Source organism: Enhydra lutris, unplaced genomic scaffold (assembly GCF_002288905.1).
Source record: "Enhydra lutris kenyoni isolate GAN:26980312 unplaced genomic scaffold, ASM228890v2 scaffoldscaffold12, whole genome shotgun sequence".
NCBI lineage: Eukaryota > Metazoa > Chordata > Mammalia > Carnivora > Mustelidae > Enhydra > Enhydra lutris.
Window position 1 is genome coordinate 76,244,517 of NW_019154096.1, and position 72,089 is coordinate 76,316,605.

At 42.9% G+C, this 72,089-nt stretch overlaps 1 protein-coding gene across 1 annotated transcript; it reads left to right on the plus strand.

Moving 5' to 3' along the window:
• Positions 1-18,731: 18,731 nt before the first annotated feature.
• LOC111145044 (neuropeptide S) lies at positions 18,732-40,254 on the plus strand. The gene is made up of 3 exons (XM_022499656.1): positions 18,732-18,931; positions 36,871-36,952; positions 40,075-40,254. The coding sequence occupies exons 1-3, from the start codon at positions 18,732-18,734 to the stop codon at positions 40,252-40,254; spliced, it is 462 nt and encodes a 153-aa protein (XP_022355364.1).
• Positions 40,255-72,089: the final 31,835 nt, after the last annotated feature.

Genomic DNA, 72,089 nt, shown 5'->3' on the forward strand with positions numbered 1-72,089 from the left:
TCCAGCTTATGACCCAACCTCTCTGTGTTTACAGGAGGGGTAACGTGCTGTTGTTTATGCAATGATCCATGGAAATGGCCTAGCACTGTTACCTGAATCATAGCAATCACTCAAGAAGGCTCCTATTAGGTTAAACAAAAGCGTGACTTTATAAATGTTGCATAGACTAAAAGGCCTTGGGATGGAGCTGCTCCTCCCACCTGCCATTAGGCAGCACACGCCTTGAGGACATGCCTCGATGACAAGCAGCTGGCTCTCTGTGGTGGAAATGACCATTCACCAGGTGTCCACGTCCACCCTCTCTCCCAGGTGTCACAGTCACCTGGATGCAGGTATTATGATTCCCATCCCACAAGTGATTTTTCTCCTCCGGGTTATGAAGGAGATGACTGGCAAATCCAGAACTATTTCCAAAGTAAAGCTGCCTCTAGATGTTCGAGATCCATATTCATATTTCAAGATCATTTCCCAAGATCTTAGTGCTAGTCAGCGAGGCTGAGTGAAATTTACTTATGTTATCATATTTTATTCCATCTTGACAAAATATGGAGGTAGGAGCAGTTTTTTTTTTTTTTTTAACTGCTACACTGCAAGTTCAACTCCATTTTGATGATGAGAAAAAGTAAGTCTCAGCAAGGCTAAGTGGCTTGCCCAAGCAAAATAGCTAATGAGGGCCAGGGGTGTGATTTCAATCCTGAGGGTTTTAATCATGAACCTGGCAATAGCTTAGTGTATTATTTTAATGCAAATAATCTGCAACCATTGCCTCCGTCAGGAAATAGAACTTGGCCAGCCACCTTAGAAATCCTTCCACATGCCCCAGTCCAATCATAGACCCTCTTACTTCTGGAACAGCCACATCCTTGGAGGTTTCCGTGTTTTTAATCACTCAAGTGTTGTTTTGACATTACAGTTTAATCTTGCCCATATTTCAAAACAATATCTATTTTTAAAGTTTTAGTAATCAAAATCTTTTTTTTTTCCTTCTAATTTATGTGACCCTTTGTCCTATAGTTTCCTATAGGTTGGGCTTTGCTGGGTGCCTGTTGACAATATGGTTTAACATTGTCAACCTCTGTATCTCCTGGAATTTGGCACCCAGATCCCAGCGGTGGTTCAGACTCAGGTTGGACGTCTTTGCAAGACCACAGGTTTTATTCTTTCATTAGGAGGGTCTGGTTTATGCTCTTTCTGGATGAGCAACCACGATTCTCAATCCATTGATCCATTAATTCCCTGGAGGTTGTCCTGACTCTACCATTTCATTGCATGTATTATCTGGAATAATTTTATAAGGATTTACTTCTTTCACCTGCTATTTGATCATTCAGTGGCATAATTCTTACAGGAAAAGGACAGGAAATTCTTGATTCTTTTACCTGTTTTTCCTAACCAAGACAATGAATTAGTCCCTGTCATTGGTTCCTGGATTTAAACATGTTTGTAAACACTACCATTTTTATTCTTATTGAAGTTCACTCTAATTGTCTCATATGTGGTCAGTAGTAGAAAGTAGTCTTAGGGGCTTCCTTGCTTTCTGGTATTACAACATGTCCTAGATTCATCTTATACATATTCTAGTCCAGGCCTGAAACCAGTAATTTCTCTAACCATGGTTTCTTTCACTGAGAAAAATTTCAAGACCACAATCTGTGTTCTTGGAATGATCATTGCTGTTGGATGTCAGAGTGGACAGAGTTAGGAGATCTATGTATTCTCCTCCAAAATAAAGATACAACAACACATGAATTCGTACTGATATTTCCAAATTATCTTCAAGGCTATGGAGGTTTAATTTGGCCTCAGATATATTATATCTAAATCTCTCTCTCTCTCTCTCTCTTTTTTGCACTAAATATCTTGGTTCCACAGAATGCAAGGGATAATAAAAGTAGACTACTCCGTAATTACTGATTTGCTCAGCCCACGTAGACACAGTCGCTTCCTTGATGACAGTTCTAATGCTGCCGCCACCAACTATGATTATTGCAAACATCTTAATTCTTTCATTATGCTTTTACTCTAGCCATTTCTTCAGGTCATATATCAATTACATTCCCCTTTTGCTTATTTATTCTTATTTCTACAAGTAGCTATATGTGTAATGCTCACTGCCAGTCCTCATGCTCATAATTCTCTGATCATTTTGACAATATAAAGCTTGTTTTCTACTAGACTCCTTAGGAAGATCTCATGTGAACATTATTCTCTGAGTTCTTTTATCTTGATAACCATTTGTCCATGCTTTTGATTCTTGAGGATAAGCTTTGCTGGTTATAAAATCCTGGCTCAAATTAATATTTCCTTAAATGTCTTAAATATGCTTCATTTCTGCCACAAAAACAGTGCTGGAAAATTTCTGATAATAGCCTAGTTTTATTTTCCTTATAAATCCATTTTCTTTTTGCCAAAGTGTATTTTTTCACACTTTTTCTTTTAATAAATATAGTAATTTACTAGAAAATGTCTTTTTTACTGGTTGTTCTATGTTAATGTTGTCTTGCTTCAATATGTAGTTTCATATCTTTTTCTTTATTTCAGGAAGCCTTCCTTGCGTTCAAGTTTGTCTTATTTATTCTTCATTCTTCATGTAGCGTTTTCCTTCAGATATTGCCATGATCTGCATGTTGGACCTTCTTTGCCCATCTTCAATACTTTTTGTGCTCTCTTGCATCTTTTAAAAATCTCCTTTTTTCATATCTTGTTTATTTGCACTTACTTTTTTTATTAAGATATTACTTATGCTCATTTATGCTTGCATTCCTTCCAATTTAATCCTCCTCTCCAAGATATTTTTAAATTCTTATTTTTAGTTGTTTTCAAGTCCTGTTAACCTCATTCTGAGTTTATCTAATTCTGATTTATATTGTTCTGTGTCTTGTGTTGTTTTTAAAAATATCTTTTATTTACTTTTGAAATAGTTTTCCTTGGTTCTTAATACAAATTTTGGGAGTGCTTTCATTGTTGGTTGGGATGTTATTCTGTTCCATAATCTATTTTTCCTTATTGTAACTTCATATGGGGTTTGATCATGATTGTCTTGTGTGTGTGTGGTTTTTTTTTTTTTAAAGAATTTTATTTATTTATTTAACACAGAGAGAGAGAGATCACAAGCAGGCAGAGCAGCATGCAGAGAGGGGGGAAGCAGGCTCCCTGCCAAGCAGAGAGCCCAATGCGGGGCTCAATCCCAAGACCCTGAGATCATGACCTGAGCCGAAGGCAAAGGCTTAATCCACTGAGCCACCCAGGTGCCCCATTTGTGGTTTTATATACACATATGACATTAGTTTTCCTGAACTTTTAGAAAGAATATTGGTTCAAATGTAGCTTTTTGAGCTTCACAGAACTCCTTCTGCTGTTTAGATATGATGTTCAAAATAGGGTTGCTCGCCTTCTAATACTTTTCTGGCTCTGTTTCCTCCACCTACACTTTTTTTTTTAAAGATTTTATTTATTTGACAGAGAGAGACACATAGAGGGGGAACACAAGCAGGGGGAGTGGGAGAGGGAGAAGCAGGCTTCCTGCTGAGCAGGGACCCTGATGTGGGGCTTGATCCCAGGACCCCGGGATCATAACCTGAGCCAAAGGCAGCCACTTAAAGACTAAGCAGGTGCCCCCTCCACCTACACTTTATCTTACTTTCTATTTCTAATGTTCTGGAACCCCTTTCCTCCTCAGTTTTGATGACAATTCTAATAGGATCTTCTTAACTTGGAGCCCTGTCCTAGGTGGAAGCACCAAGGGTCAGTTTTAAGAGTTCATGGGGCCTGGACATTGTCAGACCCTTCAAATCTTCTTCACTTCAGTCTGGGTCTCACTCATTACTAGAACAGTCAAAACCCCTCCATCTTCTAGCTGCTGTTCTTGGATGGACATGTGTTGCTTCTCAGTAAATATGTTAACTATTTTAAGGGCTTCTTGTTCTTCTGCTTTCTTTTCCACTAGCACCAAAAGTCTGGTGGCTTTTGGAGATTCTTCTCTTCTTGCTTACACTTTGGGGTTTGCAGGAATATCTTACTGTCTAGTTTTATTATGAATTTTGTCCTTGAATTTTGACCTGCAATGTAGTTGTTCTATCTGTATCTCCATACAGATTCTGGAAAATCCAAAAAATATAACTCCTGCTATCTTCCCTGAATTGTATTTGTTCTTTTTATAAAAGAAATAGTATTAAGGTTCTTCAGAGAAACAGAACCATTAGGAGATTCATGCACACATATGCACACACACGTCTATGAAGAGATTTATTGTAGGAATTGGCTCACATGGTTATGGAAGCTGAGAAGTCCCACCACCTGCCATCTGCAAGACGGGGACCCAGGAAAGCCGGTGGTGGAATTCCATCTGGGTCCAAAGGCCTGAGAACAGGAGGTTGCTATTGTCTCAGTGTCAGCCTGAAAGCCTGAGAACCAGAAGCATCAAGATGGATGGATGGAAAAGATGGATATCTGAGCTCAAGCAGAGAGAGCGCACACTCACCCTTCCTCCGCCTTTTTGTTCTATTTGGGGCCTCAACAGATTGGACGGGGTCCACCCACATTGGGGGGAGCCATCTGCTTTACTCAGTTCACCAATTCAAATGCTAATCTCTTCTACAAACACCCCAGAAATAGTGTTTTACCAGCTATCTGGACATCCCTTAGCCCAGTCAAATTGACACATAAAATTAGCCATCACAGCAATTATAAATTATTTCAGATGAACAAAAATATGGAGAATGGATATAACACATATAATCATGTAGTCACCATGCAGGTTAAGAAGTAAAGTATCACAAATACAGTAGAAGCCCACTGGGTATTCCCCTTCAAACACATGGCACAAACCCACAGCAGTGTTCACCACTCCCCAGAGGTAGCCACCAACTGATAAATTATTCTACATTCATAGACTAGAATATACAGCCATGCAAATGAATGGCTGGACCATCGTATCACCCAAGATAGGTCTCAAGTACTCTGGTGCTATTTCCACAATAAATTCACATTTCTATCTTTGTTGGGCATGGGAGCAGCTGTTTTCATATTTCCTCCAATGACAGTGCTCTCCAGCCATATGGGAAGCTGACGAACTGACCAGTACTTTCCTTGAGGGAGGCTTCACAGCACCAGCTAATTCACTTAGATTGGAATATTTAGTAGGCCAAATTTGGTATTTTCCCACTAGAAACACAGACCTTTCTTAGACTTCATGGTTTGTAATTTCCACAGGTTAATATGCTTTGCACCAAGAAAAAACATAATTACTTTGCACCAAGCTGTAAGGAGCTGTACCAACTCAAGAACATAATTATTGCTGTGTGGTGAGCACAGCACAGTTGATTCTTATTTGTGATCCTGAGTTATTATGCTGCAAGTCTGCAAAATTATTTAGACAGAAATAATTATACCCAATGTAGTCAGATTCAGAGTACTACAGATTGCAGTAAATTAGAAAGCCTGATCCTAAATATATGTATTATCTTGTTTTCGTTCTCTCTTTCCCTGAGTCATTTAGTCTCTTCCTTGAAAACTTTTGATTCCCTTAACTGCTTGTCTTTGAAGTTTTTTTTTTCTTTTTATATCATATTTTAATAAGATGTAAATTTTGAGCATCGCAGAGAATCAGTCCATCCTTGGCTGGCTGTCTTCTAGGAGGGTGTGTGGTTATGTTGATCTTCTTCCCCCTGTCCCCTGGACAATTATCTGGCACTCAAAGTCAAGCTGAGAGACTCACATTGTCTTTAAAAGACCATCATCAGGGACGCCTGGGTGGCTCAGTTGGTAAAGCAGCTGCCTTCGGCTCAGGTCATGATCCCAGCATCCTGGGATCGAGTCCTGCATCGGGCTCCTTGCTCGGCAGGGAGCCTGCTTCTTCCTCTGCCTCTGCCTGCCACTCTGTTTGCCTGTGCTTGCTCGCTCTCTCTCTCTCTCTCTGACAAATAAATAAACAAAATCTTAAAAAAAAAAAAAAAGACCATCATCAAATAACCTCTAACCTGAAAGAGGTCAAACTCAGCAGTAAAGTTTTAAACATGTGCAGACCACGTGGTGCAATGGAAGGACCATGGACTTGGGGCTGTAAGCCCGCAGGCTGGTCCCATAGCGTGCTGTTATGCTAACTCGTGCACCACCTTTCTGAGCATTGCTCTCTTCACCTGAAAGATGGAGTTCGTGAGATCAGCCCTGCCGAATTCAGAGTGTGACTGTGCACTTAGCAAAGTATAGACTCTTATTTAGGTAACAGACAAGCAAGTGGGACCAACTGACATGAATTTGAACAGGGTTTTATTTAACTCAGTCATCCTCAACCTGGGATGCTCTAGAATCTTTCGGGGAAGCCCTCAAAAAATAATGATTCCTAGGTCCCACCACAGGGATTCTGACTTAAGTGGTCTGGAAAGAAGGCAAAGCATCATGTTTTTAAAAAGCTCTCCCAAGGGACTGGGCTGTGCAGCCAAGACCAAAAGGCTTAAACTGCTTGACGCCCCCTCTGAGATGATTTATTATCTTGCAATGAATTACTCCTTCAAATAGGCTTTGCTGCTGGCTTTGAATAGTCATAAATTTGTGGTTCCCAGAATGGGCTTGCTCAGAACCATCCCAAAAGGTATTTAAAGGTGGAGATTTCTATGGAGCACCTGGGTGGCTCAGCTGGTTAAGCATCTGCTTTTGGCTCAGGTCATAATCTCTGGGTCCTAGGATTGAGCCACAAGTTGGGCTCCTGGCTCAACAGGGAGTGTGTTTCTCCCTCTCCCTCGGCCTCTCCCCCCTGCTCGCTCTCTCTCTCTCTCAAATAAGTAAATAAATAAATAAATAATAAATAATCTTTTAAAAAATAAAATGAAAGTGGAGATTTCTGAGCAAAGTTCCAGATTTGTTGAATCAGAATGTCTAGGAGAGAAGACCAGAAAGGAGAGCTTTTTTTATAAGTTCCACAACTCTAAATGATTATCTGAATGTTAACACGGCTTGCTTTGTTACCCATGGAGAGATTGCCTTCAGGATAAAAAAAAAAAGAGCATGGATCTAGATTTCTCCTTTGAAAAACCAAACAAGGTGGATGAAATCGAGTGGTCTATGTGAGGCCTTGCTAAATCAGTCTTTATACCTTGATTTCTCCCAAGAACCTTTATCAAGCACCTGAACGCCCACGCCAAGCAGACAACTTGTGAGTCTTTCCTGGGAAGCACCGATAAATCAGACATAAACTTCTCCTTATAGCATCCTGGTGGAGAAATAGTGATCCAGGAACCTTAAGAGTATCTGTGCATTTCTTTCCTTTCTGGTATCCTCAGGAGAAAAAAAAAGTACATAAAATGTTTTACTATGTCCTGGAAATACACACTGTTTGATGCTTATGTACATCTCTAATTATGAGCAGTGTGGACTCATTGCACCGTGAGCTTAGAGTGTCCATCCTGCTGAATTCCAAAGCACCCGCTTCCTGTCATCCGATCAGGAAGGCAGAGAGAGGTTCATGATTGCTGCGTGGGTGCCCTCTACCTCTGTCCTTTGAGACTTAGGGGAGAATTATTTTCTTGTCAACACTCCTTTTACAAATACTCCAGCTACAGGAGGATCGACTTGTCCTCGTTCTTCCTAGTCAGCTTCTAAAGTGCCAAGATTGTAAGGGACAGTGGGAGGCAAATCTTACTTTAGAGAAAATGTTTTAGTAAGTGGGAATCTGTGACAGGTTTAAGCATCAAAGCTACTCTCTTCTTTGTGATACATTGTTTGAGATTCTTGTGATGTTTGCAAAAGGATCACAAGATTAGAGCCAGCTCCATGCTGCAGCTCATGGGATAGACAAGTCCTCTTGAAGGACAACCTGGGATGACCAGGTGTTAAAACTGGTCCTAAATCTGGTGTTTTCATGAAGCACAAAGGCTGAGTTAATGCCCCAAAGATGGTCGGTCATTCATTCATTCATTCATTCAAGAAATACGTGTCCCATGCGCCAGTCATCGTTATGGACTATGACAGAGGGCTTGCTCCACTCAGTATTCACGTTTCTGGGTCTGTGCTGGGGCAAAAGTACTGTTCCATGAGCTGGGAGTCTAGAGAGGCCGAAACATGGCCTCATCCTGCAAGAGCCTGGGTTCTGGTGGGGCACACTGGCTTGAGAGCGCCTTGGACTTTGGAGATAGAAAGAGTAAAAATTCGGGTGCAACCACCTATCTGCAGCCTTGAGAAAATGACTAAGCTCTTCAAAAGCTAGTGTCCTCATTTGCAAAATGGATATAATGAAAGTGTCAGGATGTCTTCGTTGTAAGTTGCCTCGAGGATTCCATAAGACAACGCATGTAATGCACTTAACCTGGTTCTCTGGCTCAGTGTAACTTCTTATCCTTCTTATCACAATCCTATATAAATTCTGTAGATTTTTAAAAATATGCACATTTTTAAAATGTGAATTATGAAAGCTTGGTAAACCATAGATAAGGAAAAAATTAAGCCACACTTCAAGAAAACAAACAAATCCAGAACATGGGGCATTCTTCAAGACAATTGGTCTTGTCTTTTCAAAGGGTCAGTGTCATTAGAAACAAGACTTTTAATTTGGAGACATAACAGCTACATGCAGTACATGCAACGCGGGGGGATTAAGTTAGAAAACAGACTGGCTATGAAAGGTATTTGGAGACCATAGATTAAATATGAACATAAACTGGACATTGGACAAGCTCAGGAAATTATCAGTCATACTCTCATCTGTGATAATTCATATTTTTAAGAGATACAAGTTGAATTATTTAATAATAAAATGTCAGGAAGTGTGTGACATACTTTTTATTTATTTATTTTTAAATATTTTATTTATTTATTTGAGAGAGAGAGTGAGTTTGGCGGGGAGGGGCAGAGGGAGAGGAAGAGAAAGAAGCAAGCTCCCCACTGAGCAGGAAGCTGGATGCCAGGCTGGATATGGGACTCCACGCCTGAGATCATGACCTGAGCCAAAATCAAGAGTCAGGCGCTTGACTGACTGAGCCACCCAGGTGCCCCAAGACATAATTTTTCATGGTTCAACAAACTCCTTTCTGGATAATAACTATAGACAGTTCTTGCGTTAGATGGTGGTTATTCATTTGGACATTTCACTTTTCCATTTCTTGCTTTTGCTCAAACTTGTTGTATGCTTGATTTTATTCTTAAGAAAACATGGAAATTATTTTCTAACTAAATACTTAATTGTTCTCTAGCACATCTTGGAGGCAGATTGGTGCTGAGGAAGAATTTGGGTTTGTCTGGAAACTTTCGGAACCAGCCCCTCGCCTCGAGGCTAGTGCAGTGATGTCAGAAGCAGGGAATAGATGGCTGATTGTCGAGGTCTAGGTGGGGCTTCCCATCACCAGGACCGAGGGAAATTAAACCTGAATCCCCAACACCAGGTTCATCCCCCTCTTTCCGGGCTCCCCAACGTGGTCCTGGCCAGCTGTTCTCTTCAGAGCTATGTAAAGAACTGTGATTACAAAACCACATGGAAGACTCCAGGTCTCGGATCCCACATCCCTCCTCTCAGGGGACCCTCTGTGGACCTGTGTAGACCAGGATCTCTCCTGAACACTCAGTGCAATTTATAAGAATTGTGGTTTTACCACCTGTGGTTTAGGTGTTTTCTGTAACCCAACCACCTGCCTCCCTCACTTTCCCTTAGCCTTAGTAAAGGTAACTGGTTGCCTCTTCCTTGAGATATGGTCAAAATGGGGCTGATGCCTAAGCAACTCAGGATTGTCTCCTTCCTTTTCCATGCCCCACTCTCTCAGCTTGCAACCCAGATGCCATGGGTATGCAGGAGCTCTTGTGTCACTTGGAACCAGAGGTGGCACCTGGGTCCTGGGCTGCCTTCATCTTTGCTCTTGTCCAGTCCTTGGTATCAATGGCTGCTCTTAAAGGCTCACCCTCCTCTTGTCCCTAAACTTGGGACCCATTTGTTCCTTTTCAGGGTCTTCTGCTCCCATCTGGAAGGAAACAAGGATGTCTCAGATGCCTTCCTGCCCCACTGAAGGGTGCACAGACCTGCAGAACCAGGGAGGACAGGAGAGCTGGGAGAGCCCACGGGCACAGCTGGCTGCCCTGAGCCTGCAGGAGCCTGAGGGCCGCCCCCTGGTGCCCTGGAGACCCAATGGTCACACTACTCCTCCTTCTGGAGTTTTGATCTTAGTGGGAAGTCAGGGCTGCAGACCACTTAGGGACCCATGGTTCCTAAATTCACACCAGTTGCCTCTGGTCTCTCTCTTGTGATCAGGTGGGCAAAGCTTTCTCCACCTTCTGGACAGAAACCAGTGAGTCTTCTTTCTAATCTATTTTATATGGATTAATTTTTGCCCTCATCCTTCCGACTTCAGCTTTGATTTTCCAAATGGAGGTTTTTAGAATTCAAATAAGCTTTTCTCTCCCAGGAGCCTGGCCCTTGCAACGAACACCATAGCTTTTGAGGTCATCATCTCACGGCTGCTCTGAGTGGGAAAAGGGAGTTCCTGGAGAAAGCCCTTCTTGCTGCTGGAATGTTGGAGGGGAGGGAAGGAGTAAAAGGAATTCAGAGGAAAAACAGGTGACTATTATTTTAGGCTGAATAATGGCCACCAAAGATGAGCACAACCTTCTCGCTGAGACAGGGATGTCACCCTGGATGGCAAAAGGGACAGGGCAGATGTGATTAAGCTAGGTATCTTGAGATGGGAAGATTATCTTGGTCTATCTGGGTGGGCCCAATGTAATCACAGGGTCCTTGTAAAGGAGGGGCAGGAGGGTCAGAATCAGGAAAAGATGTGACAAAAGAAACAGTAATTGGGAGTAATGAGCCTTGCCGTGGAAGAAAGGGCCAGGATCTAAGGAATTCGGGTGGCTTTGGACAAGGCAGGGAAATAGATCCTCTCTGGTCTCCAGAAGGAGCACAACCCTTTAAAAGAAAATGAAGTGTGCTTTAATTTATTCTTTATGTATTTGTGCTTATTGAGATACAACTGACATAAAACATTGTGTAAGCTTAAGATACACGATGTGTTGATCTGATCTATTTATTTACTGCAATATAATTACCACTATAGTGTTTGCTAACAGCTCTATCACATCCCATAAATATCATTTCTTTCTCATAGAGATAGCAATTAAGAACTCTCAGGTTTAGAATACAGCAGTGTTGACTGTCATCACGGCGCTGTGGGCTTGCTGTCCAGCACTTACTTATCTACTAGTGATAAATATGTATCCTTTTTTTTAAAAAAAGAATTTATTACTTATTTAGTTATTTGACAGAGAGATACATAGCAGAAGAGGGAACATAAGCATGGGGAGTAGGAGAGGGAGAAGCAGGCTTCCTGCTGAGCAGGGATCCCAACACGGGGCTTGAGTCCCAGGACCCAGGGATCAAGACCTGAGAGGAAGGCAGATGCTTACTGACTGAACCACCCAGGTGCCTCACAAATTTGTACCTTAAACAACGCTCCCCCCACACCCCCACCTTGGTACTGTTCTATTGTGTCTTTCTGAGTTTGGCTTTTTTAGATTCTACATAGAAGCAATACCATGCAGTATTTGTCTTTCTCTGACTTACAGCACTTAGCGTAATGCCGTCAAGGTCCGCCCATATTGTGGCAAATGGCAGGATTCCCTTCTTTCTCATTCTGCTGAGGCCTTAATTTTAGCCCAGTAAGACTCATTTTGGACCTGTGGCCTCCAGAACTTGAAGTTAATAAATTTGATTTGTCTTAAACCACTACTTTTGTGATGATTTGTTACAGAGAAATAAGAAACCAGTACAGTAATGTGTCAAGATATTACCCAGTCTGTCAGCATTGGTGGGGTAGGATGAAGAATGCCATCTCTTTTGAGTGTGCCATAAACCCCACGAGTGAACCCCAATCTATTTTCTTGCGAATGTGGTCTGTCTGTGGCAGACACACAGGAGATATTTGTTGAACAAATGAATGAATAAATTATTTCCTTTCTTCAAAACTCTGCTCTGAAGACAACCATCTGTCCATCTCAAGGACCCATTATCTTTTCACTCCAGCAATTCTTGGGCTCTGGTCTCTGCATCACAAGAGTAACAGTAAGTTACTCCTGCTATGTCATCTATTTTTCAGGGTCAGTCTTACCTTGCAGGTTTTGTTTCTGTCCCAAACATGCTTTATCTCGGCCAAGTGGTAAGACTGGGATGCTTGACATGGCAATGAAAATGGCCCTTCCAGGCAAGACTATACTTTCTGCCCATCTTGGGAATTATTTATGGGGACTCAGGTAGGACCCCCACATTTTAGCCCCTGCTAAATGTCTTAGAACAGGTGACCTCATCTCTCACCAAGAGGGAAACACACCTGAGACCTCCCCAGCTTAATGCCAGAGAATCTGAGCTTATCCAGAAGAGTCATGGTAACTCTTCCATACTCAAATATTTTATTCCTAAGGACTTCAACCGTTGTCTGTAATTTCTGACTCATCTCTGAAAAGGTGGGCAGACTGGCATTTGCAATGTCAGCAGATATGAACCCATCCATGGAGGCACCTCCTTCTCCTCCCCAGCATAGACCATCTGTACCAGGGAGGACATATGGGTGTCCTTATATATGGCCCCTGCAACTGATCAATGGTTGCCTAGAGGTCCATGCCGGGAAAAATTCTGAGGCTCCATCTCAGTTCAGACAAAAGGAGTACTATGATCGATTAGTGATGCCTCCCAGGGACAGTAAGGATGGGAGTAGTGGCATTGTCCATTTCCCATTCCTGTGCCATCCTGCTAGCATGTTTATGCAACTCAAACCACCCATTTTCTTTGTGTGTGCCTCCCTCCAGCTGTATTAGAAACATTTGAGGACAGAAATTAGAACACAGACTTCTTTGAGTCCCTAGCACCATGCAATAGTGCTTGGCATATAGTGGGGCTTTTGTAGACAAGTGTTGTTTTATCGCTCTCAGAATATTGAAATACTCACTTAGATAGAGCCAGAATTTCTTACTTTATGTTATTAAGCCCCTAGGAGAGCAGCCTTGTCTGCTGTCTCTTTTCCCTTCCCTGCAGAGCGCCCCAGGCACATAAGTGAACCCACCTTGATCACTGTTGCTTGTGTCCTCCTGCTGATTCTTCCCCATCCTACTTGGGTTCCTTTTATTCTGCCCTCCACAAGTTAGAAGCCTCTCCTCTCAGGGTTTAAGACATGTGCAAATAGCTGTTCTCTAAGTCTGGCGTTGAAGTAGTTGTGAACAGGTTAATTTTCTAGGATAACATCTCTAAATTAGGCAGAGGCACTAGCAGTTAGTAATTTGGGGAAACAACTGCTGAAAATTTATGTACATACTAATAGAGTTTTTTATTACATACTTTTGAATTGAGTATGTGGAACAGGATGCTGATAAAATGGCAATTGTGATTCTGGATTTAGCTGAAATAATGATCCCAACTTCTTAACCATGTTGTGGTTAAGAATGAATCGACTATCATACAAATTTCAATGAGGAAATTCTCTTCTTAATGATCCTTCCATATTTAACCATCATTCACAGATGACTCAGCTAAATGAATCGATGGAGTTTAATTCCCCCCAACCTTTCTTTGGAGTGACTACTAACCAGCTGTCTTATTTCATAGGTTCTTTCTGGTCTACTGAGGATACACCAGATGGTTTAAAACCCTATTCCCGCCACCCCATCCCCCACCCAATTCAAGTCGGAGAGTGAGGGAGGCGGGTCCATAACCAAGATGTTGTATTAGCTCTTGAAATGAGTTGTGCTCATGCCTAAAGCTTTTTAGCACTGCTGTGGGTGTCAAGAATTGACAGTTAACTCTAAAAAGGGTTAATCAGATTTAGCAGATTGCCATCCAAGTTTTATCAAATGTCAGGGTTTTCTCAATATGCTGCACGTCGGCAAGCTGAGAATATCATTGAGAGGAAAATGTATAGAATATGTCTTTGCCGATCCCAGGACACAAAGGGAGCTGTTTCCTGGGCAACAGAAATATCTCCAAGCTCACCAAGTTCAGGGCGATCTTTCAGCCTTCTCCGTCCCGGACTTGTGGATTTGGTCAGGGGCAGGATCCATCCTCTTTGCGGCGGGAACTAGGGGCTGTCCTGGCAGAGCTGGCCTGGGATCCCAGCCGTCTCACCTCCACCTCTCTCGCAGATGGGACGGAGAGGATGGCAGCGGGGCAGAGTGTGGGGTGGATGGAATCCAGCCCGGGAAGGTTATTACTGTCTTGGTCAGCTGCTGTAGATACGTGGACTTTGGGAACAGATGGTGCGGTCTGCAACCCAAATTATAGGAGGCAGATTCAATGGAGAGGTAAATAGTACCTACCTTCTTTGCCAACAGTGGACAGCCTTCCATGTATTTCCCAGCTACAAGATATAGTTTCAACTACCTGTATTTAAAATTCCAATTGGGAATGGTTGTATGAGTATAAAAATAAGGGGAAGCAGAAAGCAAGTGGAGCTGAAGTTTCTAGGGGCAGAGAAGAACTTTAAAACTAATGCTACTCATTAACCGTTTCAACCACAGATTTTTTTTTTTTTTTAAGATACAACCAGAGAGAGGAATTTTGGGACAATGGTCAAAAAGCCAACTTTAAAGAAGCACTGACCCAAGCCCTTCTGGGTGGTTCTGAGTTGTACTCAACATTGGCCTTGGTTTCTTCGAGCCTAGACATCATCTCTTGAAGTAAAAACCTACAGCTCACCCTGGGGCAGAGATGGCTGTTCTTCGTGCAAACCCACTTCCTCTCCCAGCCCACCTGCACCCTCCTGACAGCATTCTAGGAGTGCATGATGAATCCAGTTCAGGACCCTGACTTCCAAGTGGCGAATGGCTCCTCTGGTCACTTTTTCTCTTCTGCCCGCTGAATACAATGATGAGGCTCTAGAGGACTTTGGAGTTCTGGGATGGAAAGAGACTTGGCCCCTTCACCACCCCATGGAGAAGAGCCACCCACTGACCAGGAACCCCCCGTGGGGGGACGGCATGCGCAAGCTCTGTTGTGTCTGATCCGAGGCCCATATTTGGGTCTATTTGTTACTGCAGCCTAACCCAAGCTGATGAACACACCCATCACTTTATAGATGTGAGTGGTACCCAAATGCATTTGTTTAATAGATGTTTGTTGAATGCTATTTTGTTTGTTCTGGGGATACCCAGGCATATAAAGAGGATATAATTTCTGTCACTGTGGACTTGTGAGTTACATGGGGGCAGTCAGGTGAAACTCAGGTCAATGAAAAAAAATTAGAAACTGCCGTAAGATCTATAAAGGAATCGGGGTGGGGGCTCTGAGAGCACTTCAGAGGGGGAATTCAGGGAAGGCATGTTCAAAGAAATCGTACTTATGCTTCTCTAAAGGATAGGAGAAACCAGGCTTACGGAGAGGGAAGGGAAAGTGTTTCTGGGGGAGAGAATTGTATGTGTAAAGGCTCAGGGGTGGAAAGGACGAAGGGTTTGCGAGGAGGACACAGAGGCAGAGACAGTACGATGCTGAGTGCTACAGACATTCCAGGTCAGAGCACATTACAGGGATCCAGCAGAGCCTTGGTCAGAGACAAGCATCAGCTCTATCCTGGAGTTCAATGACCAGGACTTGTTGGTGAACTGAGTTGGGAGGGAAGAGAATAACTTTCAGATTTTAAGCATGAACAACCGGGTGGTTTGTTTACAATGAGAGAGAGACCACAGAGCAGGAAGAAAGCCAAAGTTCAGTTTTGAACACAGTAAATTAAGGTGTCCCAGAGATATTCTTGTAAACATGCCAAACACATAGTTTGAAACATAAGCCTGTGACTCCGAAGGGAGCGTGGGCGTTGGATGCACTTCTGAGGCCATCAGTGTGTCGGTCCCAGGTCCAGCTTTGGGAAGGTGCACAGTCCCCTGGTAGGAAGCTACAGCTGGGACCAAGAAAGGCCAGGACGAGCCAGAGGAGCAAACATCCTGAGGACACGCAGGCATGGAGTCAGCAGAGGTGACGGAGAAACAGAGGGCAATTTGGACAACAAATCTGGACAAATTTTCAACCAAGACAAAACTGCGATTTCCAGTAAAGAACAACTTGTTTCCCTCTCAGGACAGGAAAGGATGGCAGCAGGACACCCGGAGAAAGGGGTGGCTGGGAAGGGGATGAGGGTGTGCAGGAGGGTCATAGGATGAGGCTGGAAAGCGGGTGAGCCCAGGGTGGAGGAACCTATTGGCCATGGGAAGCATTTTTCACATGACCCTCTAGCCAGTGAGGAGCCACTAGTCTTAAAACATGGACGTGAGTGGCTCACACCATGACTTTGGAAAATTACCCTGGCAGATCATCTACATCAAGAAAGGGCAAGTGTAGCAGCAGATCTCATGGTCCAGATGGAAGGTGATGGACATGTGAAGGGTGGCTGTGTCAAAGGAAGATAATGAGGCTAAGACAGGTACAGACATTCAGCAGAACCTGGGTTCAGCAAGGCTTGGGGTTAAGACCCAAGGAGACAAAGACACCTGAGCATGGAAATAGGGTGCACTCTTGAAGCCATAATCCCCAGAGCCTGATTGCAGAGGATCAAGCATCAGCTCAGAAAGTAATTTCGAGCTCACCCAGATTCCGTACTTGTACTTTCCACTCCTGTGAATGGTGATGGACGGCGTGTGGAGACATTTCTCTAGTGCCTCCTTCATTCAACCACTTGCCTCACACGCTCCAGGCCCTAGCATCTCTCCCCTCACATGCTTCTCCACAACCTCTCCCTGTCCCTGTCTCACTGCTTTCCTACTCTGCAGCGCAACGCAAACACCTAAAACACTGGTTGGCGGTGCAGAACGTTCCTCAGGAGAGGAAAGAGACTGAACGCATAAACCAGAATCGAGGAGTGAGTGACGCCGTCCCACCAAGCGAGCAGCAGAGCGCCAAGGCTCACATGTCCTCTGGGTAGAACAGGGGAGGCTCACTGGAGGGGACAGCGGGCGGCTGGTTTCCCCCATCAAGCACAGGGTCCCCCTGAGAAGACAAGCGCTCTCAGTATTTTCTCACTGTTCGCCCAGGGCAGATGAAATGACAGCAGGAGAATCAGCCCCGTCAGGAAGAAGCTGAGTGAAATGCCCGAGAAGGTTCCTTGCATCTTTCAGGGGGTATTTCTTCCTGTTGCAAGCTGCCAACGTTTGGGGGAGAGGGAGTTGGTAGGAGCCACGGTATTCCCAGGCAGCCGGGCTTTCTGGAGACAGGAGCCCAGGGTGGTTTTCAGGTAGCCCGACTGTTAGCACCTCACACCTCAGGACGGTCCTTGGAAAATGTGGTCACCCACAGAAGAAGGTAATACGGCAGTTCTGTGAAGTCAGGAATTAGCACTCCAACGTGGCAATAAGACTTTAGCATGTCAAATAGCTATCACGGAGGAAAGAGCAGAAAGTCTTAGTTACAGCCATTTGCTGAACTGGAATAAAGACACAGTCATTGCGGGATCAAAAACGGCCGGCCTGCCGTGTCCCCGGGAAGACCTCCTGCCCGCCAGGCATCAGTGCTTGTGATACCGAAGCCTTGTGAAGTGCGTGTGCGTTTGTGTGTGTGCGAGTGATCAGATTCCCACTTTACTACAGAAATAAGAAGTCAGAGAGGTCTCAGGTCCTTATTGGTGATTGCCGCTGTGTTTGCATAAACTGCAATTTGGTTGATTTAGTTAACTCTGAGAAGCACGTCCCACTTTAAAAGAGCTAGCCGATCACCCGCACGTGCCACATTTCAGAGCTGTAACGAGGCATGATTACAATGGGATGAGAGTGTGGTTTTTAATATAACCCCAAACGGATGCGTTCAAGAGCATGCCATCCCTTCTCAAAATCATCGCTTTGCGAGTCTGCTCATGTCTTCTAGGGCTTCTGTGATTGCTCAAACAATTGTTTGATTTGGTGTTCAGAGCCACAGTATTGAAACTCCAGAAAATCATTCTGTGGCTTCCCAGCCATGCTTCACTTTTTTTTACCCTAATAGTAGTGCTCATTTTGATCCCCTACTGAATTCACAGCCCCGGTTCTGAATGACTTTTCCTCTTTTTGAAAGTCATCACCATCCAAAGCGAAATGGGTGAGAACAGCATGGAAATGCAAAGGAATCATTTTTCTTATCCTCCTGAATTTGGAAGTAAGGTTTAGGGTTTTTTTCCAAGTAGTCGCTTTGGGGTAACAAACATGCCTGCAGACTTCAATGATCATGATAGATTATTTGTGAATGAATGAATGGATGAAATTGACAAGCATTCAGTGTTTGTTATATGTCCTTTATGACGGGTCCAGGTAGGTATTGGGATGGGTCACTGAATAAGCAGTGGCTGTTGGTCTCACGGGGTTCTCAGACGGATGGGAAGATAGACCCGCATGTGGACAAGCAATGTGGGTCATACGCTTGGGACATCTCCGTCAGGGGCAGCGAGTGTGGGCTGGGACGGCTCCCACAGGGACCAGTCGGCTGTGGGAAACAGCGCCAGGGAAAAGAGGAAGACCAGCAAGGGTGTGAGCGCTGACCATCCTCTCCCTGGGGAACCAACTACGACTGGACACTTCATCCCAGAGGCCCAGCAAGGCCAGTGGCTGGGGCCCACTAATTTTTAGTGGGGCCCACTAAAAATTAACTTTTTAATTTCTTTTAAAAATCAGAAGGATGTAAGCCAGTCTGGATTCTATTTGTCTATATACAAATGCAGTCATAAAATGTAACTTTTAATATTTCTTTAAAAGGAATCATTATATTTCTTTTTGGATGAAGGGGTTCATGAAGGCAAAAGTGCCTTGGGCCCCAGAAAGGCGTAATGGGGTCCTGCTTCAGACTGATTCTCTTAAGTGATGTCTCGGTGTTGCCCAAATGGGGTGGCACAGCCAGGTTTGCACCCTTGTGCAGGGACAGCTCCTGGTTGATGTCTGCAGTGTCAGGTCCTGGCACGTCACCCTTCGCTCACTCCATGCTGGCCTTCAAAAGCTCGTTGGAAGCTTTGGGTGCAGAATCAGCGAAGTAGGACAGGAGAGCTGCTGAGCCAAGAACAGACTCCTTGTTTGCGAAGCCCCCACATATCAGGTGGGGGTCAGGGAAGAGAGCGGGGAAAAGAGGGTACTATGGTCACCAGGGAGCTTAGCCGACGAGAACCAGGACCAAGCGTCGAAGGGAGCTGCTTTGATTTTTCTTTCTTGGAAAATGGTGGATTTGGGTTGTGGGAGAGGGAAAGACATGTGTGGGTTCTCCTCTGCCTTCCAATGTGTTATCCCAAATCATGAAGGCAGACAAAATGTGGCTATCCGGGGTTAAGAGGAAGATGCCGGCAAAGCAGAGTCAAAGGAGGCTGAGATGTGAAACACCTCCCCCCACCCCGAGTGTCTAACAGCCTCCAAGAAGAGAGCACACAGGCAGGGGCTCAGATCTAGACAAGGCTCCTCAACACGGGCAGCTGCTTTCTCTGGGAGGAGGCTCTGTGGACAGTGAGAAAATGCTGGGCATCGGCTCCCGGGCTCCCGGACCCCTGCTGGCGTCTACAGCGTCACCGGCAGCTCTCCCCGGCCAGTCACTTCTTAATAAACCATGTCACCTGGAGATGGCATGGTGCTGAGCTCCTTCTGGCCTTTCTTCTTCACACCTGCCTTCTTTCCATCATCGCGGTCTGACTCTGCCACCATAGCTTTCTCCCCAGAGCCACAGACCTCAGAGATTCCGAGGCGGCTGATTCCGGTTCCCAGACCCTCGCGGCGTCTGTTCTCAGTTGTTCACATTGGCCGGCTCACCTCCTTCCAAAGAGTGGGAAGATGTCAGCTTCCTGCTCTGCCTCCCTGATGTTTGCTAATTCCTGAGCTCCTAAGAAAACCCAGCTATTTCCTAGAGACAGATCTTGAGCATGAGAAGATAGAGCGTCTGGAGGGGTGAGCTGGGGTGACGGTGCAGCAGCCTCGGGGTGCCATGGTGGGCCCGCTGTGGGGTCCACGCAATGCATCTGCTCAGTCCCATGGGGCCCGGGGCTCAGGAGGGCCCGTGCTGGCTGCCCTGCTGTCCTGCTGCTGCCTAGGGACACCTACTGCTTTTTGAAAAAGGATCCCCCAAATTTCACCTTGCTCTGGGCTCTGCAGCCATGTGCTGGGTCCTGGATCTCAGGCAAGGTCATGAGAGCAGGAACAAACTCCATGGCGGTGCCAGGTCATGTTCTAAGCTCGTGTACATGGACACATCTCACCCCGAGTCTATGAGGCAGTTACTGGGATTTATTGTTGGCTCCATGCTGCGGGGGAGAAATCAGAGGTGCAGAGGTTAGGCCACTTGTGTAAGGTCACAGAGCTAGGATGTGGGAGGATTAGGATCCATCCAATCTGTTCTCAGGGCCCTACATCCGGGGGCTGCCCAGCCTCCCCTGAGTCTGTCTCTGTGTCTCTGGGGACCAGACATTCCAGGGCTCCACTTCTGGGGAAGGGCCCTGCTTGCTTTCCAGATGGTTCTGGTGCACAAATTCTCCCATACCCTGAACCCAGTAGAGGGAGTTTTTCTGACCCAGCCGGGTTATTCCAACCTTCTCTTGTGGGAGTCTTGCCCCAGGGCAACGTCATCAAGCAGTCTCCCGCATCCTGTAGCAGACCACGAGTTCCTGCTAGCTGGACGCTGGGTCTGCCTCGTCCCTGCACCAGGCGCCCTTGTTCAGCTCCTCCTTGAATTCCATGTTTCTCCCTCGGGGTCTGAATTCCCCTGAGCCCCCATCAGTGTCTTACAACCATAGAACCCCAACGGGGCAGGACCTCAGGTGCTCCCTTGCGGCACGGTGACCACACCTGCCTCCCCGGGCTGTGATGACAATGATGTTTGCTTCCTGCCTGGCACAGACCTGACACACAGTAGGTACCCAGAGAAAGGTGGTAGTAGCTGTTCGAGCTGGAAGTTAAGAAATATGTTCCTCCCATTCTTGTAACTTCACGTTTTCACGGTATTACTGGGAATTAGTTCTTGCGGCTGCGAGGAGAAATTACATGTTTATCATACGCTCAGCTGAGAATCCAAAGGAGCTCTTTATTCTAAAGTGAAATGAGCTTTCATCTTTGACAGGTGTCTTTTTCGTAATGCTGACATCTTTCTCAAGTAGCTGCTTCCTTTAGAATCCCGGCGAGTAGCTCGTGAGTGGTGATCCGTGTTGGCAGAGACAGTCCTTCCGCTTCTCCTGCGGCTGCCGAGAAGAGGCCTCGTATGTCACATTCAAAACACTGCACGAGTGTCCTATTTTCTGCCTGCAACCCCCCCACCCTCCTTCAGAGCATCATGTATGAATGTAAAGGAAGTGAGTGGTCTGCCGTGGAGATACGGTGATGCTCTAGGCTGAATTGGGCAAATCTTTAATAGGCTCTTGTTGAAAATAAGTAAAATAATGCCCAAAGAAGTAGAATTCATAAGTCCTCATAATGCTTTCAAGACCAGATTTTTTGTGCTATTCAAATCTGGGGTTGGAGTCGACAGCAGGAAGGTCCCCCCAGCTCCCGCTGTTCAGTGGTGGCCGTCCCTGGGGGCCAGGGACCGCAGCAGGGTCCACTGGGCTCGCCTCTGGCACTCTGGGTCCCACTTAGAAATCCCCAGAAAGTAGTCTGCCCTTCCTCCACCCTGCCGGTTCTGGATGATCCCCCCAGACATTTACAAGAGGATGCAATAGGCAAATACTAAGACGACTTTGGGTCTGATGACTTTAAGTCCTTCAAGGCCCAGCAATTCTACATCAAACCCTCTAACCACCAGGAGCTTTCTTTTACTCTTCCCATCTATGAGGCCAACTCAATCAAGATGAAGTCCAAAATCTATCCTTGCCAATAGCAAAGAGCCTTAATACCTCATGTGTTCTTTGCACATAAACTACTCGCTGGCCACGGACGCAAGCTCTAAAGGACTTTGGCGATGTGACCCCATTTCAGGGCCCCTTACCCCGCTCATCGATTCCTCCTGTGCACAGGAAGGGCCGCAGGCTCCCCAGTTAGAGGGCTTTCCCTTGTCTTTTCAACCTAGAGCAACTGGTATTTATTTTATGAATGTTAAATAAAGGAAACCAAAGGATGCCCTGTGCCGGCTATCAGATCCTGCTTCCTTTGTGCCCTTCCGCTGGGCAGGGGAGCCCCGTGCCAACTGGAGAAGGAACATGGTCACGTTTGGGGGCGTTGCTTGCAATTCAGAAAGTAGAGGTAAAAGAAAACATTTTCTGTTCCTCCAGGAAAGGAAGGAGGCGAGAGGAAGATGTCAGCCCTCCCCTCGCCCTCTCCCCAGTGCGAACTGGGTGTAGGCAGGTCAGTCACAAGAGCTCTGGTAGGTAGAGTGAAAAACAGGCAGAGAAGTCTGACCTCTCTGCTTAGTTTCTGGAAGGACTTTGTTGGGGATGATGATGGGAGCACAGGAAGTGCCGTTCTGTTTTCCAAGCCAGAAAGAGAGAGTGCCTGAGATAATTCCTCCAGGTCATCGGGTGGAGATGGAGAGATCTAGAAGTTTCTGCTGCTCCAGGGGAGGACCCGGAGAGCAGTCAGCCCTTATAGTCTCAGTTGTCTACGGGACCCTCCCTCCCAGCTGCCACCAGGCAGTTCCCACCTTACCCAGATGCCTCTGTGACGGGGCAGGAGGCAGCGGGAGAAATCCCAGACATGGAGTCCTCAGCCCAACAGCCAACCTGAAGGTGGCCCTTTAAACAGAAGGAGATCCTTATGGAGCCGGGGTATGTTTAAATGGCAAGTTTCACACATTTCCAGACCCTCCTCCTACCTTACAAATCTGGGTATGGCCCCTGAAAGGACAGACACCACCAGACAGAGAAAATCGGAGGCTGGGGTTATCGCTCACCCGCCACTCTGTGGCTCGCCTGCCCCATCTGTATCTACAAAGTTGTCCCAAGGGTGGAATGGTACTGGAAAAGTGAATGTGCAGACCACGGTGACAGCTCCTCAGCCCGCAGAAGGAAGGGGCGAGGGATAAAGATGAGCAGCGCCCCCCCACCCCCATGCCAGCCGAGTAAGCCTTTTCCCGGTGTCCCTGGAGCTGAGGCACTTCTCCTGGCCTCACGTGGGAGGTCATGTGCTCCGGCTTGGCTGTCCAGCTTGATTAGATTTTTCTGATGAAGTAGCTCCTTGCCTGAACCTTCCTCGTCTCCCTTCCTTCCTCCCACACACCCCCACTACTCAGGTGTTACATTTTTCCTTCTGGCCAGCATCTGACCCCGATTACAAATGCTTCTCCACTAAACTTCTGACAAGAGAAGGAGAAATGACACATCGAGTAGGTGAGATGCTTTCAGTGGGCTCAGAACCTTTCATTAGTTCAGGAGGGAATTGTACTGTCTGTGACTAATTGTATGGCAAGAATACGAGTTGGATGCCTTTGAGATGTTCACAGGCAGCCGTAGTTAAATAATTAGCCTGAACAGGCGAGGGAGCGACACCACAGCAGCAGGGGCACGTGGGTGGGAAGCCCCCCACCCCGCACTCACACTGTGTGTAGTGTGGATTTCATATGTATAACCAGGTTAGCATTCCTTTTTGCAGAAAATCAAAGCATACTTAATATTCATTGATAGCTTCCGATTTCTAAATAAAATGGTTTTTTAAATGGTTAAAAAAAAATGCCGGAAACAACAAGCATTTTGGTTAGGCAGAAATTTATCTTCACCCTTTTTAGGCATCTGTGGCTCAAAAGGCTCCCTCTTTTAGAGATGATGATGCGAAATCTGTTGAGCTGGGAGATGGGGATCATTTTGTAGGCCAAGGTGGAAGCTTCCAGTAGATAAACTTTCAAGGGCCTAGTATTTATTTGCCAATGAATACAACCCTAATAAAAGACTGTAAAGTTTAAATGGGTACATAGTTGGATAATAACTATGGTGGTCATAAAAGTTAGTTGATAGAATCCATGGATGAGAGGTCTGAACCTTCTGGGGGAGCAGATGCAGGGAGAGGTCAAGATTAAGAACATATTCAGCGGGTTCATCCGAGAGATAAGGTTTATGGAAATGTCTGGGTCCTGGAGGGCTGCCTACAGGGAAAAGCCTGCTCTAGGCAAATCTAGCAAGTTCTCCCCTCATAGCCTGGAGGGTCTGAGGATTTTTCCCCTTTAAGACCTTATTGGGGAGCCCCGCCAAAGTTCTATGGGGGGTGTGAGTCCCTGCTCCAGTCCCACGACGGGAGCTGGTGGGACCTCAGCAGCTGGGCAAAGGCTGTTCTTTTTCTTTGAATTTGCTTTCCTCTTGATGATACTTGGTGAGACTGTCTGGGAAGTGACCTCTGCCAGGTGAAGGAGGGGAGTGGGAAGAAGAGGCAGGGCTGGGTCCCAGGCTGGTGGTCATCTCTTTGAAGATTCTAATCTCCCCTGGGCACCATTGTACGGGTGTCACACCTTGGTTGGAGCATCATGAGAGGGACCCAAGATGATCACAGCAGAGCCCATACAGTGTCTCTGGGTCCCCATCTACTAATGCAGATGGTGCAGAGGGTGGCAGTGTGAATGCACACGGGACACTTTGTTCTCTTTCCCGGAGATCACCTTAGTCTGGTCTCCTCTGGGAGGGGGTGGGAAAGGGAGAGAGTTGGAAGGAAGAGATGGCCATTTGTTATCCTGGCAGTCTCTTCTCAGCTTCCAGAGTTTCCTCTCCGGTTGGCTTCTCTGTAGTTGCCACCGCCACTGGACAGGGGGACCCCGGTTTCCTCCTCTGACCTTTCACCTGTCGTTCCTCCTCTGCCTCCTCCTCATTTCTGCTCTTCCAATTAGTTCTATCTTCCTCTTCATCAAACCCAGAGCTACACTCAGTCAATCAGCCTCTCCTGGCTCCACTTGGCCGTGACACCCTGCATGGTCCAGTCAGCCATGCCAGGACTGTCCTTATGGGAACCCTCAGATATCTCTCAAGATTCTTAGGCAGCCATTGCTAATTCCCAAGCTAGGAAGCCAGGCACTCTTGGCATCCTTGGTGCAGCTCCCAGTGTCTGTCCTTTCTCCTGCACAGGTGATGAGGGAACGGGGTCTGCCACACCTTAGTGCACACTGTTATCCCCCAGGCTTTCCCCACTGACAGGCAGTGCCATCAATCTTGCGTTTGCCCGCCACCCCGCCCACCCCAGTCTGGGAGGGAGTGTGGGGGTGGGGGACTGATGGGACATCAGGCAGGAAAAGCAGGAAGAAGACAACCCTTGGTGCACATATAGTTCGTTTCCCCCACAGCCCACCCTGTGATTGATGAGAACAGGATGTGGCCCGGGGAGGAGGTTATAAAGTCTTTGTTGAATAAACACATCCTTTTTCCAGAATAAAACTGAACAGGTTATTTTCCTTGTAAAATAAGACTTTTCCATAATCCTCACTTCTTTTTTTTTTTTAAATGGTTCCACACCCAATGTGGGATTTGAACTCAAGACCTTGGGATCAAGAGTCAGATGCTCTATCGATTGAGCCAACCAGGCTCCTCTCTTGCCATAGTCCTTTTGCAGCTTAGTGGCTCATTTTCTTTATTTCCTCATTCATTCACTTGCTCAGCCATTCCACAAATAATTATTGAATCCTTCCTGTTCTTTGTGGGGATGATGGAGCAGGAAACATGGCAGTATACATCCTGTTGCTGGAGGGATTGGGACAGGGTACCAAAAGCAAACAAAAGGAACAGAGTGGAGGCTTTCCTGGTGCTTTGGTGGAGGATCAGGGAAGTCTTGCTGCAGAAGGGACATTACACCAAGTCTAATGCAGGTGGAGCCAAGCACGCGGACTCAGAGGGGATTACATCCCAGGTAGACAGTGGTGTTCCAGGTTCAAGGGCGAGATAGCAGGCCGGTACGGTTGGGAGGAGAGGGTAAATGAATCCGGGAGGCGGGCTGAGTTCAGATGGTGTGCATCGTTTCTCGGGGTGTGACACACCGACACTTCGGCCAGGTCGGATCCTCACCGTGGGGGACTGCGTCCGGGTTTTGAGCACTAAATGCAGATAATACTTGCAAGTCATTGCGACACCGGAAGTCGACACCTTTCATCTCCAGCCCCCCGGGAGGCCAGCACCTGCTGAGTAGGGCTTTTAGGCGAAGGACAAGAGCGTGGACTCATTCTCTGTGCAATGGAAGACTGTGCAGTGTGCAGTTTACATCATTAGAGATTGTTACTGGTCACTCTGGCAATTGTATGGCAAAGATCGTTGGGAGTAAATAGTGGCACTGGTGAAGGCAGGCTGCAGGCTCATCACAGTCTGCGTCAAACGTTGGCTTCGTCCATGTGGCACCCGAGGGAGTGTAAGAGAAGGAGACACAAACTGGGGATCGGGGGCAAACGTCGGGACTCTACAAGGCTGTTGAGGGAGAGATGAGAAGGGGGTCCAGGATGGAGCCTGGGCACTTGGAACAGTCACAGTCTGATGAGAGGAGGGAGAGCTGGAAAGAGGTGGCAAAGGAATTATCAGCGAGGGAGGAAAAAACCAGGGGAATGGGATGTCATGGCTGGTGAGAGGAGAAAGTGCTTCAAGAGGGGAAGGGGCTAATAATCTGCGTCCAGTGCTGCTGAGAGAGAACAGGGGGCACAGGGACTGAGAGGTGACCACATGTTTGAAAAGATCTTTGGTGATCTTAACAGAAAAAGTCATGGCGGAAGTATTAGTCTGTGGGCTATTTAAAAATAAACATCCAGATGTGTTATTATAAAATTCTAATGACATGTTTGTAAGCTGATGATAGTAATCTCTGAGAGATTGAGAGAGAGAGAGAGAGAGAGAGAGACAGACAGACAGACAGAACACAAGGGGTGGGGAGATAACCATGGTCACAAAGTCGTTGGGGAACTGGGGGGCTTGACCCCTCATGGGGGCAGGGACTCTCATCCACAACAACCAGGCAGAGGCTGTACGGGGAACAGACATGAGTGGGTTGATAGGTTTCGTGGTGAGAAGATGACAAAGCATGTGACTCATGGCTTCAGCTTTCTCAACAATGTAAGAGGCAAAGCTATGAGCTCAGATTTGCGTGTCAGGGTTTGTGGGGAGTGGGGGCTGGAGTACAATGGGACCATAGGAGGGTTAGACGAGAGGGTATGAAACCCCCCCCTTTCATCTCCTGAGAGGATGGGTCTACTTATGAGGGACTGTATGCTTACCGGGGAAAGTGGAAATCACTAGGGATTTGTGGTCATGAATTTTTGCACAAGACCAGGAGATATGATTGTCAGGTTTTCCTTTAACCTGAAGGAAGCTCACAGATAGGTTTGCCCAAGTTTGAAGTTTTGCCAGTTGTGTTTGTTGGAGGGAGAGAAAAGCACTTTTAGGGGTGTGATTCTGATGATGGATGGTGGACTCTGAGCTGATCGGTGGGGAGGAGGACCCCAAGTGGGTGGTGACTTGTGAGGATGTGGCAAGAACACAGACTGGAAACCTCACATGGTTGGGGAGGTTCTCTGGAGCGGGAAGGCGGGAGGCAGCAGCTGGTCTCGGGGGGAGTGGTATTCTGGAGGTGCTGTATTTCTGTGTGGCAATTTGAGCTGATGAGAAAGCTGGTGATATCTCCCCACTCCACTCGTCCAGCTAGGAGCCAGGTCAACTCCACCTCCGTTGCCACCCCCCTGGGGCATGGGCCCGTCTTCTCTTCTGGACTCCAACTACAACCCATGGAGGGGGGCTGACCCTCCCTTTCTGCTTGCTTCCGGCAGCCAGGCTATGCTTCTCAAACACAGGTATGATTGGGCCATCACTCCTGCTTCAAGGCCTCTACTGGCATCTATGGTTCAAGTCCAGGGCACTTGCAGCAGGGATCCCGCTCTATGTTTGGAAATGGGTCTCTGCAGCACTTGGACTGAGTCACTGGTAGGTCCTCTGGTGACTGTGGCTCCTTCCCTGTCCTACCGGGACACCTGCCTTTCTGTCCCTTCCTCGCCATCAAGATGGAGCTCTGCATGCTTTTACTACCCCCATCCTGACTTTGGAGTTCCTATTTCTCTCTTCGCTGACTCCTCTGACTTTTTCTAATCACTGCACCCCAGAGCCTCACACGGTCCCCGGCATATAGTGCACTCTATGGATTCTTTGATGAATCCATCAATGAAACATTGACCGGCTGCAAAGAACATTCCTGAAAATGCTTTCAGGAGGCTGCCCAGCCTCTGGCAGAGCTTGGTGCTTTGTAACAGGATTTTCCCCTCTCATGGTCGTTCCTTAGAAAGGCTATTTCCAATTGCTACTCATTGGGTACCTATGTAGTATCCTGTAAAGAGCACATCAGTGATTGCTAAATAAAATAAAAGGCTTGCTAAATAAAATGCCATTCATGATATGGGGAAACTATGTCTAATATAACAGCTGCCTCCTTAAAAAATTCACAGAATCATTAAAATGAAAACAAAGTGTAAGAAAAATAGAACCATGTGCAGAAGTTTGTGATTAAGAACATATGTTAGTGAAAAAAAACTAGTAGCATATTTTATTACTAATTATCTAAATCAACATGTAAAATATGTAATTTACCTCAAATACTGTTTTTGACAGTTTCTAAAAATAACTCTATCTCATTAAGTTGAAGACCCTGTCAATTAGAAGATACACTGCTATTTTATGCATCACCAAGAAAGAAAAATATGCCACCAATGATCTGTGATACCTTTATTGTAAAGCGTATTCCTGCCCCAAACGTCTGCCGCCAGCAGAACAAAGAAAGAGCTTAGACCTTCTTTATTTCTTAACAGTGGTTCTCAACAGGGAGTGATTTCGTTTCCCTACCCCAGGACATTTGGTCGTATCCATAGACATTTTTGGTGGTCACAGGTAGGGTGGTGGTATTACTGTTATCTACTGAGTAGAGGCCAGGGGTCCTGCTAACCATCCTGCAAGGTCCGGGGCAGCTTCCAACAACCAGGGATCGTCAGCCCCAAATGTCAATATTGCTAGTGCTGCGAAACCAGGCTCTAAACAGTCGAGGCGAGTTGCTTGTGGTTTTTTTTTTTTTTTAATTTTTTTAAAGTTTCTTTTCAGCGTAATAGTATTCATTGTTTTTGCACCACACCCAGTGCTTCATGCAATCCGTACCCTCTCTAATACCCACCACCTGGTTCCCCCAACCTCCCACCCCCCGCCCCTTCAAAACCCTCAGAATGTTTTTCAGAGTCCATAGTCTCTCATGGTTCACCTCCCCTTCCAATTTCCCTCAACTCCCTTCTCCTCTCCATCTCCCCTTGTCCTCCATGCTATTTGTTATGCTCCACAAATAAGTGAAACCATATCATAATTGACTCTCTCTGCTTGACTTATTTCACTCAGCATAATCTCTTCCAGTCCCGACCATGTTGCTATAAAATTTGGGTATTCATCCTTTCTGATGGAGGCATCATACTCCATAGTGTATATGGACCACATCTTCCTTATCCATTCGTCCGTTGAAGGGCATCTTGGTTCTTTCCACAGTTTGGCGACCATGGCCATTGCTGCTATAAACATTGGGGTACAGATGGCCCTTCTTTTCACTACATCTGTATCTTTGGGTAAATACCCAGTAGTGCAATGGCAGGGTCATAGGGAAGCTCTATTTTTAATTTCTTGAGGAATCTCCACACTGTTCTCCAAAGTGGCTGCACCAACTTGCATTCCCACCAACAGTGTAAGAGGGTTCCCCTTTCTCCACATCCTCTCCAATACATGCTGTTTCCTGTCTTGCTAATTTTGGCCATTCTGACTGGTGTAAGGTGATATCTCAATGTGGTTTTAATTTGAATCTCCCTGATGGCTAGTGAGGATGAACATTTTTTCATGTGTCTGAGAGCCATTTGTATGTCTTCATTGGAGAAGTGTCTGTTCATATCTTCTGCCCATTTTTTATATGCTTGTGTTTTTTTTTACAGTCCGCCATCACCTTCTGGATTTTCTTTGCCTTTTATTTCCATAGAACCTGGATCTTAAGAACTAGGTCCACTCTAGGGGCATCTGGGTGAAGCCTCTGCCTTCAGCTCAGGTCATGATCCCAGGGTCCTGGGATCGAGCCCTGCATCAGGTTCTCTGCTCAGCAGAGACCCTGCTTCCCCCACTCTCTCTGCTTACCTCTCTGCCTGCTTGTGATCTCTGTCTGTCAAATAAATGAAAAAAAAATATTTAAGCACTAGGCCCACTCTAAATTCACATATGAAAACTATAGAAGCATTTTAGGAGGAACCATGAATGACAGCAATGATTTATTTCAATAAGTTAACCTAAGCCCGGCACAAACCTTTATTTCTCCTACTCTAATATAATACCAGAAAATTCACTCAGCCACATTCTACTTTCAGAGGATGATTATACTTTCAGAGGGTATAACTGTTCTATGAATTAAGAAGCAGTAAATGTAAACTGATATACTCTGAAAGATGGAGGTCTTAATGTGTGTCACAATGCGCGAGCAATGGAATCAATTGTAGATTTTTTTAAAAGACACCAAAATCTTAAATTACACTGAGCTAATAGTCATTTCCAACTGGTGATGTGTCTCCTTAACATCATTTGAACACAGTTCCACATCGCAGGCTTAGCAAGGAGCTAAACCCAATAGCAAAAAAGTTGGTGTTTGTGGGAAGTTTCCCTGCATTATAACAGGAAGCTCTGGAAATCGTAAAAGAAGAGGCCTTCTTTGATCTTTTCAGTCCAAGATCTGTCTGACTTGACGTGCTTGAACTTCTGAAGCATGATTCAGAAAGTGTCACCCAACTTTAGGGGTGACCAAGGAGAAGCAAAAGTCAAAAAGAATTTGTTCCTTCTCTCTCTGGCTTTCACGCTGATGTCAAGAAGACATTTGTGAGAAGGGCATGGGAGTCTCTAAGACAGTTACCTTGTGACAAATGAGAGGTAAACTTTCACTGAGAAGTCCATTAAATTCCAAGGCTGAGTTGAGTGCTAACCTGCCCTTTAGGGACTGACAATAGATCTTCGAATGTTCTAACTGCACCATAAGTATTCATCATACACATCTGACTACAGGCCTGGTCACCAAGAGAAATGGTCCAGTCCCAGGCAAAACTCTTGTGAGCCAGTGCCAGGCAGAAATCTGACTCCCGTCCCATTTCTCACTCCATTCCGTGCCCAGAAGCCACCAAACATACTCAGGTCACCTGTACTTGGCATTCTACCTGCTCTCTGTAATCAGAACCCAGTTGAAATAACAGTCTTGCACTAGACATTCACAGACATTGGTGATAATGCTGTGGATTCTAACATTTTGATCCTAAACTTTAATTAAGCACAAAAGGCTCTGCTTGTGGTTCACAGGAAGTCAGGCCTTGACCAATAGTTTGGAAAGGAAACTGGGAAGGTAGAGCTTTGGCCCTGCCTCAGAAGTCAGAGCTGTTCTTGGGTGCCTGGGTGGCTCAGTCAGTTAAGTGTCATGATCTCAGGGTGGTGAGATTGAGCCCCACATTCAGCTCCATGTTTGGCGTGGAGTCTGCTTGAGATTTTCTCTCTCCTCCCTCTTCCCACCTCCGCTCATGCTCTCTCTCTGTCTCTCTCTCTCTCTCTCAAATAAATAAATACAATCTTTTTTTAAAAACAAAGCAGTCAGAGCTGTTTACATGATCTGAGCCTCAGCCATGTACTGTCCTAGGTTTTGTCCACCTGCTTGTCGCCTGGGTCTTATTTTTAATAAGCTTGAAATGCAAATGAGAATCCTGCTGATGGAGCTTTAGCTGATAGTTCGACGAAGACAAGAGCTGGAGCTGTCTTCTTCACTCTGTGTCTCCTGGGCCTAGAACAGGGCAGGTGACCAGAATACAGATATCCAACGAGGAAATGGTGGATGGAACAGTTCTCCAGTGGAACACTGTTTGCTGGGATGGTTCCTGTTGTGCAAGTTACTTTTGAAGGCAGAAGTCTTTCCTGGGGATATAGGCCCGGGTTGAACACTGATTTAAAAGCTCCCTGCTCTATAATTTTGGTTACCATGTATGAGAGGTGACTGCTCTTTGGCCGGCTGCCAGTGTGGGAAGAGAGTTCCCTTCCCCCAGTCATGGTGCCAGGCGGTATTGCCGGGTGATCTTTTGAGCTGGACTTCTGGAGAGCATGTCGATATCAAACTCCCTGGGGAGTCTGTTCTACCTGAGAACTAGACCTTGAGGGACTCCAGGATTTTCAGATTTGATAATGTCCCTGGATCTCCTATACTGAACTAATTCCAAGTGATATGGAATTATTTCAACAAAGAAAAAGATACCAGCAATATACTCAGCAATATCTTCAGAAATGTGAAGCTTCCAAGAAGGAGTTCCCAGGAGACCAAGCAAATGCTGGAAAAGAAGAGAAACATTTTAAAGCCATTTAAGGCAGTATATAGTTAAGCATCCAAATGATGCCATTGAGGTGAGTGCAAAATGTGTCTCAGATGGTGGTCAAGGATCTCTGAGGATGCAAAGGGGAATGTGGACCTTAAAATTATGGAGGGTTGCTCTGCCCTGGAAAAGTAGGGTAACAAGAGACAACCAGCTAACGGCTGTCATGTCTAGAGGAAGAACCAGGTCATGAGCCGGGGTTGGGGATGGGCATCAAGGCATTAAGAATTGTCAAGTGGTGGGATGGGGAAGTAGTACCAAGACAGTCCCATTAACATCTTGCTTCAAGGACACAGAGGATTAAACTTCAAGGGCGTGTGCATGCATATGTGTGTGTGTGTGTGTGTGTGTGTGTGTGTGTGTGTGTGTTGGTTGATGAGGGTGGGGGTTTTGAATGTTGTAAATGCTATCTCCTACAGATCTGAGTAGATGAACTATGTTCTAGGTCCACGAGAGGGGACTGTGGCATACTGTTTGAAGTGTGGTCTCTAAAGTCACACAGGACTGGGATGAAAACTGGACTGTTCCCTTCACCAACAGGGTGATGTTTAACCACCATGAGACTCAGTCTCTTCAACTGAGGTTCGAACTAGTAACAGTGCTTTCTTAGAATAGTGATGGAGACTTCCTGAACTGACCCAGAGGAAGAGGTGGTGCACTCTTAAGCACACAGTCAGTGCTTAGTAAACACACACATCCTCGGGTGTAGTGGTTAAACTTTTTTGTGAAATAACTAGTCTGTGGAAAAGGGGGGTTTGGCTTATATGAATGGGGTGTCAGAGGAGAGAAATTAGTTTCAAGCATGGATCTGGAAGTTTAACAATACCAACAGGTCTCTATCTCTGTTTTTTCCTCTCTCTACCTCTGTCTCTCTCTCAGTGTCTGTCCCTCGCTGCTATTTTTGCTTTCTCCCTCTTTGTTTTCTCTGACTTCTGGCATAGGTCTCCTTATCAGCCAAGCTTTTTATACATCACAGTAAATATGTTCTTTGGAATCTCCAGATATATCTGGCCCATAACCACATAATTTTTTAAAGTTACCTTTGTCCCAGTTTTATCACATGCACCTGATTTAAAGGATCAACTAGCTCTAAGGGGGCACTTCTGTGAAAATAACACTTTCTGCCTCCTGCTCCATTCCTGATCTCAGAGTCATCACTTTCAAACTTTTTGGCTGATTGTCTTTCTATTTATCTCTCAATAGCATGATCTTTTTTGATTTTTTATTTTCCAGTAGTACAGTATGAATTTTGTCTGTACAAATTAGACAATTCACCGCACTACAGAAATACACCCTTTCCACATCTAGCTCCCAATTTAGTTAAATTAGCCCTTGGTTAGATCATTGTTCAATAATTACATTACTGTAAGTATGCAAATGATACTCTCTGCTGAGTCAAGTAGTTAGCTGTGATGACTTTTGTTTCTTACACAGCTTTGTTTAATTGGAATAAATGGCTTTTTCTGTACTTTTGCTTTTCTTTTTCTTTACTTTTATGTAGATTTGTCACTAAGTCAACCCCAAATTCTCTGGTTGTTTAATTCTCCTCTCAAGATATGCAGATATTCGATGGCTTTCATTTTCTTACAGAAATCTCTCCCAGAATCATTTAGAACACACCAATCTGGACTTTTTGCCCTTCAAGCCTGGTGTGCAAATCTCACTGGGGATCTCTTCTTACTGTCATCCTGTGAATTTTCTTGCTTTGTTTTCTGTGCTGATGTCCTGTTACATGTATCTCTCACATTCTCTTCTTTATAGGTACATATGCTTATTTTTGGTGGAGCATATTCTGAAATGCTTCCTGACAAAGGATGTGGGGGAAATACAATTTGGAGATCTTATATATCTGAAAATGTTTATTATAGCCTTTCACTGAAGGGATAGTTTGGTTGGGAATAAATTCTAGATTGGGTATCATTTTACTTCAGAATTTTGAAGGCATTGCTCTATTCTCCTCCAAGCTCTCAATGTTATTTTTGAGAATTCCAAAATATTTCTGGTGTCTGAATCTTTGTAGGTAATTTAGAAGTTATTTGCTGGATACAATTTGCTGAAATCGTATGATGATGTAGCTTAGTATGCGTCAAATTTATCTGTAGCGCCAGACACTTGATGAGTCCCTTCCTTCCCTAAAGTCAGTATCTTCTGTTACAGAAAATGTTCTTGAATTTCTTTATTGATGATTCCCTCTCCTCTCATTTTTTTAAATTTTCTTTTCTAGAATCCCTACTATTTATATGTTGGAACTACTGGATGGATGCTATTCTTTAATTATCTTAAATTTTCTCCTTAACCCTTTTTCTGTAATGTCTGGGAGATTTATGCAACCCTATCTTTCAATACTTCCACTGAGTTTTTTTTTATAGTTTTAATTTTCATGAACTGCTATTTGTCCTTAAATGATTTCCCTTACATAGCTTTCTTTTCTTATTTTATAGACACAATATCTTCTCTTCTCTCTGGGAGAATATTAGTTTTTTTTTTTTTCTTTTAAGTTTTCTTCTCTTGCATTCTCTCCTCTCTCTTTCAAGTTACTTTCACTTCCTGTTGATTGGTTTCTGTCTTTCAGGATGAAACACTGCTACTATGGACTTCCCTCCCATTTTCTTCGCTCTAACCAATTCTGCCTTTATAAATATCTTGTACTCCTTTCAGTTGCATCTCTGAGTTGTCTGTTTACATTAAGAATACAAAACAACTTAACTAAAATATGCATAAATTTTGTGTGTGTTTTAGTGGGTACTATCAGCCCTGAACTTTAGTGGGTTTCAGTTGCCTGGTCTGCTTTTATGCGAGAATGTCTGTATCTCTAGGTTTATCACCTTGGGCTGGGTAGACTCCTCAGAGAAGGTGTTCCATTCACTTGTCTTGAGGATAAAGACCCGTCTAGCAGTGTGTGGGAGCTGTGCCAAGGAGGAGACCCATCGGTCTCAGCACTGAGTATAACACTTGTTCAACCTTTGTTTTCAGAAATGTAACCCCTTAATAGCACTACACCTGGTTCCCTGGGTCGGGGATATTCTGCTTAAGTGTTTCCGTAGTGTAGACCTATAGTCCTCCGCTAGAGCAGAAGTTGTTTGGACATGGGAAGTGGAGAGGGAATGTGGGATTGATTTGAGTCATGTCTTAAACTTCCAGCTGGTCCTCTTCTTTTTAGTGCCACCTTCACCACATCCAAAAGCAACTGGTCCCATGAAGACTTAAGACTGTTGATGGTCTATTACTAAACTATTTTAATAAGAACTTTTCTCAGGATCTACTTGGTCAATAGTTCATCAGTCAAAACAACACTTGCTGTCATCTTCTCTCCTATTCTTTTTGTTCTTATGTGTTTATTTTAGCTGGGTTTAAAGAGACACCAAAAGGAAAGATATCTGTTCAGTTTTTGGTGTTCTTAAAACTTTATATCTCCCAACCTCCATGTGATATCCCACAAAAGACTCTGATATATATGTTGGATCACATACCCCGGCTCCCAACTCGGCATTAATCCCTGTGATCTTTATTCTCTTGAGAATCTGGGTCACCTGCTTTTCCTCGTGGTAGACAAAGAGAGACTATCTGATTGACAACTACATGAGAATCATACCGAGCAGCAGTTTCCTAAAGAAAGGGATGTAGCACTGACAAATAGGTAACAAATGTCCCAGACACAGGGCAGCTTTGTCCTCCAAAAGGTGCTGATCTTGAGGAAGCAAGGATTTCCCTTGGTTGCTTTGTATTCAAAAAATGCTGGCTTCATCTCAGAAACACTAGTTATCCAAGCAGAAGGCACCTCCCTTGATGTTTTTCTCCATTGTAAGCTTCAGCAACATTTGTTCACACTTAGTGCTCCTGAATCAATTTATTAATGTGGATGCCCATTGGTCTGCAAGGACAGCAAAGGCTTCCTAGAGAAACTCTATGCCCTGGAGAGAAAAAGGAGGCCATGGCAGGGAGATTTTTCAGAAGGCTGGGGCTGGAACTCTGGGTATGCACATAGAAAGGGGTAGATGCAGTACCCTTCCTTTATCTGAGTGACCAGTGACAAAAGGACGTGATATTTTTTTCCCTTCTTTCGCCTCAGAAGTCCTAAAGAAGGGAAATCCATTGTGGAAAACTTAAATAATCTCTGAGCATTGTGAGGGTAGATATTCTTTATTCTTGTAAGTATTTTGTGTTAGTCTCTGGAACATGATGCTGGGACATTCAAAGAAATAAAGTCATCCCTCTCAAGTTTTAAACTCTAAGTAAAACAAACTTGTGGTTTCTTTTGAGACCTCACAATGACACAGTTTAGAAGACAATGTTTTTGAAGGACATTTTAAATGGCAGACTTTAAATGAAGTTGATCCTTGGTAGTTCAGTGACAATGCCTGTGTGTTATTGTCCTTTTCCAACTTAACGAGAACAAAAAAAGAACCAATTAGTCACATATGATGAGATGTGATGACATTTTTACTCCTGAACTTTTCTGGTATAAAAGGGTCACCCACGGAGGATCTGACAGTAAGTGTGAGGAATTTGGCAATAAAACCACTGGCCTGCAGAAATTTTGGAAAATCCAAAATGATTAGGTAAGACTGCCTTTTTCCACAAAGAAAAACTGTTGAGTTCATATATGCTTTTTTACTTATATTTGCCTAAATGAAACTGATCTTAGGGGTTTTTCTCTCCCTACCCTACAGCTCATTAAAATTCAGCTTTATTCTACTTCTATTGATTTCTACAATGCATATGTTCTGGTGTTATTCTGTTACACCTTCTAAGGTAAGAGTTTTGCCTCTGTTTTTCATGTTTGACTCAATGGCTTATAAGTTTTTAGGTTCAAAGTAATTGCAAGGAATATGTGACAGAAGAGTGATTTCTCTTATTATTAGAGTTTGCAATGAAAAAAAAAAAGTAGAATCATGAAATTAGTAAAAAGAAGCATTTATGTGACAAAAATAATGCCAGACTTATTAAAATTTGTTTTGAATTATTTGGGAGTTGGCTCCTACATAAAAAAGCATTCATTTCAATGTAAAATGTAGTTTTGTCCATGACAATTTATTTATTCCATGTGTCCACTCATGATCAAAGTGAACATTTAACCATTGGAACTATATTACAAATACAATGGATCAGTTTTTTAAAATAGTGAGTTTACCAATTTTATAAAAATGGTAACTTTTTCAGATACAGACTATAGATAAAATGTCATATCTCAGTGAAATACCACATACAATACTAATTCATAGGTTTATTAAAAAATATTGATTGTCTAACATTAATCACTGAACTGTTCAAAACATTCAGAAAATGAGCGTCTTTCTCTGGAATTTTTAATACTATTTCTACATGATATTTCAGTCGTTTTAATGTCAATACTTTGTTTAAAATTAAAAAATTTTTTTTGTCACTGATAATGTTTTGTATTCACTGAAACTTAACCTGGCATACTGTAATTACTGAATCAATGTAATTCATGGAACTACTTTTAGGATAATGAGATGTTACATATATCCTAAATAATAGATATATGTCCAAACATAATGATCTAGCTGTTTATATAATTGGTCTTCTTACTGATCTTTGCATCTGTCATCTTTCTACTTTTGTTTACTTAAGTTAGTTTCTTTTTTTCCTGATTTAGTCCTATGAGCATTCAACACTAATTGAGTCATTGATTCTATAAGACACAAACCATATTGATCAAGTCGATGAGTCACAACCCATAAATTGGTATATTTTCTCAAGTGTCTTCCTAATTACTTTCTATTCTTTTCCCGAAGGTTTGTTCATGACATTTCTGTTGAACAAGAGGCATTTGTGAGCAGCTTTTTTAAAAAATTAAGAATGCACTTTCAAATGTACTTACAAATCTGCTTGTCCATAAATGAAATGCTTCTTCTTTCCATGCATTTTCCATTTTTCTATTTTAGCATGTGACAATTTCATTCTCATTACAATTCCATCATGTAGTAATGGTATCAATTTGACTGTTCAAGGTGAGTAATTACAAACAAAAGATGTATTGGTTCTTGCAATATTTGTTGTGAACTTCATAAAGTACATCAAGGAGGCACGTATACCATATTATTCTGTTAACAAATCAGCTCTGGCAAGGACTCCCTTCAATGATCAGCAAAATACATCAGAATCTTTTTAGGGATGTTTTCAGCATCTTATAACCAGAAATGATGCATTTCTTTTGCAATACAAAGGTGGTATCATGAGTATTTCTGGAAAGAACTGGAATGCTTCCCTTCCTGAATGACTCATAGGGTCCTCCTTGTTGGGGATTTAAAATAGATGGCATTATATCATGCTTAGATTTCTTCCATTAACAGGGAAAAACACATAGTGGGCGTTCAAATAAGAGTTTTTGATTGGTTTCCCATGACCAATATTTCTGAAACTCTGTTTGACTGTTTCCAGGTCCAAAAAAAGAAAAAAAAGTTGCCCATCTTTTTTTTAACAGAGGCCACTGAGAATGATTTGCCTGGGCGCTCTGACTGCTGGAACCTTCAGTAACCTACCCAGACATGGGGTGAAGCATCTCAGAGAACATTTTTTTTTTTCACTCTGTCCCTATTTCAACTTCCAAAGTAATCTGAAACCACACTTGTGTCCCTGCACCAGGAAAGGAAAATGTGTAATTTTTACTCTGGAGTATGTTTCTTTCCTTATAATAAAACCATTCAGCCCCCTTTTCTTTTATTGCTCTCATGTGGTTGAGAAATGGGCTTGGAATCATGTGATTCCGCTCAAACCCGTGCTTCACCTACAAGCCATTTTTTTAAAAAAAGATTTTATTTATTCATTTGAAAGAGAGCGAGAGAGAGAGAAAGCAAGAGACAGAGCACAGGCAGGGGGAGGGACAGAGGACAAAGGACAAGCAGACTCCCCGCTAAGCAGGGGGTCTGGGGGTGGTGGTGGGAGGGAGTGCTCGATCCGATCCCAGGACCCTGGAATTATGACCACCCAGGTGCCCCACCTACAAGCCATTTAATTTCCTCTCTTACAACTGAGGAAATGATAATACCACTTCATACAGAGAACTTTCTGGGGGGATAAAATGAGATGATGCCCATAAAGGATTTACCACAAAGAAGATCATTGATAAATCTTTGTTCTATTTATCAATGGAACTTGCAGTTGTAACTCATCAGCATGTACTTCCTCTGAAACCACAAAGGAGGGGACATAGGACAAGTGTTGAAAATTCTTACTTGATCTCTTGGTCAGGCCCACTTCTTGGAACAGCCAGCCTAGTTTCTTGGTACAAGGCCTTTTGCTCTCTACTTGGTTCCTTCATATGGAAAATATACTTGATGGTCATTTTGAGCTCTTGATTCCAGACATGCACTTCTTTCAAGACTAAGTACCCCCTATACCATCCAGACCTTCACATCACTGATAAAGAACTGAATCAAAGTCAAAAGATGAAGATGATATTTTTCAAGTAGCAAGATAGCCTTATGGAGAAACTTGGTAAATGGCTGAAGACAGATCTTAGAGGGAAAGTGTTTCCAACTGGAACCTAAAATTTGGTTATCATGGGTTGTTTTTCTTAGTGAATTTTTGAAGACCTCTCAGGACTAATTAGTGCCACTTGAAAGATTCTTTATAAAGTAAAAGCAACAAGAGAACTATGTATGGTGTATGATGCAAAGCCTGAAGGACAACAATTACATAAGTGGTATAAGAATTAGACAAGAGAGTAGATAGCTCTGAATAACACTTTATATTTAGATAAAGTATATGTTGTGTTCTAATGTAATTTCTCCCTCACAAAGTTTGGAGATGTTGGATTTATAGCCCTTAAGATTTTGAAAATTGTTACAACCGAAATAACTTTTCACCTTAAACCTGTTTTTTTCTCCTTCCTCCCCCATCTGAATTGCCAGGTGTCTGGAAAATCTGATTACTTTCTCATCCTGTTGAACAGCTGCCCAACCAGGATGGACAGGAGCGAGGGACTAGATTTTCTAAAGCCCATTTTCGAGAAGACGTTTATGAAAAGGTCCTTTCGCAATGGAGTTGGCACAGGGATGAAAAAAACTTCCTTTCAAAGAGCAAAATCATGAATAAGTGTGCAAAGGACTCTGGGAATTGATCTCAAACTCTGTAGAGTGTGACTAACATGCTAAAAGTCAGTTATATCTTTATCATTAAGTATTGGTGTGCTCTCAATGTTTAAATATCATTTCGCTCTGAGCTGGTACAGAGTAAATTGAGTTTTTTAAAAAAATGTAAACCTGCCTCAAACTTCCCCTGCAAGAGAATAAACTATTTATGTTATTAGTTAGCAACTTCCCTGGCTAAGGATGGACACATTTGCTTTGATCTTAAATTGGCCAGGAAGTATGAACATTTTTTACTGTAATGACAATGGTATGATTTCTTTCTTGCCTGTAATATGTACTCTCACAATACTGATTTCTCTTTCTTTTAAGTACAGTGTTCTGAAATGACTCAGCAGGGCCAATTCTTTTGGGATGTGCTATTTCAGTTTCTAAGAGAGTCTTGTGAGATTAGCCAAAGTTAAGATTCATGCCACCACTGTATTTTCCTCCACCAGTTGATTGATAGAGAAACAAACATGACCTGTGCCCTCTGGGAGTAACTCTTGTTCTTTCCAACAAATATACTTGCACATGGATTTTTTGTTTTGTCTTGGAAGTTTGTTGATTCCTTTTATCTTAAAACACAGAAACACCGCCGGTAACAATAATGACAACAAAGGGACTGCTGGTTGCCCTGTGGTGTGGGGGAGAGCTTTGGAAGCCAGTTTCCCCAAATTGTGCTGATTAATGCCCCACTCCTTTCCTCTCCACAAAAGACCTGGACTTTCCTTCCACTGAAACCCCTGGCATTACTTTTCTTCTTTTTTAAAGTAAGCTCCATGCCCAGCATGGAGCCCAACATGGAGCCCAACATGGGGCTTGAACCCGTGACCCCAAGATCAAGACTGGAGCTGAGATCAAGAGTAGGATGATTCACCAACTGAGCCACCCAGTTGTCCCCTGACATTACTCCTTTTAAAAGGATAATACAACCCTGGTTGATGGGTTATTTCTTCAAAGGCCTAACTTCAATAAATGTGTATGTGCATGTCTGATTCTGCAACACACTAAAGGCATTCTGACCGAGAAAATCATTGTTTTCCACTTCGCTCTATGTGTACAGACGCAAATGGGGTGAAAAAGTCCTCACGAACTTTAAAATAGACTAGGGACCCTCATATCCTTTCTCTTTCTCTTCCTGTGGTCTAGGCCTATGGGGACAGCTTTAGAAGTCTAACCAGGAGGCCAGCCACAGCTCCACTCTCCCTAGCCTCGATGACCAAACTTCTTTAGGAGCATCTGGAAATGTGGCAAAGGAATTTATCTGTTAGTTATGTCCTATCTGCTCACAGGCTCTGTGGCACCATGAGGCCTAATGGATGAGATGCAAAGGACTCCCAATAAACTGGAAAGTCTGACAGCAGACTGTCAAGGAGTCTAGAGTCTTTTTTTTTTTTAATCTGCCTAGTGTTATCAGCAGGGAAGCTAATTAGCTAGCCCAATAGGTGTTATTTACTCCTGCATAGTTGAAAAATAGTTACTGCATTGATATGCTTATGGTAAGTGCAATGTTGATTGTGCATCTTGTGTAGGGAAGAGATTATTGTTGCAAAAGAGTCTTCCTGATTTTCTATTTGCATTTATATGGATTGGTTGGAGTAATAAAACACTAAAAACATAATTGGAAAAATTCTTTTCCTACTTCTGGATCTAAAATACCATTCTAACCTAAGGGGGGAAAAGGCCTATGAAAAAGTAGTAGCACTCTAAAAACTGTATCAGAGGAAAAGCTGGCAGTAGGGAAATTTACTTTCTGATGAGAAATTGTACCTCTTGGGGCGCCTGGGTGGCTCAGTGGGTTAAAGCCTCTCTGCCTTTGGCTCGGGTCATGATCCCAGGGTCCTGGGATCGAGCCCCGCATCGGGATCTCTGCTTGGCAGGGAGCCTGCTTCTCCTCCTCCCCTCTCTCTGCCTGCCTCTCTGCCTACTTGTGATCTCTGTCACATAAATAAAATCTTTAAAAAAAAAAAAAGAAATTGTACCTCTTGCTAAAATTTTAGGAATAAAGTGTTAAGGTGAAAAGTACTTACAAGTCATGTTTGGATAGTGGTCATTAGAGAGGTGACCAAAAACTAACCATGTCAAGCTGGGGAAAGTGAACCCTAAGCCAGTGTAGGAATGAAGGAGCCAGAGGGCTGTATTCAATCCTCGACACCAGTTCAATCACCGAATCCCATCAACCATTCAATCCCTGACACCGTGGCACCTGACACTCAGCAGGGCCCTGCGCCCACCTGCTCCCAAGTTTGCATGAGAATGACCTTGAATGACCTTGAATGACGGGAGGTGAAGATGAGCTGGTCACCAGATGTTAATGACTGACTGCCCTTCCCTTGTCCCCAGGGGCTGTTGATGGAGGACTGAATTTCACCTTTGGAGCCAACTGCCTCTGGCAAGGCTTTGGAAGCCCTCAGAATGCACACATCTCCAGGGACAAGGAACGGTGTGAGTTTCTGTCAACTGTACCTTAACTCGTTTAAGTTTCATTTCTTATCTGGAGAGATTTTTTTGAAGGGGAAAGAAAAGAACTCAAGATGTCCATGGGCACCTGAGGGGAAGAGGCTGTTATGGAGAAGGTGCATACAAAGCAGGCCTGGGCAGGCATGGTGCCCGAGACCCCTGGGCCACATGGACCTGTTTGGATTCCAGAGCAGTATTTACTCAGTTGCATGACCTTGCCTGAGCTTCTAGAATCTTTCTGAGCCCAAGTTTCAGCACCTATGAAATAGGGCTAGTACCCCTGCCCTTAGAGGATTATCTATTTGCTTAATCATTTGTTGATTTAATCACTTGACCAATATTTATTGAGCACCTTGTATATTCCAGGGAGAGTGCTGTAGGCAATAGGAATGCAATCATTAAGGAAACAAACCAAATTCCTGCTCTTATTGATCTTTTATTAAAGTGGGAGGGGAGTTGGAGAAAAGATGATAGTTTTGTTAGATCATGATAAATGATAAGGAGAAACAGCAGGAATGGGGAAAGGAGAAAGTGAAGGGGTAAGAATCTCCATATAATTTTAGATAGTGTTGTCAGGGAAGGTGTTGCTGAGAATGAGTAGTAAGAATTCCAAAATTTCTACAGTGGAGTGATCAGGGAGAGGGTGGAAAGGATGGAACCAGACGGGTAGGGGATTTATGCAGAGTCTTATCCGAATTTTTGCTTTCCTCTGAATGGCGTGGGAAGCCACTCAAGAGTTTTGAGCAGAGAAATGACATTATCAAATATATCCTTTAGCCATCATTAATTTGTAAGCACGAGAAATAAGATGCATACCTAGTAAGTCTCAGTAACAGCAGCAGTAATTCCTTCTGTGACTGACACCCAGGAACTCAGATTCCCTTCCTTCCCTGCCTGTTCCACAACTCTACCCAGGGAATAATCACACTGGGAACTGGAGCCTGCGGCTGGCTAAGGACCCTGGGAAGGGAGACTTGTCACTCTCCAAGGTACTGAAAGAATCTTGATGAGAGATCTGATTCTCATCCCATCAACCAAAACTTGGCTTGAAAGAGAAATTCCACGGGTCTCCCTATTTAAGAGCGAGGAGCATATTGTTCTTACAAACACTGACCGAGAATTCCATAGAAGCATCCCAAATTTTGAGGGAGTGATGCATGGGTGTGTGAATCTGTGGGTAGAAAACCCAAGCAAAGAAATACAAGAATAGAGATTTCAACTCACGCACATGAATTTTGGGATACTCACCTCATTTTCTTTCTCCTGGCAATTTATTTCTAATGCAGAAGCATTAAAATCCAAACAAGGATATTTGCTACAAAATTTCCACTCCGAACACTCATTCATTTTTGAGCATTCCCAGGAAGGAGCAATATTTTAGGGAAGGAAAATCTGAAAACAATTAGATTTCATTTCCCACATATAGTAAGACCCAGAATATAGCATTTTGACTTAAAGTCCCATTTCTACACTCAATAGTCTCAACTATTTTTTGCCTGTCAGACAATAAGAGCAAAAAACAAATATCCAGGTGGCTGCTCTCTGCCCCTCCTCTCTGGACTCATTTCTCTCTGCTAATATTCATGTGGACTCATGTGTTAAGGTAAAGGTGGGTTTCACTGTCAATGGAAAATTATTGCTTTACTTCCTCTCTGTGGAGGAAAGATTGTTTTCTGGGTGGCCTGACAGCTCTTCTGAGCTGCCTGCGATTAACTGTGTGGCCCATGCCGCCTCCTTTTTATGATGCTGGGCCTGCTTTCAACGACCCCCCTTCCAGGGCGTGAAGCTTTCCTGAGCAGCTGACACTCCAGTTCAGTCTGTTTCTCCCTGGCTAACAAATCCATTCTCCTGCTTGCCCTACAGAAAGTGAGACAGCTGGCAGCTCTCTCTCCTGGAGCACAAACCGTGGTGGACATAGCCGTGCAGGTGCAGGATGCCTCTGCGTGGGATGACAGAGACCCACACCAGGTCCTGCAGGCACTGCCCAGCTGCCGAGCCTTCTGTTCCTGAGCGCTGCCTTCCATGGTGTGCTGTTGACATTGAGCCTGGACCTTTTGGCTGATACCTTCTTGGCGGACCTCTGCCCATCAACTGTGAAAGCTCTAGTTCAAACAAACTCGCAAAAAATCACATCGAACAAGATCTTTACTAAGTGGAACTCAATGTGTGGTTACACACAGACTCCTCTGCAGTGATAAATCAACTCCCACTAACCAGGTTTGGGGCTTTGTGCCAAAAAATTTCCCTATACTGTCCCATTTACACCCTCCATAGCCCTGTGGGAAGACACTGGGATGTTATCCCCATATACAGACAAGGAAACTGATGCTTAGACTGATTGTGATCTTTCTTATGGAGGATCAAGGTCAAATACCTGCTAAACAGCAGGTTTGCATTGCCCAGAGAGTAATGTTAGACACTGAATGGGAGAAAAGGAAAAGAGAAATCAGAGAAGGTATATGTAATTGTTAATTTTATGAGCCAACTTCACTGGGCGGTGGGGTGCCTAGACACTTGGCTAAATATTATTTCTGTGAGTGTCTGTGAGTGTGTTTCTGGATGAGATTAGCATTTGAATCCTCACACTAAGTCAAGCAGGTTGCTCTCCCCACAGTAGATGGACTTCATCTAACCTGTTGAAACCCTGATTAGAACATAAAGCTAAGTAAGAAAAGAATTCTCTCTCTCTGTCTGCCTCACTGTCTTTGAGCTGGGACATCTGAGTCTTCTGCTCTCAGACTCAGATCAGACTGGAACTTGCACCATGGGCTCTCCTGCTTCTCAGGTGTTCAGACTCAGGCTGGGACTGTATTATTGGCTTTCCTGAATCCTGACTTTGCAGCCTTCATAATTGCATGAGCAGTTGCTTATAATAATCTCTCATAATCACTCTCTGTCTCTCTCTTCTTTCCCTCCTTCTCCATGTATACCCTATTGGTTCTGTTTCTCTGAAGAACACTGAGTAATACAGTGTATTTGTTTTCTATTGCTACATAACAAATTATCAGAAATGTAGTGACTGAAAACAACACACATTTGTTATGTTCTGAGAGACAGGAGTGCAGATATAACTTAACCGAGTCCCCTAATTCAGGGTCTTACAAGAGTGTAATTCATGGGTCACCTGGGGCTGTGGCCAAGTCTCAAGGCTCAAATAGGGAAGGATCTACTTCCACGTTCATAAAATTGTTGGCAGAATTCTGGTCTTTGTGGCTGAAGACCTGAGTACCTCAAATTCTTGCTGGTTGTTGGAGAGAGATGACCCTCAGTTCATAGAGACTGCTAACAATTCTTTGCCAGGTGGGTTCCCCACCATGGCTTCTAGCTTCATCAAACCTGGCCATGGGGAGAATCTTCCAGAAAATTCACATTGGAGTTTTGTGTAATATAATCATGAAATTGACATTCCATCACCTTTGTTGTATTCTTTTGGGCTAAAGTAAACCATATGTCCTGTCTACACTCATGGGGTTGGGTTGACACAAGAGTGTGAACACCAGGAAGTGGGAATCATGGAGCTACTTCAGAGTATGTCCACCATAGAAGTTATGGGTGACTACCCTGGCTATGGGAGATAAGCATCTATCTCTAGATTAGAGCCCTAAGAAGGAGGAGGAACCATATCAAATGTGACTCACTCTATGTGGGCAACCTCTGGAAGGAAATGTCTGTGAGGTACTACATCCTCAAGTTTGTGCACCTCAGCCGAGCTTCTTCTCCACCCCCCGACCCCGTGTGTGATTGACCTGCACATTCATGTCCTATGAAACAATCTTGGAATAATTTGGATAACTTGGATTCATTTTAAGGCTTAAACACATAGTGAAGATTATACTATTGGTGTCCTACTATATGCTGGGCATTGGCTAAAGAGTTTGCATGTATGATCTCATTTGATTCCTATAACAACTTTAAAAATACAGTAAAATACCTCTGATGTAGGTGCTCTTAATCCCATTTTCCAGATAAGGCTTTAGGTGCAGAGAGGCTAAGTAACCTGCCCAAGGTCACATGACTTGTGAACAATAGAGCCAAGATACAAACCTGGGTGGCCTTCCTCCCGAGATAGAGCACCTGCCCACTTCAGAATCTGACCAATTAGATTAAGAAAGATGCCATTTCCTGGGGGATTTCAGGCATTTTGTATGGCACAGCTGGGTCAAGAAAACCTGGCCGCAGCAGGACTATGGGAAGGACATTACGTCGAGTAAGTAAATAAACACAGAAAAAAGACTCAGTGAATGAAAATGAAGATATATCTGAAGTTTCCAAGACATGTTTGCCATGGAGAAATGTTTTCTCAAAGGAGAGAACCAAGAAGCAATTAGAAAATGACTGGATCCAGTTCAAGTAGAAAATTTTTAAATTACAAAGGTGCTGCCTATGCACTTGGTAAACATGAACGGAACATTGTACAGGAACCTAGCTGCAAATGATGGAGAGACCATGTTTTTCCATCTACAACAGCAAAAGTGTTAAAGGTTTTACTGGAGAAGACAGCTTAAAGGAGGTTTGTAACTCTTGTCCTCCTATCCGTGATGGGACTTCTCGCATCCTTGAGCAAGCAGGTTAGTAATTTTCAAACTGAATTATAGTCACTGCCAAATGGTGACGTTAGTTAGAATCCTGCTTCCTGCCACCATGATGGAAATCCTCCAGGTACATAAAAGAATTATGAGTTTAGTTTTTTTTTTATATAGCCTTTAAGGAACAAGAGCTGCAACTCAATATTGGTGCACTGCATCCTCTCTCCGGATTCCTCGGGGCTTTGATGACCCAGGTGTGTGGCCAAGTCAGTCAGTTCCAAGGGTCTCATGATGCTTGAGATGTATAAGAACAGGCTTTGGATTTAGACACATGTGAGCCCCAAAGTGTGCTACTTAAGAAGCTGTGACTGTAGCCAGGATCCTGGACTCCCCCAAACCTCAGGTACCTTATCTGTAAAATGGAACTCATAGTGGTATCCCAGTAGAGTGGTAGTAAAAGATAAGTGAAACAGTACATGTGATGACCTAACACAGTGTTCAACCTTGTGAATGGTCCATAAATGGTAGCCAGCTGCAGCAGAAGGATGAACATTCCAGTTTAACAGTGCTTAGAAAATTGAGTGTGGTGGCGCTTGGGTGGCTCAGTCGGTAGAGCGCCCAACTCATGGTTTCAGCTCAGGTTATGATCTCAGGCTTGTGAGATCAAGCCTTGCATCTGGCTGTGCACTCAGTGCACAGAGTCTGTTTAAGACTCTCTCCCTCTGCCTCTGCCCTGCAAGTAAATAAATCTCTTTTAAAAAAGTGGGTGTATAACTCACTTTACAAAGAATTGGAAGCAGTTATTGTCTGTCAGTGATGGAATAGTAGGTCGGCTGCCATTCCAAATATACAGATGTTTGCGTGACTGAGTCCAGGGAAAATTTCCTATATTCTTTAGAAATAGTGTGGCGAAATAATGTATATTTATGGAAGTACACTGAGAGAAAGAATACACAGACAGCAATGGCCAGACCATATATAACAATGCAACCTCAGCAGCGACCAGCCTAGAAAGCCAACCTTGCAGCAGTTGCCCCAAAATACTCAGGACTTGATCAACAACCTCCAGTTTCTCTATTCTCCCCTCTCCCAACTTCCAACTCAAAGCCAGCAGAGAAAGGCAAATATACTCCCAAACCATTACATAGGATGCCCCATTTCTTTTGTTTTTTTTTTTTTTTAAAGATTTTATTTATTTATTTGACAGAGATCACAAGTAGGCAGAGAGGGAGGCAGAGAGAGAGGAGGCTCCCTGGTAAGCACAGAGCCCAATGTGGGGCTTGATCCCAGGGATCATGACCTAAGCTGAAGGCAGAGGCTTTAACCTGCTGAGCCATCCAGGTGCCCAGGATGTCCCATTTCTGATTCGTGTGCCTCTAGCTTCCCCAGCCTCCAGCTGGGGCATACCGAAGCCATCCCTTTCCCCACTCTAAAGCTTTCCTCCTCTGCTTCCTTGTGAGTCTCTGCCAAATGCAAATGATGGTGGCTGACTCCCTTTCTATAGCAAGCTCTGAACCAGTAGCCTGCTTGTTCTAATTTGGGTGCTCTATTCATTCCTACAACACTGATGCAACCAAGGTGGAATCTTCACAGGAATTCCACATTATTGATTAAAAGTAAAAATCTATTGGCATGAACTTTTTTTTTTTTTTTTTTTTTAAGATTTCTGACTTCTTTGTTAGCGGGGCAGGGAAGAACAGAGGGAGAGGGACAAGTACACTCCACGCTGAGCCTGGATCCTGATGCAGGGCTCCATCTCAGGACCCTGAGATCATGACCTGAGCCGAAACTAAGACTTGGATCCTTAACCCACTGAGCCACCCAGGTACCCTTTAAATGTTTCTTTTGAGTAAAGACATTTTAATTTATCTTATTATAAACTAAAAAATTGGGCATTCAGAAAATGTAAGAAAAAAGGACAAAGAAGCTAAAAATATAATTCTAATCTCACGATCATAGGTAACCCCTCAGCGTTTTCAGATGCTTAAGTGATGTGGATGGAAATGTGCACACACAGTTTTACATAAATGTAATCATGCAATTCCAGGTCCGAAATCTGTTTTTCCAATTCCAGAGTATGCATGAACGGTTTTCCATGTCTGTGAATGATAAAATATACCATTGTGTTTAATGTCTCTATAGTATTCAATTGTGTGCATATATCACAATCAGATAAACCATCTCATTTCTTATTAATGGACATTTAGATCATTCAATATTGTGCTAATGGGGAAAAATGCTACAATTTATGTTTCTATACAATTGGCCAATTGCTTTATAATGACAAATTGCTAGAAGCAGGAAAGCCATTCAAGAGATAGACACATTTGAAATTTACACATATATGGATAAATTGTCCTCCAGAACACTTATATCATTGCGGCAACACTGCACATTGTCTTCTTTAATTTTGCTGGCATGATAGGTAAAGAGCAATGTTACGCTATTTAAACTTGCACTGCTCATTTTTCCATTACTGGTAAGGATAAGCATTTATGTGTCTGTCTGTCTGCATCTCCACACACGTGCTTTGTGGAATTCTTTTATGAATTACCTTGTCGGGTACTTGGCCCATTTTTGGTTGGATTTCTTTTCTTACTGATGTTAAAGCTTCCTTATGTAATAGGATATTAAGCATTTTTGTCATATTTCATAATTACATTTTTGTTTTATTTTTTAAATTTTTTTAGCTTTCAAATATCTTTCATTTTTCTCTTTCACAGTTTCTGGCTATTGGGTCACAGGAAAGAAAATGTTCTCATTCCAAGACAATAAAAGGTTTTAAGGTTTTATTTAAATCTTTGATCCAGGACCTTGTCTCTTGCTGAGTCAGATTATATACTCAGGTGTATTTTCATAAAGGCATTTCAATCCTCTTTGCATATCAAGAATGTCCTTCTGCTGACTTCTTGTACAAGGAACAGTGTTTTGGGTATAGCGTTTTGAGGTTAGCATTTTTTTTCTGTCAAGATTTTGTAAACATTTGATAGTTCCATTTTCTCCTGGAGTCCTATGTTGTTGGTAAGTCCTAGCCAGTCTTTAATTATTTTGCTGGTAAATTACCTATTTCTTATTGAATATTTATAAGTCTTACAGTTTCTTCAAAGTTCAGAAGTATTACCAGGATAAGTCTCCATATTTATATTCTCTATTAACTTTCTGGGTTATGGTGTTTCTTCGAAAGTTCTCTTTTCTTACATTTTTATATTGTTTAATTCCATTTGTTTATTCTCCAGCTCGTAGAACCCAGTACCCACATTGTCTCCAATGCCAATCACATTTTGATCACTGTTTTAGTCTGAATTCCCCAGGACACAGAAAATGGGCAAAACTTCATGGCAACCCTTGTTTGGAGAGCAACCCCAGGACAGTAAGGATGAAAGTCAAACAGAGGTGAGACAAAGAAGGAGGAAAAGCAAACACAAAGTTGTGCACCACGAGCTGCTCCTAATGCATCAGAAAACACAGCTGGCATCTGCAGTGACAGGAGCCATTGGGTCTCGGAACAGGTCATTGGAGAGGAGGTGGAGGTGCAAGTCATGGGTCTACCAAGGCTTCGGTCAAATTTGTCTGCTTGCTCCTTTTCACTGAAGTTTGTCCAGCAGGGTGCTCACTCCTCCGTCCTCCTCGTCTGTGTTTCCCTGGGGCCCCAGGCAGCTGCCAAGGAGACTGTATTCCCTGTCCCAGCTGCCAAGGAGACTGTATTCCCTGTCCCAGCTGCCAAGGAGACTGTATTCCCTGTCCCATCATGTGAGGCTTCCTCTGAGCCTGGAAGTGGTGGGAGGACCGGGAGTGTCTCATCCTGGTGGGCTGCGTGCCGATGCACACCCAGTGGCATTGGGAGCAGCGACGGAGGTGGATTCTGTCCCGAATGCTAAGCCGCATTCTGTCCCGAATGTTAAGCAGGTTTCTGAAGGATTGATTCTGATCATGGAAACTCCTAAAACATTTTCAATTTCTGCAATAATACTGTTTCTTTCTCTATTTTTATTTAGGCCGACCCGATCTATTTTAATCTCATTCTGCTTTCTCCACTTTTTTTTATCTTTTGTCCTTCCTACCCTCTAAGAATGTGAGGAAAATTCCCTGGTTTATTTGATTTCCAAAAATGACTGCTTTGGGATATTTATTTCCACTCTCTTTTTCTTTTTCCTTTTTTTAAAAAAATAAAATTTCAGAATAATCATGCATTTTGAGGGCTTATGATGGCAAATATGTTGTTAGGCATGTAGCCTAAGTTATCTCTTAATCCTCACAACAGAACGATGACATCAGTAGTATTATCTCAATGAGGCATAGAGTGATTAATTGAATTCCCCAAGGTCACCAGCGAGAACACAGAGGAGCCAAGGGTTCAGCCAGCTGTGCCTGACTCCAAGCCCTGTTTCCATTGACTGAGTGCTTTCTACGTGTAAGTGCTCACAGTGCCCTCCCAGATAGGTCGTGGATTGCCTTTTTAACCTTGTTTATTCATCAAATTAGCTGCAGATCCTTGACCAGGCAATCGCACCACATCAGTTTCCTCATCTGTGACACAGTTTAAATTGTGTTCTTTCTGGCTCTGAGCGTCTTGGCTCTATTTTCTCTGTACTCTGCACTGCACTGGTTTTTGGAGACCTAACCCAGATTTTCAACATGGGCCACTATTTGTCCAAAATGGAAGCAGTGAGGCTTCAATCTTAGCTCCTTGTCTGCTAAAAAGAAGTTATAAAAACCAGATACAAATGCCAGGCATTCTCCCTGCAACATTTTCTTGACTGGGTAGCAGAGTGCAATGGATTGTTCATTACTGGAAACAGGAAAAGAACTAGAATTTTGCTTCTCAGAGCTCAAAAGTTGGAAAACATCTTTGGGGTAGATCTTTTCTTTGTGCTCAGAAAGGTTGTTCCAGGATGCCCCCTTGACCACCATGTGCAGTTAAACAGTTACTCCGTACTGCTCCAGGCCCTGACTTAATGCGAATCCCCATCCAAACTCTTCAAACCAGGGTCATGATAACATAAATGTTGTCCTGTGGAGGGGGCATACATCTCTGCAGAGAAAAAAGAAAAAAAAAATTAACTTCTCTCTATTGGTGACTTCCTTCGGTTTTCGAGAGATGACATTTGAGAATGCTGGGAATATGGGTAGTAACAGCTGGTAAAATTGACTTTTCCATAGGGACAGGAGAATGCCTGATTTTAAACCACAAAGTGCAGCATTTGGACTTCACTTCCAAAGTCAAGGACGTGTCATGCAGTGACGTGGTCATGAGGTCCTTAAGCTTTCTCTACGTGCGTGTATGGACACTGGTTGGTTGCCACCCGAGTATCCATTTCCCCTTCTGATATCGGTAATGGAAGGTTGTGCTTCGGGGACTCACACTCACTTATGCTGGACCCTGTGGTCCCAGTGGGGTGACCAGTCAGGCCACTTAGCTCCCTTCAGGAATGACCACAGGAATCAGCAGATGAAGCATCACACTTCGTTGAACCTGTCTGGAGGGACAGTTCTCTTTCGTCCATGGCCTTAGAGCTGTGCTGTTGGCAGCCATCTTTCCATGATTAGGGAAGACTTCACATGACTCTAAGTGATATGGGGACGTGGGGAGAGGCCTGGCTCTGAAGGCAAGGGCTGGGGCCCTGGAGTCTGTCAAGCCTGAAGACATATCCACCCTAACCCTTCCCTTGATGCGAACCAATAAAATCCCCTTTTATTTAAACAGCTTTGAGCTGAGTTTTCTGCAGCTTGCCAACAAGCACTTCTGTCCCACGGTGTACGCCTCTGTGGCTCGGACGCCACTGAAGGAAGGCCATCGTTCTTCATTTCTGCTGAAGCCAGATGTCAGCCCTTCCTCCCAGGTCTTGGTTTCTACTAAAAAACTTTGATGTTCTCTAATAACTTGGTCACAGCATTTCATTTGCCCGAGGAACCTGCCTCAGGGTGCCGTTTCACTAGAAGTATTACATAAAGCTTTCAACAAGCAAAATTAATATAAAGTTATCTTCTTCTTAGGTGGGAGACTCCCTTCCCTCAGCTTCAGAGTGACTGCTAAAACACTCCCAGGGCCAGAGCGGGTATGAGAAAGCTCTGAATGACGCCCCATCTCGAGTGTGCACTAACTGTCTGCCGGGTGCAAATTGGGAGCGGTGAGGAACAGTAAAGGCAGGGGCATCTTCTGTTATAAATTCCTGCCAATGAGCATGAGAAAGGGTGATATGAAGGAGGAGTGGGAAGAGTAGGTAGAGATTTTAAAATTTCTTTGGTTTCATGTGGATGGAATCATAAAATCCAATGACTTCCTTTTGGATGAGTTTTTTTTTTTTCCTCTTTTTCCACAGAGAGAGTTCACATCAATATCTGAATTGACATAGTAGAAAAGATACTGGAATTTCCATTTTACGGTTGATGAAACTGAGACCCATAGGAATAAGCCAAGGATAAACAGCTCATTACCAATCTGTACTTTTTGTGTAATCTAACTCTGGGAGTTCTCATGATTAGCACCGTCTTGTTTTCTGATTTACAGAGGATATTAGCATGTTAGATTTTGAGGGGAGGATCCATGAGCTTACCGCTGAGCACATGGAATGGGTTGGTCAGATGCCCTGGAAGTTTCCAGTTCACAGAAGGACTTTGCAATGGGCCAGCATTCCAACCGATGTTATACTTCCATTAGTAACTTGTAAAACTAATTAATTTTAAAGGTACATCCAATATTTTAGGAGAACTTTCAAAGATTAAATCATTATTTCATTTGTAATGTCTCGAAGGTGACCATTTCAGGAGCAGAACATAGTACCTGGTAGGAGGGACAGACATTTGCAAGATGACGTTAAAGTACACTGTACCTCAATTATGGGATAGAAACAGCCATATCATTTCAAGTCGAGTGTGGACAGGCAGCTCTCCCTGGGCTCCTGGCCTCAGATCAATGGGCACCATTGGGTGGGATGGGAATGTACTGGATTCCATCCACTCCCTGTCAGGGTCATGGGCTCTGCATCAAGACCCCAGTTGGCAATCCTGCCTTGGCATTGACTAACTGGTAGCCTGTCACATTACTTATTTCTCTACGATTTAGTTCCCTAATCTGCAAAACAGCCTTGATAACAGTAACAATTTTATAGGGTTTTATGAAGATTAAATGAGGTAACACCTATAAATGCCCAGTACCATACCTGATGCTCAGTAAGTACTCAGAAAACACCTTTAGTCCCAGCATCATACTCAACATGGCACCACTGCCATCAACGCCACCATTGTTGTCGTCATTGACATCAAAACTCAGTTAGGTCTTTCTTTCGGGGGACCTAGCTATCCATCTTCTTGTGATATACTGCAGTTTATCCCCTTGGCACCAGGGTCCACAACCTTGCCTGTCTGCCACTGATGGAGAGTTGTGTTCTGCATAGCATACCTCAAGTATCACACCCAAGGGTCAGGATAAACTACGACAAGACATGCAATTTCTTACACACACATTGTGTCTTACGTCATTCAAGCCAAATGGCTCAGTCACTCTACAACCACTGCACCAACAAATTAGAGGGTCATGTGGGTCTGTTGCACAGCTGTGATGCTAAGTGTCTTGCAATCACCCTCCCTTGCTGTCTGTAGTCACTACTCTGCTTTTCCTTCCCTGTGCTTCCCACGGAAGCACAGCCCAAGAGGAAACTCAAGGATCCACATTAGGCCCCTGCACGGTAAGGGGCACATTTTACTTGGAGCTCCTTCTAGGTCTAAGTCATAAGACTTCATTTGCCATGGTCTTGCTGATTAATGTCACCTTGTAATAACTATATACATATCTATATATAAACTGTATTTGTTTATATAAAGCTATAGGTATATAAATATGGTTTAAAAATAATAAATAATATATAATATATAATTATATCAATACATTGATTATAATTATAGAATATATTAATAATTATAACATATAATTATAAGTAATAATATAATAAATAATATATATATTTTAAATCTATGGCTTGGAGAATCATTTACTGTTAGAAAACCCCTTCATCTGGGTATGTTTACTATGCTGAAAAATGTTGCTAAAAGCTCTTGAGTCTCCAGGATATAATTTGATGTAATGAAAGAAAAGAAAATCTCCTGCTTGGTGAACGCATCTGGGACAGATGGGACAGAATACACCAAGAATTAAGAAAAACAGGTTTGAAAAGTTAATTTTGTTCCCCCCTCCCTCCTCTCCTCCATAGTAAGGTATCCAGTTTCTGAAAAGAAAAGTGATTATAACATCTAGACTGCATATTGTAAAAAATCATAAGGGTTTTGAATTCTTATGGTAGAGTGGCTGTGTGGGATGTCTATTTACTTTCAGCTAAATTTTCTTTGCTTAAGTTATGTGCATAAGTTTTGCTTTCCACATTTAATTTTAGGATGGCACTCAAGTTTGAGAAAATATTTACACAAAGAAAACTAAGCTTATATTGTACTATTATTAACCCCAATCCTGCTGACACTTACAGAATTTCTTTGTCAATATCAAATCCAAAATTCTAGCCCTTGTGAAACTATAGGCCCAGCCCTCTGAGCTGTGTGTTAGGTATTTTTGTGGGTTTGGGTTTTTTGTTTTTTGTTATTTTTTTTTTAAAGATTTTATTTATTTATTTGTGAGAGAGAGAGAGAGAGAGAGAGCATGAGCACAGGCAGACAGAGTGGTAGGCAGAGGCAGAGGGAGAAGCAGGCTCCCCGCTGAGCAAGGAGCCCCATGTGGGACTCGATCGCAGGACACTGGGATCATGACCTGAGCCGAAGGCAGCTGCTTAACCAACTGAGCCACCCAGGCGTCCCATGTTTTTTGTTATTTTTTTGGCTGTAACTCAATTGGTTTGAGGCACAGGAAAAGCCACTACTACAAAACACTGAAACATAATAATTCTGGTGTCTTGGGATATAGACATAATCATATAAGAAATTTTTCATATTACTGGGCACCAGGAAAAACATTTGGCTTATTGCATGGCTATCAGATCCTTGGTGAAGGAAGGCACTTGGTAATCTATTAATATACAAGGGTCTGTTGTGTACCTCTTCGACTACATAGAAGTCAAAGAAAGAGGGAGGGCAGGAGAAGAAGAGGCATTCCTTGTCTCCAAGCAGCTGCCATAAAGTAGGAGGCTTCCTGAAATATTACAGTAGCCAAGTAAGTAAGCAAGTAAACCAGTGGAGAAAGAAATGTGACAATTCAGCCTCAGTTGGCTCCTTGCTTCAAAAAGAAATTTTCTTGCAAACAGAGGAAGAGGTTTCCCCTCTGAGGGTGGAGTGACCCCTCATGGCGGTTGGATTTCTTCATTGTGGCTGGCTCAGAGAGATGTGTTCTGTGCATTTCAAAGCAACTTTGATCCCAGCAGACTCTCTTTTTCCTTTTCTTCTCCCATTTTTCACTCTAAGTTGAAACACTGTGTTAAGTGAGTGTTTGGAAAGAGCAACACCAATGGAAGAGGCGCACGGGGCTCTCGAGAGTTTTGGCTTCATGTACTGGAGGCAGGAAGAACCACAGGAAATCAGTAACACCTGCTTCTGAGGAGCACAAAATGGCATTTGGTGGGCTGCAGTGGGAGGGTTGGTTGAGAGCCCTTTTTGAACAAGAACCCAACCCAAATGAGCTTCAGGAATAAAGGAGTGTGTCAGGAGGATATGGAGTGAAGAATGCGGCTGGAGCCTCAGTGAGGGTGCCTGTCTGGGCAGCTGTCCTCATTCTCCACGCTGGCTTCAGTCTTCTCTCACTCTGTGGAAATGCTTTCCTCACAGAATTGGATGTGGGGCTACCTTGAGCTCATCTAACAGCTTCAGCCTGAGAGGTCCCCTCCTGGACCCACTGACTACAACCAAGAGTTAAACCCCCTTTGTATGACTGTGGTATGTGGTATCATGTTGAACTTCAGGTGTGAACCGCATGTATGTGTGTCTGTATGAACCTCATTTATGAGTAACAACCATGAAGCAATGATGTGGAGCGCCCTTCTTAGAAGGGAGCCATTCAGGGAAGACAATCCCATGGGAGTGCACCAGAAGGTAGACTGTCTCTTGGCCTTTCATTCTAAGACAGCATTTCTCTGAGTCTTCCATAAGGTCTACAAAACATCAAAATGTCAGGACAAATCAGTAGGAAAAAAAAATTAAATCAACCAGTTGCTTTGATACTATGTAGACTAAACTTGGTCATCAGGATTGGTCATTGTTGATGTATAAGCACCTCCCTTCAGCTTTTTGGAATAGGACAGGTGACCTGAGTGATAAGACATGACAATGTCACCTCCACCATCCCCTTGGACCAGCTGGCTTTCATAGCTCTTCCTTGGACACAGACATTCTATCCTTCCCTGGAAAAAGGATGTGTGACAGTTAATGTTATGTTATCTTGACAAGCTCAGCCATGCACAGATAGCTGGTAAAACATTATTTCTGGGTGTGTCTGTAGGGGTATTTTTGGAAGAAATTAGCATTTGAATCAGTAGCCCTAGTGGAGCAGTCTGTCCTCATCAATATGGGCAGGGATCATCCAATCTGCTGAGGGTCCAAATAGGAAAAAAAAAAAAAAAAGTGAGGGAAAGGTGAATTCTCTCTCTCTTCTTGAACTAGGATGTCCATGTTTCCTGCCTTCAGACATCAGAGCTCCTGGTTCTCAGGCTTTTTGAATTGGACTGCATTATACCACTGGCTTTCCTGGGTCCCCAGTTTGCATATGGCAGATTGTGGAACTTTTCAGCTTCTATAACTGTATGAACCAATTCCTATAATAAATTTCCATACATATATCTTATTGGTTCCATTTTTCTGGAGAACTCAGAGTGCTTCAGGCAGAAGAAGAAGCACTCGGTGTTGCTTGCCTCAGAGAATATGGTTTTTCCTAGATTCCTGGCCATGTACAACAATGAGCCCATTTGGCATGGGTAGCCACTTCTGTGGGGGCGATTAGGAAATGCCCAGGTAATTTTTTAAAACTAAATATGCCCACAAAGCCCGCAGAGGTACACATTTATTTCTAGGTTTTGGTATGGTTCTCTTATATCTGGTGCGGTGCAAGTTTCATGCCGGTTTTCCAGCCTGATACCAAAATGCAGCACTTGCAGTTGATTTGTTTCATACACCATATTCTCGAATTTTATTTTATGTCCTTATTAATAACCATGTCCCAAACATGGTTCTTATAAATACATAAATATTTTAGCATAATGTTTAATGACAGGCAAATCTAAATATACTGAAATGTAAAATGTTCAAGTTAAAAAATTGCGTATCATAGAAGAATAGAAGGAAATGGAGTTGTTACTTTTCCATGATGTCCCCATTAGGATCTGGGAAAAAAGATAAGATTAGTTAAGTGGCATTTCTGTGTCACATATAACAGATAACCATCTTGCCCAGAAGACCAGCGATGTTCCCATCATGAGTTGAAGGGAACTGAAATCTAATCCCATCTCCGGGGCAAAATGTCATCTAAAATGATTATTTAGTTTTGTGTGTGTGTGTTTGATTTTTTTGAGATATTACTGGGATTGTAACACTGAAGAAGAAAACCTCAGAAAAGAATTCAAAGTTACCATGAACACATTTGAGAAATAGCCGGTCAGGAGGACATTAGGATGTCAAATTTCAATTATCAGTTTAGAAAATGACCACCAGGATTTATGCAATGGGATCTGACACCCTTGGGACAAGGTATATTTTTCTTATTTCCTGTTGCAATCCTTGCACTTATCACAGTGACTGGAAAAATCACAATCACTCCACTTGTTAATTTAATGAATAAATTATTTACTTACCTATACCTTGCTTTATTTTAAGAAATGAATAGCTAGAATAAATAGAGCTAAAAAAAAACCTGAGGAATCACAATGAATCATAAAGTGCACTTAAGTGCAAATTAAAAATTAAGATGACTCTTTTTTTTTTTGATGGGGGTGCAGGGGAGAGGTGGAGGGAGAGAGAGAATCCTAAGCAGGCTCCATGTCCAGCATGCATCCTGACATAGGGCTCCATCTCACAACCCTAAGACCATCACCTGAGCTGAAATCAAAAGTCAGATGTGCAACCAACTAAGCCACCCAGGTGCCCCGGAAACTAAGATGATTCTTAATGAAAAGGAAGAGTCATTTCCATTTATGTTTGATAGTTGCTTAATAGAGTACTTGACAGTGTAAGCAAGGAAGACATTGATTAGCTGTCTTTTATCTTCATGGAAAATCAGTCAAGAGAAAATGAGTTAGACATTAGTATGTGATATTTGAGGTAGACATAAGAAAGTGATTTCTGGTGACATTGATTTTCAAAATCTTTAGCAGAGAAATGTTCATTGGCATTCCAGTTAAACATGGAAGATGGAACACATATGTCTATGTTTATATCGTCCAGCATCTGCACTGAAATCACAACAAAGGGGTTTTAAAAATAGGCATAAACCCATAAGACTAAGGAGAATGAGAAAGAAAACAATAACAACCAAATTTGGGAAGATAGAAAGAATACAGAAAAGGAAAAATAACCTAGTAGACCCTAGAAAAATTAATATTAGTATCGCAGTGGGAAAAATTTAGAATTAAGCTGACTTACACTACATAAATCTCAAAAGGCCTAAAGATTGGTAGCACTGGATATCTCTGCAAGTAGGTTAAAGTAAGGTGACTAAAATAAGAGGATTTCTAGTAGTCTGTTGAAGAAACAATCAGACCTCCAGATCAAGATTTTCTCTCCCATTTTATGTGGTCACTTCTCATCTGCATCCTGCATGGTCCAAGACTGGAAATTTATTCTTTGACAATGATAAAAAAGAGGGTTTCTAGATTGAAAAAAAAGGAAGTAAAACTATCCGGGTAGAGAAAACAACAATATCAAAAATGAAAGCAAACCAAAACAACAACCAAACTGCCAGTGATATTATTACATAGATAAGGGGGTATAATGAAACCACAAAACAAGAACAGGATGGTATAGAAAGGAACATTCAAGGAACAACAGTAGAAGAAAAAATTATCAGGAACAATACCACAGCCGTGGAGATAACAAGTCAATGGAAAGGTTTGAAAAGAAGTTGAGAAAGAATTTGAGAACGCAGAACCAAATGAGGAGGAAATGTAACATAAGAGAAAAGAATTAGAGGAGCACTCCAGTAGAGTCAATATCAAATATTGATAGTCCCCAAAAGAAGGAACAAAGAGAAAGAAATGATCAATGAAATAATTCAAGAAAATTTCCCATAATGGAAGGACCGAAGTTTAAGGCTTGAAAAAAACACAGCAAGCATGGAGTACAAGATTTATAAATAAACCTCGCCAAAGTACACATTATGACATTTTGGAACATTCAGGACAAAAAAGATCCTATGATTTGATGAACGAGAGAGAGAAAAAAAGGTCACTGTGAAAGATCCAGAATCAGAAAGGCTTCAGGCTACTCAAGGACACTAGCCAATTGCTAAAAGCCAAAGAAGTACGATTTTTATAATTCTAAAGAAAATGGTTTCCTACAGAGAATTCTATACCTAACTAATATAGCAAAAAATTATGAGAGGAAAAGAAAGATATTTTGAGAGAAGTAGGTCTCAGAAATGTGCTTCTTATATGTTCTGTCTCAGGACACTAGAGTAAGATGTACTTCTCACTGGAAGAGAGTATAGACCAAGGAAGTGGAACACAGGATAAAAGACCAGGTGATAGAGAAGATAAATGAAGGGAGCCCCGATAGGGACAGGGAAGGGAGAGCCAGGAGACAGCTGTGTGTAGGCATAAAGGGCAGCTCCTCCAGATTGGAGTAAGTCAGAAGTCTCTGGGAGAGGCTTCATCTGGAAGTTTAAACTGATAACAATCCCGATGTGTCTGAATATCTTGAGAGATTATATCACTAATGAAGCTTTCTTGGTGGGATTAATGAAAAGTGTGTAGAAAATCAGGCGAATTAGGGAGATGAAATGTGAACTCAGGGAAAACAAAAATTGTGCAAGAAAGCAAATGCAAACTTGGCTTACTACATGACTTACCTGGGAACAGTGCTACAAAGTCATAAGATGAAAACAACAAAGATTGATCTCACCAAAATTGTGACTTAACTTTATAACGCCTAAAATTGAGAAATGAAGAATACAAGATTGTATTTAGAGATATGGAGATGAACATCAAAATAATAAGCTGAAGGTGTTGAAAAGGGTTGCCTCTGGAAAGGGGGAAATGGCAGTGACATGGGGGATTACTGTTTTTATAAGGAAATGTGTATGACTAATTGACTCTTTTATGTATACCATGTTTGAGTTTGGCAAAACTAAACACTAATGGAAAGAAAAAAAAGAAAGGAAGAGAGAGAGAGAGGGAGGAAGGAAGAGGAGGAAGAAGAGAAAGAAGGAAGGAAGGAAGTAGTGATGGAAGGAAGGGAGGGAGGGAAGGAAGAAAGAATGAAAAAAAGGGCAAGGAATGAAAGGAAAAGAGGCTTGTAGATTCTTTTCTCTGGACAGACAACACTTTGGTTAATATATGAACTTGTTGGTGTACAGGGCTCTGACCTCAGGCGGCAGAATTTTCAGAATGCAAAAATTGGTCTACCTTGTGTTGGCACATTTCCCCTCCTTTCTTCACAACATTAATTGTAGGTTTTAGCTCACTCTTGAACTGACTATAATCATTCATTAACAAACCAAATGAATATCACAGAAAAATTCTTCCAATATAGGCTGGGCTAAGACAGACATGTCTGAGGTGAGTCAATTAACACCAATGTTGCCTTTGCCCAGCTGTTCACACTTTCATGGTACACTCGGGAGATCACAGCTATGTTTGTCGAATTTACAATCCAGATTGAAGGAGAACGTTACAGCTATTTAGAACAGATTTGTGAAGATAACCCTTTGATCTTCTCCAGCTTTATGCACTTGCAGGTTTGGCTGCTGTGTGGAACAGAGGAGCAGGGCACTTCTGTGGAATAACAAGAGGCAAACAACCTTGAAACTGATGCTGACCTCCTGGATGTCATTTGACCTCAGTGAGAGGAGATTTGTAACAAGACACACTTTGTACCAGCCTCCCATTTTGCATTGCAAGACATGCTGTCAGAATCACTGCGTATCAACCCTCTTGCTTGACGAAAAGGGGCATTTGAGAGACTAGGGGCAGCTAAGTGGGAGGGCAGTGAAAAGGCCCCTTGGACGTGGTTTCAAATTTCAGCTCTGTCATTCATTTGGGCAATTTACATCACATCTCCAAGCCGCAATTTCCTTACCTATGAGATAAGGATTACAATGTTCTTTCAAAGGTTCCTAAAGGATTATCTGAGGTCCTGTAAACAAGCAGTACAGATCTGGTGTACCAGGTGTTCAACAAATGCAACTTTTATTACCCTAAGAATTGCTTCATCTTCAATCTCGGTAGCCACTGGCTCTACTTCATCTGAAAAAAGATGACCCCTTCAAGCAGTATCATCTACAGTTCCACTGGGGACCCAACACATGAATTCTTTTACATGATCAGAAGAACAACTCTAAGAAGTAGGATGAGCAGGGGCACCTGGAAGGCTTAGTTAAGTGTCCGCCTTTGGCTTTGGGCCAAGATCTCAAGGTCCTGAGATTGAGCCCTGCATCGGGCAATTCTCTCTCTCCTGCTCCCCCTTGCTTGTGCTCCCTTTCTCTCTCTGTCAAATAAATAAATAATGCCTTAAAAAAAGAAGACGAAGAAGACGAAGAAGACGAAGAAGAAGAAGAAGAAGAAGAAGAAGAAGAAGAAGCAGGATGAGCAGGACCAGAGGAGTTAAAAAACCTCCAACTGGTCATCCAACTGGTAAGTAGGTAAGCTGAGTTGAATCCAGGACTCTGAATCATTTGAACTCCACATGTAGGAGTGTTCTCAGCAGTGTAACTTCTGGGGAGCAGTGTGAATTATTAGACAGCTCTTCCTTGCACTGAGGTAGAATCAACCACCCTTTGACGTCAGCTCCTTTTTTGGATCTGATGACCCTTAAAGCATTTGAAAACAGCTAATCTGCTCTTCAGGCTTCCAGACCTCCCAGTCAATGGTTGGAAGCTAAGACTCAATTACCACCATTTCTAGGTAAGATGCTAAATGTCCTTCAGGCACGAGCACCCATGAGGACATGAGCATCTTGGATCATTGGCCAAGGTCAGTTTCTTTTTTTTTTTTTCTCTTTTTTTGTCATGTATTTCAATTAGCCAACATAGAGTAGATCATTAGTTTCAGATGTAGTGTTCAATAATTTATCAGTTGCGTTTAACACTCAGTGCTCATCATATCACATGCCCTTCTTAATGACCACCACCCACTTGCCACAACCCACCCACCTCCCCTCCAGCAACCCTCAGCTTGTTTCCTATAATTAAAAGTATCTCATGGTTTTTCTCCCTCTCTGATGACCTCCCATTCAGTTTTCCCTCCCTTCCCCTATGATTCTCTGTGCTGTTTCTTTTTCCCCCCTCTGTGCTGTTTCTTACATTCCACATATGAATGAAACCATATGATAATTGTCTTTCTTTGGTTGACTTACTTCACTCAGCATAATACCCGCCAGTTCCATTTGTGTCGATTTAAATGGTAAGTATTCACCTTTTCTATATCTATCTATCTATCTCACATCTTCTTTATCCATTCATCTGTTGATGGACATCTCAGCTCCTTCCACAGCCTGGCTATTGTGGTCATAGGGCAGCTCTATTTTTAACTTCTTAAGGAACCTCCATATTTTTCCAAAGTGGCTGCACCAGCTTGCATTCTCACCAACAGTGTAAGAGAGCTCCCCTTTGTCCACATCCTTCTCAACATTTGTTGTTTCCTGTCTTGTTAATTTTAGCCATTCTGACTGGCATGAGGTGGTATCTCATTGTGGTTTTAATTTGTATTTCCCTGATGCCAAGTGACATGGAGCATTTATTCATGTGTTTATTGGCCATTTGTATGTCTTCTTTGGAGACATGTCTGTTTGTGTCTTCTGCTCATTTCTTGACTGGATTTTTTTGAGGGGTGGGTGTTGAGTTTGAGAAGTTTTTTAGAGATCGTGGATACTAGCCCTTTATCTGATATGTTATTTGCAAATTTATTCTCCCATTTCCTAGGTTGCCTTTTAGTTTTGTTGACTGTTTCCTTTGTTGTGCAGTAGATTTTCATCTTGATGAAGTCCCAATAGTTCATTTTTGCTTTTGTTTCATATGCCTTTGGAGACGTGTCTATCAAGAAGTTGCTGCGGCTGTGGTCAAAGAGGTTGCTGCCTCTGTTTTCCTCTAGGAGTTTGATGGATTCCTGTCTCACATTGGGGTCTTTCATCCATTTTAGTTTAACTTTTTGTATGGTGTAAGAAAATGGTAGTTTCATTCTTCTACATGTGGCTGTCCAATTTTCCCAGCACCATTTATTGAAGAGACTGTTTTTTTCCATTGGATATATTTTTTTGCTTTGTCAAAGATTAGTTGACCATAGAGTTGAGGGTCCATTTCTGTGCTCTCTATTCTGTACCATTGATCTATGTGTCTTTTTTGTGTGTCAGTTCCATACTGTCTTGATGATTACAGCTTTGTAATAGAGCTTGAAGTCTGGCATTGTGATGCCACCAGCTTTGGTTTTCTTTTTCTGGCTGTTTGGGGTCTTTTCTGGTTCCATAAAAATTTTGGGATTATTCGTTCCAGCTCTGTGAAAAATGTCAAGGGTATTTTGATAGAGATTGCTTTGAATGTATAGATTGCTCTAGGTAGCATATATATTTTAACAATATTTATTCTTCCAATCCATAAGCATGGACTGTTTTTCCATTTCTTTGTGTCTTCCTCAGTTTCTTTCATAAGTGTTCTGTAGTTTTTAGAGTACAGATCCTTTACCTATTTGGTTAGGTTTATTCCTAGGTATCTTACAGTTTTGGGTACAATTGTAGATGGGATTGATTCCTTAATTTCTCTTTCTTCTGTTTCATTGTTAGTGTATAGAGATGCAATTGATTTCCGTGAATTGATTTTGTATCCTGCCATGTTGCTGAATTGCTGTATGAGTTCTAGCAATTTTGGGGTGGAGTCTTTTGGGTTTCCCATGTAAAGTATCATGTCATATGTGAAGAGTGAGAATTTGACTTCTTCTTTGCCAATTTGAATGCCTTTCATTTCTTTTTGTTATCTGATTGCTGAGGCTAGGACTTCTAGTACTATGTTGAACAACAGTGGTGAGAGTGGGTATCCTTGTCATGTTCCTGACTTTAGAGGAGAAGCTCAAAGACCCCATCAAAAAGAAGAATTACAGACTGATATCTTTGATGAACATGGATGCCAAAATTCTTACCAAGATACTAGCCAATAGGATCCAACAGTACATTAAAAGGATTATTAACCACAACCAAGTGGGATTTATTCTGGGGCTGCAAGGGTGGCTCAACATTTGTAAGTCAATCAATGTGATACATCACATTAATAAAAGGAAGTACAAGAACCATATGATCCTCTCAATTGGTGCAGAAAAAGCATTTGACAAAATACAGCATCCTTTCCTGATTAAAACTCTCCACAGTGTAGAGATAGAAGGAACACACCTCAATAGCATAAAAGTCATCTACAAAAAGCCCACAGCGAATATCATTCTCAATGGGGAAAAACCAAGGTCGCCTTCAAGGATATTTGGAAAGTTTCTCCTCCCTGGTGACCATTTTGTGAATCCTGTAAGATACTGGGTTCTCAGATCTTCAGATGGTCTTACCCCAAAGTTCTTTGTGACAGCCTTTGTTATAAACATTAGACTTATTTAGTCATCTTTGCAAGCTTATGCCAGATTGAACAGTGCGAAGATTGGAGTAACCACCCGAGAGAAAGTTGTTCAAGGCCCATTTGCTCTTGGCCATGGCATCTTTATTATTGGAGTGGGCTCTGCACTCCTTTTTATTTAAATCAGCAAAGTGCAGTTCACTCACACACAATCTTTTTCACGGACTGAAAACTGTAAATCCAAGGCCGCCAAGTTCATCTTCCTATAACCTTCTCTGCCACTCGGCGGGTGACCCCAATCCTCCATCAGTATGGAGGCCTCTGCATTTTATGGCTACAGGGAAGGGCACGGGAGCTTTATAATACCAATTAGCAAAGATCATCCTAAATACAATGCCAATTAGAAAAATATACCTTTGGAAATAAAACTCTCAACACAAAATAACTCAATTCTGGTCCCAGGGAGAGTAAGAAAGCACAGGAGCAAAGATCCTAGATTAGGAAGCACAATAGAGATTGACAAATTGCTCTCTGCTGCTCAATATTTCCTACCGGGCCCAGGGGTCAGGGAGTCTGCTGGGTATAGGCACTGGCTTTGAGTACATCTGTGTGGGTTTAGGATCTGTTTCCCAGATGGAGACGGTGCAGATGGTGCCGGCAGCACATACGGGTGGGAGGATTTAGTCCCTTGGAGGAGTAACATCATATTCCCAGATGGAGAGGTCAAGGTTGTGGATATTTTTGGTGCCTTTCAGTAGGAGGACAATGTTATTCCCAGACCTGATTGGCAATCCTTTTTGGCATGATGGAATTTAAATGTTGGCAAGGATGCTGGCTTGTTTGTCACCTGGTTGTGTTACAGAAATAAAACTCGGGTGCTCTGCTTGTCTGTGACGTATGACTCAGTGGTGCTGTCTGCAGGGAGTGGATGAGCAAAGGAGTCATTGGGTAATTTTAGAGAAGAAAGCAGAACACAACTCTCTCCTCCTCTTTGATAGCACATGAAAAAGAGAAATGTTTAAAGTTGCCAAAAATGCATCTTAGCCACTAACTCAAGTCAACGGGTAAACCAGTCAATCTGGTTACCCCAGCCAAGCAGTACTGTGGTCCATTTCTACAAACCTTAACAAAGGGGTAGCAATAGAAAAAGGGTCAAACATTTTAATTTTGCCTCATATAATCTATGTAATTTCCTAGTGGTAGAAACTACCAATAATTATCAGGAACCCCCCGAGACTCTGCTTCCCATTGTTTGGTTGGAATTTTAAGCATTTTAGTAAGAAGAACCCAAAAATCTATCCTCTCAATCGTTTGATAAAATGGATCAGAAGTGTGCATAATAACACTTCATCTTTTCTTAATGAAAATACTGCCACCATCTGGTTAATAAATGGTTTTGTCTACTCTTTTTATTGAGTGAAATAAGCAAGTCATGTTCCCTTCATTTAAAACATGATCACAATTTCTAGTAAAGGTAATTTTTCTTCTTTTCATAAAAATTAATAGCATCTCATAATGCCTGTCATTCTTCAATCAATTCCAGGGTAAACTGCTCTGCAAAAGGCCTGTTCCCCCAGCAACAGTGGGAATTGTTCTATAGGGCACTGACAGTTTGCAGACAGGATTGTCACATCTCGTGATTTCTGGAGGGTGGATCACACAATGCACTTCGTCTAGTTCATGGGACAGTTGTCCTCACTTCCATAGAAGTAGGGAGAACCTGGGTTAGGGTCCTGGCCATCACAGCAAATGTCCTCCAGTAGCCTCAAAACACTTCAACGCTTGGTGGGTGGTCCTTCATTCTCCAGGAACAGTAGTCCAGCTTTATCTCTGCATTTGTGCATGATATGCTCTGAAGACCTTATTTGGACAATAGGACATCTTTTAGTGACCTACAATTTCTTCAAATGTTAGGACACAAAACAGGAAGAGAAGGGAAAAATCCAGAACAGCTATATCTGGTAAGCGTGAAACAGAACTCAAGACCTGATCAAATTTTATAAAATTGGAGGGATCCCTTCAATACTCACATGCATTTGCTGAAGTCAAATATGGCACTAGGATCAGGGGCTGTGCCCTTTACTTTGTTTGAAAACATCCTCTACCAAGGAGAGCTGGAGCCTTTGACACAGATCATAGAGCACGTAATGAACATGTTCCATGTGCCAGGCCATTTCAGGCTCTTCCTCATAGAGGGTAGAGTTAGATTTTCAAGGTCAGGAAGTGCTCCAGGAAAGGAAGTGAAGAACATCACATTGGGAGCCCCCTCTGATGTAGTGCTCCCATTTTAGCCAGGATCACTGGAAGGTGATAAGACTCACCCACGGGGGCTGGGAACAGAGTGTGTGTGTGAAGAGGAGGTAGGAACTCCTCAGCCACAGTGACTATAGAATGGGGTGGGGGTGATCTGAGGTGCCCATGTTGGAGAATGTCAGCCATGGAAGTGGTTTTTGCTCTGTTTCTTGGGTTTGGTTTGATTTTAACTGTTATAAAGACATCTGGGGTTTTCCTAACTGCCCTCGTTCGCCAAGATGGCGGTGGATAAAGTCCAATCATTTCAGGATCTGCTGAATTAACTGGAGTTGCATCATGTGTAGTGTTACCCAAACTCGTTGCATTACAAAATCCCTTTTTACTAAGTGTGGGGCAGGAAATGTGCCCAAGGAAGACACACTGGAAACCTGGCAGTGTTGGCTGCATGGCCTCCACACTCAGGGTGGCATCACCATCATGGGACCCAAAAGACAAGAGCTGGGGAATAACTCTAATATTTCTAGGATCTGCTTCCAATGGGGCACCGTAAGAGCTTGAAAGCACATCACCCCTTCTAACACCTCCCCACTGGTGGGGTGGGTGGTACCAGCCCTGCTTTGAGGACAGGAAATGGGCTTGAAAAAGAAGGAAAGTGATCTGTTAGAGTTTACACAGTGGGCAAGCAGCAGGCTGATATTCAAACTCATGAGTTCCTGCTTCCTGCATACCACATGGCGGGACAGAGGACAAGAAGACTGGGCAGTGATCTCAAGGCTACCTAGAACTTGACAGTAACCTTGAATGGTTTACTTGCCCTCTTTGGACTTCAGTTTTCTGACATGTAGAATGAAGTTGTTGGACAGAATAATCTCTAGGGGACTTCAGCTTTTTTTAAGTTCTGAGGTTTCCCACAATTACAATTGTGTGTGTGTGTGCACACACATGTGCGTGTGCGCTCACTATAGTAAGAGCTAAGTAGGGGAGAACATGTAGATGTCCCACCTTTACATCATGATCATATCAACTGAATTTTTACACTGACATTTAATTCCAGTTTTTTCAATTGAACAGTCAGATAGAAGCCAGAGAGAGAAAGAAAGAGAGGGAGAGAGAGGAGGTGGCATTCACTGGGGTCCCTTTCCTTCCAGCTAATGAGGAAAATGTTAAGGATTTCCAGGACAAAAAGATTCATTTCTCCAACAGGCTTTAATAAGAAAGGGGGAGGAATCATTAAGAATTTAAAATATGAAGATAAAAGCTCTTAAAGGTTCCTAAGCACCGAAATTAAGCTGCAACATCATTTATTAACTGCGCGGTTTTGTAGAACTCTTTATACTTAATACTTAACTCAATTGAGTTCACAGGCATGAAAGTATTTATGCAACACTCTTATGTAATAGAGGGACAAGTGCCCATTTCAGGATATTATAAATGCCTGATGGCATGTGCATTCCATGGTAGAGTTAACGTAAAATAAGGTGCAAGGCAAATACTTTTAGTGCCCTCTGGCCCTCATAGTGGTCCTCAGAAATAAGGCAGAGAAAAATAATTTTTATTCAAAAATGTTTATTTGAAAATTTTTATTCAGAAAATGGGGCTTGGGAGTTTTAGGAGAAAATTCAAAAAAAATCTTTATGTTTGAAAAATTCTTGCTGAACTACAGTCTACCTTATCTTTTAATACCTAATCAACCTGATGCTTTAATGATATCAAGGAATTCATGGGACTGATTTTAGCAAGAAATGGTGCTCAGTTATTAAATGTCCCAGCTCTTCCACATGTATCCCAGGTCCTTTCTTCCACAAGACTCAGGCTGTCCTCGCACGCTCTCCCATATGCAGAAGGACGCACTTGATGGTCCTGACTCTGCTGGGGCTGAGTCTGGGCTGCTGGGGCTCCTTTTCCAGTCCAGGAATCAAATCCTTCACTAAGAGGAACCCCCAAAGCATACATACCCCCACTAATTCCCCAAAAAGCAATTTCCCCCAAATGGGTGCTCTAGGCCTCCACTTCATTACCTCTTCACACAACCTCAGAGGTTGAGGAAGTCAGAAGCAGCATCTTACCAGGCTTACTTCGCCTCACACTGCCTTAGGTCCTTCTGCCAAGCTCCCCCTCCAGTAGGTGTGCTAACCTCAGCTGCACAAATGGGACTTTTTCCAGAAATCCAAGGCCTACGGTCTTCTACCTAATGACTCAGACTTGATCAGGAGGGACAGGATCCTTGTGCCAGGGCCGCCTCTGGCTGAAAGATTTTGACAAACAGCTCTACATTCTCATACATTTTTCCACCTGGCCTTTTCACAGTTTTTCTCCTGTTTTGTGCTCACTCCCTTAAGCCATATGATTTCTTTTTTTTTTTTTTTTAAGATTTTGTTTATTTATTTGACAGGGAGAGAGACAGTGAGAGAGAGAACACAAGCAGGGGAAGTGGGAGAGGGAGAAGCAGGCTTCCCACTGAACAAGGAGCCCAATGTGGGGCTCAATCCCCGGACCCTGGGATCATGACCTGAGCCGAAGGCAGACACTTAACGACTGAGCCACCCAGGTGCCCCAAACCATATGATTTCAAGAAGAAAGTTCTCATCACTATTTGAACATTACTCAACTGGCAAAGAAGAATCTAGTGGTGGAAGTAAATTGGAAAGGGGCTCTTCTTGGATGCCCCTTTGTCAGTTTGGAGTAGAACTTGATGGGGTGGGGGGGGGTCAAGGGAGTTGACATGAAAACTCTAGAAGACAGAACAACTGTATTTTTCCTACTTCATCTGATACAAGGTTTTATTTCATTCTGTTTTAATGTTGTAAGAGTAATGCACAATTAGAAATTACTATAATGTTATTAAGGCATATTTTAAAATGATTTCTTAGTGAACAACTCACTTTAAATCCAGAGAGTTTGCCACGATTAGGTAAATGATTGTGAATCAATCAGTCCTTCAAGCATTTACTGAACTCATTCAGTGTTACTATTGTCTCACCGCTATTGTCAAATAACCTATGGATACTTGTTTTGAGAGATTTTCCTGGATACACTTTGTTTCCTTTCCAATGCACTGCAATGCTAAACTCAAACACATTTTCAGATGTTCCAGAGGGGGAAAAAAAAGAATATGCTTGGTGTAGGAAATTGGAAAAAAGGACAAAATATAAACAAAAATAAATCTCATTGCCAAAGACAACCTCTTTAACTTTTTAGTTTATTTCCTTCCAGGATTTTCTCTCCATGTTTTTTTTTTTTTAATATGTTTTTAGAAAATATCTTCATATATATAGGTTTTGTAACTTGATTTTTTATTTAACATAGCATAAGCATTTTCCATTTCATTATATGTTTAGAAAACACATTTAATGTTTGCATAGCATTGCATTACGTTATCCTATAATTTATTTACCCATTGACCTTTGATATCAATGATCATTTTTGAAAATAAAAATGTATTGAGTGTCGGTCTGAGTCAGGGGTCCTGTGGTGTTGGACATCTCCGCACTTTGTAACGTTTCAGTTTATGAACTTTAGAGTATGGAGTATATTTTCCTTACAACTTTGTGTATAGTTTCAATTATTTTATTTGAATTAACTTCTTCAAAGCTCACCATTGTATAAAAAAGGAATTAATGCTTTTTGGGCCAACTTTTTGTTTGAAAAATTACAAATCTACAGAAAAATAGAATGATAAAACTGCCATTTCTCTTAGATTCACCAGTTGTGAACATTTTGTTCATTTTCTCGCTCTCACCACCTCCCCTACCCCCACAGAAGCTTTCCTCTGAATAGTCTGAAGCTTTGGAAAGTGACTTGCAGAAGTCACAATATTTCACTCACTCGTAAACACTTCAGCCTGCGTCTCCATAGAGAGGACTTTCTCTTACACAGTC

What these genes read in the sequence shown, in the direction of transcription:
- LOC111145044 (XM_022499656.1), top strand. Translation starts at nt 18,732, where the DNA reads ATGGGGTCCTGCTTCAGACTGATTCTCTTAAGTGATGTCTCGGTGTTG. An exon ending in TTGGGTGCAGAATCAGCGAA is followed by an intron (nt 18,932 to 36,870) that starts GTAGGACAGGAG and finishes CCTACCCTACAG; the next exon opens with CTCATTAAAATTCAGCTTTA. An exon ending in ATTCTGTTACACCTTCTAAG is followed by an intron (nt 36,953 to 40,074) that starts GTAAGAGTTTTG and finishes CTGAATTGCCAG; the next exon opens with GTGTCTGGAAAATCTGATTA.